Source organism: Lissotriton vulgaris, chromosome 3_1, assembly GCF_964263255.1.
Source record: "Lissotriton vulgaris chromosome 3_1, aLisVul1.2, whole genome shotgun sequence".
In the NCBI taxonomy this organism is placed as follows: Eukaryota; Metazoa; Chordata; class Amphibia; order Caudata; family Salamandridae; genus Lissotriton; species Lissotriton vulgaris.
In genome coordinates this window covers 277,192,836-277,264,924 of record NC_141689.1, presented here as the reverse complement: position 1 = coordinate 277,264,924, position 72,089 = coordinate 277,192,836, and positions in this window count along the sequence as shown.

Sequence of the window (72,089 nt, the reverse complement as noted above, 5' to 3'; positions counted from 1 at the left end):
ATCAAAAATGGGTCTTTTCACCCATCTAGTGCGTAAATCACTTCTTTCGAGCACGTCATAAATTCATTGGAGTATAATACATTCAAAGTCCTTTACATTAGCAGCTTATCATCGTCAAAGTATCATTGCATTTCCCTTAAAATACAGATTTCAATAATTTGCAATTATCAATTTTCATAAAAGAAAGATAAAGTTAACAATAAAAGCAAAGCTGTAAATAAAGACAACAATACAAAACCCAAAATACCTCACAGTGTTGGATTTTCAGTGTCAACCTCATTGCCTGCTTTTTACTGACATATATGTATAGACAGTTCTTCTCCACAGTTAAGACCTCGCGGATGTTTGGTAAGCAGATCTATTATGTAACGTGATTCTAATCTGCATAACTGTTTTAGTGTGTCTCCACCACGCACACTCAGAGGAACATGGTCCAGAAAATAGAATTGTAGCTGATTGCGGTCACTACCATGTGGCCCGCAACTGGGTATGCCTGGTTAATCTTATCAATTGCCCGCATGTGCTCTAACACCCTAATCTTTACGGGATGAACTGTGCTCCCTATATAGCGGAGTCCACACGGGCATACAAGGCAATATACCACATATGGAGTGCTACATGTGATGAACCTCCTGATTTTTTGGGTTATTTCTATGTCTGGGATCTTATATTTTAACATCCTCCTGCTATTTACGCAGGCCTTGCATTTAGCGCAAGGATAAAAACCCATCATTTGTCTGAGAGTGCTCAACCTTTCTGGCGGTTTATCTAAGTGACTCCTCACTAAGATATCCCTAAGGGATCTAGCTTTTTTGAAGGTTACCAGCGGTTCTGGAGGAATATCTTCACTGATGATGTTATCAGTTAATAGAATAAGCCAGTTCTTTTTAAGCATTCTTTTTAGGTGATTCGCCTCCGCTGAGTAGGGGGTTACCATCCGGAACTTCCCATTATCAATTTGGTCTTGTCCTTATTTTCTAATAGCTGAGTCCTCTGTGTGTTTCTCAATTTTTGAAGTGTTTCTTCAAGGACTACAGAATCATAGCCCCTTACTCTGAATCTAGCTATACTTGCTTCTGCAGCCTTCTCAAACTCACCCTCTTTTAAACAGTTTCTTCTTAACCAAAGTAATTCCCCGTAGGGAATACTTTGGACAAGTTTGGGTGGATGACTACTGCTAGCGGAAAGTATAGAGTTGCCCGCAGTAGGTTTGCGGTACAGAGTGGTCTGTATGGCCCCCTCCTCAACATAGACCCTAAGGTCCAGGTAGTTCACTGCCACTGGACTCACTGTACCCGAGAATCTGAGATTTAGTTCATTTCTGTTGGGGAGGTCAATGTACCGATATACTGAATCTACGGTTCCCTGCCAGATTTTATTTATTTATTTATTTATTATAAAGTTTTGTATAGCGCGAACAAGTCCCGTGGGTATCAGAGCGCTTAACATCGAGTAGGTTACACATTGACAGTCAAATATCAATTCTAAAAACAAACAGATATAAGGTAAAAGACGCTATGGCTATAAGGGGTGCCTAAATAAATATATTCCAAACACATGTGCAATTAGTAATAAAAGGTGAGAAGGCCTAGTTTATAACACGATCCATATCAGTAGATAAGGTGGGCCTTGCGAGACCCCAATTGCATTAGGACAAGGTGTTGAGATTGCTTGGTTAACCCGGACTCATTGAGTTCTGCTGCTTAGGAACGGATTGAACCATCTCAGCACATTACATCACATTACATCGAAGTAGGTTACACATTGACAGTCAAATATCAATTCTAACAACCAACAGATATAAGGTAAAAGAAGCTGTGGCTATGAGGGGTGCCTACATAAATCTATTCCAAACGCATGTGCAATTAGTAATAAAAGGTGAGAAAGGCCTAGCTTATAACACGATCCATATCAGTAGATAAGGTGAGGTAGAGGTTATATAGTTTGGCTAAGAAAACAGCTATTGAGATTGCTTGATTAACCCGGAATCGTTGCGTTCTGTTGCTTAGGAACGAGTTGAACCATCTCAGCACATTACATCACATAATATCAAGGTAGGTTACACATTGACAGTCAAATATCAATTCTAAAACCAACAGATATAAGGTTAAAGAAGCTGTGGCTATAAGGGGTGCATAAATAAGTATATTCCAAACCCATGTGCAATTAGTAAATAAAAGGTGAGAAAGGCCTAGCTTATAACACGATCCACATCAGTAGATAAGGTGAGGTAGAGGTTATATAGTTTGATTATGAAAACAGCAATTGGTTCACACAAGACTGTGGTATCGATCAGAGTACAGCCGAGGCTTGTGAGTGGAGTCAGTCTCTTGACAATGTTAGTATTCATGGAGAGGGACCACTCTTCAGCTGAGGTAGAAGTCCATACCAGCGCTCCGTCGGCTTCCCTATGCAAGGTATTTACTCATCATATGGCTTTTCAATTCCCGTTTGAATGTTGCAATATTTTGAATCTTCCTAATGCTTGGAGGGAGTGAGTTCCAAACTCTGGGGGCTGCTCCAGTGAATGCTCGATCATAGGTCAGATGATGAACAGGTTATTGATGTATTGATACCACTCTATAACCTGACCCATGGCAGACTCACACTGGTAGGTCCAAGGCACCCGCTCCTACCACCAGCCAACGAACAAGTTCGCATAGCTGGGGGCGAAGAAGGTGCCCATCGCCGTGCCAGTGAGCTGTCTGTAATGTTGTTCCTCAAATAGAAAGATGTTATGCGTTAGGCAAAATTCAATAAATTCAACACGCATAGCACTGTGTTCAAATGAGCAGTGGTGAGTTTTAAAATAGGATAAATATAGATTGTACAGGAACCTTCATCTCAATCATCTGTACACCAATGACAGCAGCAACAGATGTTTATGGGAGGCAGGCATGTATCTGGTCAGTTGGTAAGTTAGATGCAAATAAGACTGGCACCACTATTTAGGGCATTACTAACAAGGCAGGAGAATTTATTATCAGCTCTATATTTAATCGAAAGCCAGTGATCATGATCTGAACATTTGAGGCTTAATATTTAATGATAAGGAACATTTTGCCTCTTCTTCAGAGCTTAACCAATATATATATATATATATTGTCACAACAAAGAAGGGGATTGAGGCTTTGAAGGCCGCACCAAGAGTCAAGTTCCTAACGTTGATCAGAGTCTGGGTGCAACTGGTCTAGGATACAACCCCCTAGATCCCAAAATAGAACAAATAAAAAATTTGTTCTGTGAATCTAATTACACAAATTGACCTCGCACACCAAAAAGTTATATGATAAACACAGTATCAATGTTCAATCAACATTCGTATTATGAAAAAGGACAAGATTAAATTGTTCTCCCAAGAAATTTTGTTCAAGTCAATTTCTTCGTTTTATTCTTTCTTTATTTGTTCAAACACTCGCAGATAAAAATAGCCAACGCGTTTCGTCCGAAACCGGACTTCTTCAGGGCTACATTTAAAAAGATACCAAAATATATTTCAATATGTGTATGGATACAACAGTCCGTGCATAAATAATTAAATTTTTACAAATATTTTTAGATTCAAGGAGACATTTACAAAACACCAGACCATTCCGTTATATACATCTTACAAAGAAAAGGCTTGAAACCATGCAATTAGATTCCTGGGAGAACATACGCTGTTACAAAACATTTCGGTTAGTTAAACATATATTAGATGTGTTATATACAGGATGTTATTCACCAAAACATATAAACAAAAAGTCCCAATAAGCAGTATCTACTAAGTTTAGACGAAAAGTCACAATAAATGTCAACTGAGTTTAGGCTATAAAAACACACAACCTAATGTTTGTATCACAAATCAATAGTCATAGATGATTTTAACTCTCTATGCCCAAACAAAAGTTATATGCGAGCAGTTCCTACTAATTTCTAACTTGAGTCATGAGATGACCATGTCTAATGAGCTTTCAACTGTGATACACATTTGACCGTTTCTATAAGTGCTCCAAAGTTGTAACATGTTCTCAATACCTTAGCGCAGTGTACTCTCATGTCGAACATTCCATCCGTCCAGGCAGGTATACAAATCATGAATTTCTATAAATAAATATATCAACGTTTTAGTAACGATGGTCATGTATAGAAAGACTTTTGCATGGCAAGAGACAGCTATCACTATCTGGCAGGCCAGTAATGGAAATCATGGTCATGTATCCGATAAATATGGCTATGCAGAATAAGTTTATTGAGCAAGCCCGACACCTAAAGAGCCTGCCTAATTGGTGAGTTAGGGGCCATTTGACAGTCATTAGGAAGTTCAAATATGCACTTACTATAGTAATATCCTTGGCAGATTTAGTAATCATCCATTCATTTGGGATCCAGTAGAGTTAGGGGAAGAGTAAAGTATATGCCTGAAACCAAAAAATTGGACACTAGTTATGTGAGGAAGTTTGCCTGACTTGTTGAAACTCTAATACAAAGTATCCATGGGTAATGAGTAGTCAAAAACAAATGTACCAAATGGTGTGCAATCACTATTGCACCCATATTTAGGGCTAGATTTTTTGGGCATTTGACCTAAGTATAAACACCAATTACCGAAACAGGCAACACAAATAGCACTGAAGTCTACAATTTCCAAAGATTTGACATATATTGTTTACACAGTCGAAGAGATAGGTATTAATTAAATAACTAACACCCAAGACCTTGTCTCATAACGTTCACTCGACAAGAGTTGAGAAACCGACAGTTCAGGGCTACAGTATGCACAGGGGGTTAAATGCCTATCATAGTAATAGGCGAAACGACTTTCAAAAACGCCCGCCATCTTGGCATGGTCATCTTACAAGGCTATGTATAAAAGTTAGAGACACAATAAATATTTTGAATAGCTTAAGCCAGGTAAAAGGCTAGCTACCAGAGAGTGGTCACGACTCTGTTATATTCAATCCCTTGGAACCCAATAACGCGTCCGAATCCCCGAGCTTACCATAAATTCGGCGTCCTCGTCGTGTCCGTGTGCGGTCGTCTGGTCTCCCGGTCCATAGTGATCGCAACTCAGAGGGGATATATATAGTCCCCAAATGTGTTTAATTAGTCAATTAAGACTAATAATTGCTGGAAACCACAGCGCGAAGACATGGCGATCGATAATTTAATGGCCGCCATCTTGGACTAGTGAAAACAAAGACGAAAAGATGGAAACCATGCTAAAGAGGAGTCTGTTATGTGTATTCATAAAACGAAAAAATAGTTTTGATCAAGGAATGTAATAGACATGTTGTCGAGCTATAATAAGGCTTATTGTGAAAGCATGACGGGCAAATATTTCAAAGGCCGACATTATGAACTAGTAAAAGCGGAGCCGAGAAGGTTGCAAGAATAGGCTAGAAAAAGTGGCATTTTGTGTTTTACCTCAAGAAGATACGTTGGTTTAAATAGTGGGAATTCAATCTAATAACTGCAATGACGGGCGAATATTTTAATGGCCGCCATTTTGAACTAGTCAATGCGAAGCCGAGAAGGTTGCAAAAATCGGCTAGAAAAGTGGCATTTTATGATTTCCTCTTGAAGATAAGTTATTTTAATGGTGGAAATTTAATGTGACAGCTTCAATGGTTAACGAAACAGACTACCAAGTTATGATGGAGCTTATATGGCAAATGCTCTTCTGGGAAAAAAAAAAAAAAAAAAAACGGAGATGTCACAATGTGAGTGCAGACATCCTGTGAGGGTTCAGAAAAGCTCTACAAAGTAATGTCTGTCCAAAGAGTGAGTATTAGATGAGGCATCCGTGGAATTATGAACTATGCAGACACAATCAGACATGCTGCAAAAAGGAATCTAGTAAAATGAAATATTTTTCTTATTTGTTAAAAGCGGTCTGAATTTGTCTTAATTCAGTAATCTATAATAACAATTTTTACACAATGTAGCAGCTTCTTAGATAGGTAAAGATTACACAAAGGCAGATGTATAACTATGATCAAGGTCCAGACAATTCTATTCTGTTGTCGGCAGAAAGTTAAAAACAGTTGACACCAAATATTTTAAGCGGTCATAGGCCTTGCACAAGTGCTCACATTGGTTACTCTGTTGGGTCACTCAGGTTGAATACACCATTAAAGTGCCAAGAGGACCTTATTAATGCATGGACTAACTATGCGTGATCCAAAGAGAAGTCCAGAAAACAACTCAAAAACAAGTGTCATGAAAAAATACAAAGAAACCACTGAATGGTGTGCAGAATCACTTCCTAACATATTAAAAAGCAGAATAATGAGAGAATTACCTCAGAAGCAATAACCTGATACAGAAAATACGTGGAGTCAGAATGGGAGGAGTTGGGTCACAAAAAGTGGTGGAATTCATTGTTTACATTTAAACCCTGATCCACGGCTCTAAGTCTGCATATCCATCGAGCCTCCAGTTGCCTGAGGCAAGTGGTTCTATCACCACCACGTTTGCCTGACATTGCTTTGTCAATTGCATGAAACTTAATTTCTTTTTCATCTGGGTGGTTATCAATAATATGTTGGGCCACAGGGCTCCGAGGATCATTATTTTTGATGCTTCTAATATGCTCCTGAATCCGTATTTTAAGGCTTCTGGTGCTGCTGCCAACATAAATCATTTTGCAGTGGCAAATGATTACATAAACTGCAAAAGTGGTGTTACAGTTGATAAAGGAAGTAACCTTATATGTCCTGGGGCTATTATAGTTGTAGTCGACCAGTTTGTTTATACCATGGTCACATACTGAACAATTGCCACAAACAAAAAAGCCAGCCGGCTTTTCTGTAAGCCATGCAGAGCCACTCATCTTTGGGGGATCTACATAACTCGGGCAGAGAATGTTTTTAATGGTTCTACCTTTTTTGTAAATAACCTTGGGTTTGTCGGGGATGACACCCTCTGGTAGTATATGTTTTTAGGAGGTGCCAGTGTCGTCTTAAGATGTTATATACATGATTGCTATACATGCCGTATTCAGTTATGAAGGCACATTGTTCACGTGGTGCATTGATCTTTTTATTTGTTTGTTTGAGTAGGGTTTCATGACGTTTCCGTTTTTTGATTTTGTTCTCTGCCCCATCAACGTCTTTCTCTGCATAACCTCTCGCTCGGAAGTCTTTTTTCATTCTTTGTATAGTGTTTTCGAAATCAACATCTTCACTACAGTTACGACGTGCTCGTACCATCTCGCCATAAGGAATGGCTACTATAGTGTTCCTCGGATGGCAGCTCTCAGCATGAAGTATACTGTTGCAGGAAGTGGGCTTTTTATACATTCTGCTTTGGATGCTACCGTCTTTTATGTAGAGATGCAGGTCAAGAAACACTATTTCACGTGGGGAGGAGTTCATCGTGAGCTTGATGTTACGGTCATTGCTGTTGAGGAAGTGAAAATAATCTTTCAAACCATCAACACTCCCTTTCCAAATAAGGAAAATGTCGTCGATGTAGCGTACATAAAAAATTATGTCATCCATCCATTGACCAGCACCAAGACCCCAGGCATGCTCCATCTCAAACAGCCCCATAAAAAGGTTAGCATAAGATGGAGCAAACCTGGAGCCCATGGCAGTCCCCCGTATCTGTAAGTACCAATCGTCTTCATGTAAGAAAACATTATTGGTCAAAATTAGTTGAGCCATGTTAAGAAGCATTTGGGTGTGTTCTAGGTGACAAGCATTGCGTTTGAAAAGAAAGTGTTTCAAAGATCTCATACCATTCTCCAGTTCTATACAGGTGTACAGGCTTTCCACGTCCATGGTTACAAACGTGAAAAGCTCGTCCTCCCAAGTCACATCCTCTAGTTTGCAAAGAAGCTCTCTACTATCCTGCAAGTATGATGGTAGGTTTTGTACAAAGGGTTGAAGAAAGGAATCAACGTACTCAGCTAGATGTTCCGTGGGACCTCCGTTACCCGATATGATCGGTCTTCCCGGTGGAAATGCTCCACCCTTATGCACCTTGGGAAGGGCATAGATACATGGGAATCGCGAGTTTTCCGCCTTCAGATATCTGTACTCTTGTTCGGATAATAATCCTGATTCTTTCCATTCTACTAACCCCGAGTTGATCTTACTTTCAATATCTTTGATGGGATTTTTTCGTAATGGGGTATAGCAGGCAACATCATGCAATTGTCTTTTGATTTCATTTGAGTAATCCACAAAGTCCATTATAACAATATTGCCGCCCTTGTCAGCCTCACGGACTACCAAGGACGAATCATCACGGATGGTTTCTAGAAACTTTTTTTCGGACTTACTGATGTTATAAGGATGTTTACATTTGTTATTAAAATGATGTAAGTCTTCTAGTTTATACAAATCCTGAGTCACTCTAATAGAAAACTCATCGATAGCAGTTTTTGGGCTGGATGGTATAAATTTTGAGCGATTTTTTAAGCCGCTATCTATGGTTGTATCCTCAAAAATGTCCAAATTTCGAGCGTGCATGTTCAAATCTCCCACCATATCCTGATCATATAATGAGGCAATGACGTGGGAAGTATCAACTTCTGCAATAGTAAATTCTGAAACATTCTTTACAGATTGAACAGGAACACGTATGTCAGGTTGCTCAAAAAAGTATTTTTTTAATTTCAACTTGCGTGTAAAACAAAAAAGGTCAACATGTACCTTGTCCAGCATTTGTTTTTCAGTTATACAAAAATTCAAACCTTTGTGTAGAATAGACAATTCAGAATCAGAAAACGTTTTAGATCTCAGTATGAGAATCTATTGGTTGTTTCCCATTTTTGCCTTTGTTGTGGATCTTGTGTTTCTTGCCACCCCGCCTTATTATTTACAAAAAAGGTAGAACCATTAAAAACATTCTCTGCCCGAGTTATGTAGATCCCCCAAAGATGAGTGGCTCTGCATGGCTTACAGAAAAGCCGGCTGGCTTTTTTGTTTGTGGCAATTGTTCAGTATGTGACCATGGTATAAACAAACTGGTCGACTACAACTATAATAGCCCCAGGACATATAAGGTTACTTCCTTTATCAACTGTAACACCACTTTTGCAGTTTATGTAATCATTTGCCACTGCAAAATGATTTATGTTGGCAGCAGCACCAGAAGCCTTAAAATACGGATTCAGGAGCATATTAGAAGCATCAAAAATAATGATCCTCGGAGCCCTGTGGCCCAACATATTATTGATAACCACCCAGATGAAAAAGAAATTAAGTTTCATGCAATTGACAAAGCAATGTCAGGCAAACGTGGTGGTGATAGAACCACTTGCCTCAGGCAACTGGAGGCTCGATGGATATGCAGACTTAGAGCCGTGGATCAGGGTTTAAATGTAAACAATGAATTCCACCACTTTTTGTGACCCAACTCCTCCCATTCTGACTCCACGTATTTTCTGTATCAGGTTATTGCTTCTGAGGTAATTCTCTCATTATTCTGCTTTTTAATATGTTAGGAAGTGATTCTGCACACCATTCAGTGGTTTCTTTGTATTTTTTCATGACACTTGTTTTTGAGTTGTTTTCTGGACTTCTCTTTGGATCACGCATAGTTAGTCCATGCATTAATAAGGTCCTCTTGGCACTTTAATGGTGTATTCAACCTGAGTGACCCAACAGAGTAACCAATGTGAGCACTTGTGCAAGGCCTATGACCGCTTAAAATATTTGGTGTCAACTGTTTTTAACTTTCTGCCGACAACAGAATAGAATTGTCTGGACCTTGATCATAGTTATACATCTGCCTTTGTGTAATCTTTACCTATCTAAGAAGCTGCTACATTGTGTAAAAATTGTTATTATAGATTACTGAATTAAGACAAATTCAGACCGCTTTTAACAAATAAGAAAAATATTTCATTTTACTAGATTCCTTTTTGCAGCATGTCTGATTGTGTCTGCATAGTTCATAATTCCACGGATGCCTCATCTAATACTTACTCTTTGGACAGACATTACTTTGTAGAGCTTTTCTGAACCCTCACAGGATGTCTGCACTCACATTGTGACATCTCCGTTTTTTTTTTTTTTTTTTTTCCCAGAAGAGCATTTGCCATATAAGCTCCATCATAACTTGGTAGTCTGTTTCGTTAACCATTGAAGCTGTCACATTAAATTTCCACCATTAAAATAACTTATCTTCAAGAGGAAATCATAAAATGCCACTTTTCTAGCCGATTTTTGCAACCTTCTCGGCTTCGCATTGACTAGTTCAAAATGGCGGCCATTAAAATATTCGCCCGTCATTGCAGTTATTAGATTGAATTCCCACTATTTAAACCAACGTATCTTCTTGAGGTAAAACACAAAATGCCACTTTTTCTAGCCTATTCTTGCAACCTTCTCGGCTCCGCTTTTACTAGTTCATAATGTCGGCCTTTGAAATATTTGCCCGTCATGCTTTCACAATAAGCCTTATTATAGCTCGACAACATGTCTATTACATTCCTTGATCAAAACTATTTTTTCGTTTTATGAATACACATAACAGACTCCTCTTTAGCATGGTTTCCATCTTTTCGTCTTTGTTTTCACTAGTCCAAGATGGCGGCCATTAAATTATCGATCGCCATGTCTTCGCGCTGTGGTTTCCAGCAATTATTAGTCTTAATTGACTAATTACACACTTTTGGGGACTATATATATCCCCTCTGAGTTGCGATCACTATGGACCGGGAGACCAGACGACCGCACACGGACACGACGAGGACGCCGAATTTATGGTAAGCTCGGGGATTCGGACGCGTTATTGGGTTCCAAGGGATTGAATATAACAGAGTCGTGACCACTCTCTGGTAGCTAGCCTTTTACCTGGCTTAAGCTATTCAAAATATTTATTGTGTCTCTAACTTTTATACATAGCCTTGTAAGATGACCATGCCAAGATGGCGGGCGTTTTTGAAAGTCGTTTCGCCTATTACTATGATAGGCATTTAACCCCCTGTGCATACTGTAGCCCTGAACTGTCGGTTTCTCAACTCTTGTCGAGTGAACGTTATGAGACAAGGTCTTGGGTGTTAGTTATTTAATTAATACCTATCTCTTCGACTGTGTAAACAATATATGTCAAATCTTTGGAAATTGTAGACTTCAGTGCTATTTGTGTTGCCTGTTTCGGTAATTGGTGTTTATACTTAGGTCAAATGCCCAAAAAATCTAGCCCTAAATATGGGTGCAATAGTGATTGCACACCATTTGGTACATTTGTTTTTGACTACTCATTACCCATGGATACTTTGTATTAGAGTTTCAACAAGTCAGGCAAACTTCCTCACATAACTAGTGTCCAATTTTTTGGTTTCAGGCATATACTTTACTCTTCCCCTAACTCTACTGGATCCCAAATGAATGGATGATTACTAAATCTGCCAAGGATATTACTATAGTAAGTGCATATTTGAACTTCCTAATGACTGTCAAATGGCCCCTAACTCACCAATTAGGCAGGCTCTTTAGGTGTCGGGCTTGCTCAATAAACTTATTCTGCATAGCCATATTTATCGGATACATGACCATGATTTCCATTACTGGCCTGCCAGATAGTGATAGCTGTCTCTTGCCATGCAAAAGTCTTTCTATACATGACCATCGTTACTAAAACGTTGATATATTTATTTATAGAAATTCATGATTTGTATACCTGCCTGGACGGATGGAATGTTCGACATGAGAGTACACTGCGCTAAGGTATTGAGAACATGTTACAACTTTGGAGCACTTATAGAAACGGTCAAATGTGTATCACAGTTGAAAGCTCATGAGACATGGTCATCTCATGACTCAAGTTAGAAATTAGTAGGAACTGCTCGCATATAACTTTTGTTTGGGCATAGAGAGTTAAAATCATCTATGACCATTGATTTGTGATACAAACATTAGGTTGTGTGTTTTTATAGCCTAAACTCAGTTGGCATTTATTGTGACTTTTCGTCTAAACTTAGTAGATACTGCTTATTGGGACTTTTTGTTTATATGTTTTGGTGAATAACATCCTGTATATAACACATCTAATATATGTTTAACTAACCGAAATGTTTTGTAACAGCGTATGTTCTCCCAGGAATCTAATTGCATGGTTTCAAGCCTTTTCTTTGTAAGATGTATATAACGGAATGGTCTGGTGTTTTGTAAATGTCTCCTTGAATCTAAAAATATTTGTAAAAATTTAATTATTTATGCACGGACTGTTGTATCCATACACATATTGAAATATATTTTTGTATCTTTTTAAATGTAGCCCTGAAGAAGTCCGGTTTCGGACGAAACGCGTTGGCTATTTTTATCTGCGAGTGTTTGAACAAATAAAGAAAGAATAAAACGAAGAAATTGACTTGAACAAAATTTCTTGGGAGAACAATTTAATCTTGTCCTTTTTCATAATACGAATGTTGATTGAACATTGATACTGTGTTTATCATATAACTTTTTGGTGTGCGAGGTCAATTTGTGTAATTAGATTCACAGAACAAATTTTTTATTTGTTCTATTTTGGGATCTAGGGGGTTGTATCCTAGACCAGTTGCACCCAGACTCTGATCAACGTTAGGAACTTGACTCTTGGTGCGGCCTTCAAAGCCTCAATCCCCTTCTTTGTTGTGACAAAATATTTTAGGCTAGCCTGCACCCTATTGTCATCCTTAAAATCCTATTCACATTGCCCATCAAACAAAACACAAATATGTTTGAGGACAACAGAGAGGAATTACTAGGTGATCTCTTCAATAAAGAGAAAACCAGTGCCCGACCATCGGCACCCCCAGTCCAACGGGATAGTCTTAAAAATAAGTTTATCCGATTAGAAAAGCTGCGTAAACAAGAACTTGCCAAATGGTGGGATGGCGCAACGCTTAAAAAATATCTAGAAAATAAACGCATCCCCCGAGGACTCCGCATCCTCATTTTTCCAAACTATGAGGATTTAGAATTAGACCTTTTGGGTGAATGGGAGGAAGGCTTACATGCCGCATCCTTCAAAATGATGGACATACTTATACGAAATGCTGACAGGAGAGGCAAAAAAATAAGGCAAGACATATTGGCTCTAGAAAAGGAAATCAGTGAAATGAACTTACCTGATTTGACCCAAAAAAATTATGAGATCTTGAAAAAGGAATTAACTAGTTACCAACTATACATCAAGGGTAAAAAACAGCAAAAAATAGAGCGAGATCGTGGGGACTATGAAAGGGGACGCATATTCACTTTTGCGCGAAAATTTGATGATGTAGCCCCTAGAAATACCGTGGCCCCTAGTGCTGTTACACGCACCATAAGTGTATCGTCCAGCAGCACTTCCATTTCCTCTATCTCATCAATTGAAACTGACCCGGGGGAGGGAACCAGCACGGCCACCTCTAATCCTATTCCGGAATCTGATTTTTTAAAAGAGGTACAGAGATACCGCCTGGGGAACAACAAAAAAAGAGTTCAAAACGAAGAACCAGGCGGGGTGGCAAGAAACACAAGATCCACAACAAAGGCAAAAATGGGAAACAACCAATAGATTCTCATACTGAGATTGTGAACCATGTAATGGACAGGACTATGACTACTAATGGGGTTAATGATGTAAATGTGATTAATTTGTCATCTAAAACGTTTTCTGATTCTGAATTGTCTATTCTACACAAAGGTTTGAATTTTTGTATAACTGAAAAACAAATGCTGGACAAGGTACATGTTGACCTTTTTTGTTTTACACGCAAGTTGAAATTAAAAAAATACTTTTTTGAGCAACCTGACATACGTGTTCCTGTTCAATCTGTAAAGAATGTTTCAGAATTTACTATTGCAGAAGTTGATACTTCCCACGTCATTGCCTCATTATATGATCAGGATATGGTGGGAGATTTGAACATGCACGCTCGAAATTTGGACATTTTTGAGGATACAACCATAGATAGCGGCTTAAAAAATCGCTCAAAATTTATACCATCCAGCCCAAAAACTGCTATCGATGAGTTTTCTATTAGAGTGACTCAGGATTTGTATAAACTAGAAGACTTACATCATTTTAATAACAAATGTAAACATCCTTATAACATCAGTAAGTCCGAAAAAAAGTTTCTAGAAACCATCCGTGATGATTCGTCCTTGGTAGTCCGTGAGGCTGACAAGGGCGGCAATATTGTTATAATGGACTTTGTGGATTACTCAAATGAAATCAAAAGACAATTGCATGATGTTGCCTGCTATACCCCATTACGAAAAAATCCCATCAAAGATATTGAAAGTAAGATCAACTCGGGGTTAGTAGAATGGAAAGAATCAGGATTATTATCCGAACAAGAGTACAGATATCTGAAGGCGGAAAACTCGCGATTCCCATGTATCTATGCCCTTCCCAAGGTGCATAAGGGTGGAGCATTTCCACCGGGAAGACCGATCATATCGGGTAACGGAGGTCCCACGGAACATCTAGCTGAGTACGTTGATTCCTTTCTTCAACCCTTTGTACAAAACCTACCATCATACTTGCAGGATAGTAGAGAGCTTCTTTGCAAACTAGAGGATGTGACTTGGGAGGACGAGCTTTTCACGTTTGTAACCATGGACTTGGAAAGCCTGTACACCTGTATAGAACTGGAGAATGGTATGAGATCTTTGAAACACTTTCTTTTCAAACGCAATGCTTGTCACCTAGAACACACCCAAATGCTTCTTAACATGGCTCAACTAATTTTGACCAATAATGTTTTCTTACATGAAGACGATTGGTACTTACAGATACGGGGGACTGCCATGGGCTCCAGGTTTGCTCCATCTTATGCTAACCTTTTTATGGGGCTGTTTGAGATGGAGCATGCCTGAGGTCTTGGTGCTGGTCAATGGATGGATGACATAATTTTTTATGTACGCTACATCGACGACATTTTCCTTATTTGGAAAGGGAGTGTTGATGGTTTGAAAGATTATTTTCACTTCCTCAACAGCAATGACCGTAACATCAAGCTCACGATGAACTCCTCCCCACGTGAAATAGTGTTTCTTGACCTGCATCTCTACATAAAAGACGGTAGCATCCAAAGCAGAATGTATAAAAAGCCCACTTCCTGCAACAGTATACTTCATGCTGAGAGCTGCCATCCGAGGAACACTATAGTAGCCATTCCTTATGGCGAGATGGTACGAGCACGTCGTAACTGTAGTGAAGATGTTGATTTCGAAAACACTATACAAAGAATGAAAAATGACTTCCGAGCGAGAGGTTATGCAGAGAAAGACGTTGATGGGGCAGAGAACAAAATCAAAAAACGGAAACGTCATGAAACCCTACTCAAACAAACAAATAAAAAGATCAATGCACCACGTGAACAATGTGCCTTCATAACTGAATACGGCATGTATAGCAATCATGTATATAACATCTTAAGACAACACTGGCACCTCCTAAAAACAGATATACTACCAGAGGGTGTCATCCCCGACAAACCCAAGGTTATTTACAAAAAAGGTAGAACCATTAAAAACATTCTCTGCCCGAGTTATGTAGATCCCCCAAAGATGAGTGGCTCTGCATGGCTTACAGAAAAGCCGGCTGGCTTTTTTGTTTGTGGCAATTGTTCAATATGTGACCATGGTATAAACAAACTGGTCGACTACAACTATAATAGCCCCAGGACATATAAGGTTACTTCCTTTATCAACTGTAACACCACTTTTGCAGTTTATGTAATCATTTGCCACTGCAAAATGATTTATGTTGGCAGCAGCACCAGAAGCCTTAAAATACGGATTCAGGAGCATATTAGAAGCATCAAAAATAATGATCCTCGGAGCCCTGTGGCCCAACATATTATTGATAACCACCCAGATGAAAAAGAAATTAAGTTTCATGCAATTGACAAAGCAATGTCAGGCAAACGTGGTGGTGATAGAACCACTTGCCTCAGGCAACTGGAGGCTCGATGGATATGCAGACTTAGAGCCGTGGATCAGGGTTTAAATGTAAACAATGAATTCCACCACTTTTTGTGACCCAACTCCTCCCATTCTGACTCCACGTATTTTCTGTATCAGGTTATTGCTTCTGAGGTAATTCTCTCATTATTCTGCTTTTTAATATGTTAGGAAGTGATTCTGCACACCATTCAGTGGTTTCTTTGTATTTTTTCATGACACTTGTTTTTGAGTTGTTTTCTGGACTTCTCTTTGGATCACGCATAGTTAGTCCATGCATTAATAAGGTCCTCTTGGCACTTTAATGGTGTATTCAACCTGAGTGACCCAACAGAGTAACCAATGTGAGCACTTGTGCAAGGCCTATGACCGCTTAAAATATTTGGTGTCAACTGTTTTTAACTTTCTGCCGACAACAGAATAGAATTGTCTGGACCATGATCATAGTTATACATCTGCCTTTGTGTAATCTTTACCTATCTAAGAAGCTGCTACATTGTGTAAAAATTGTTATTATAGATTACTGAATTAAGACAAATTCAGACCGCTTTTAACAAATAAGAAAAATATTTCATTTTACTAGATTCCTTTTTGCAGCATGTCTGATTGTGTCTGCATAGTTCATAATTCCACGGATGCCTCATCTAATACTTACTCTTTGGACAGACATTACTTTGTAGAGCTTTTCTGAACCCTCACAGGATGTCTGCACTCACATTGTGACATCTCCGTTTTTTTTTTTTTTTTTTTCCCAGAAGAGCATTTGCCATATAAGCTCCATCATAACTTGGTAGTCTGTTTCGTTAACCATTGAAGCTGTCACATTAAATTTCCACCATTAAAATAACTTATCTTCAAGAGGAAATCATAAAATGCCACTTTTCTAGCCGATTTTTGCAACCTTCTCGGCTTCGCATTGACTAGTTAAAAATGGCGGCCATTAAAATATTCGCCCGTCATTGCAGTTATTAGATTGAATTCCCACTATTTAAACCAACGTATCTTCTTGAGGTAAAACACAAAATGCCACTTTTTCTAGCCTATTCTTGCAACCTTCTCGGCTCCGCTTTTACTAGTTCATAATGTCGGCCTTTGAAATATTTGCCCGTCATGCTTTCACAATAAGCCTTATTATAGCTCGACAACATGTCTATTACATTCCTTGATCAAAACTATTTTTTCGTTTTATGAATACACATAACAGACTCCTCTTTAGCATGGTTTCCATCTTTTCGTCTTTGTTTTCACTAGTCCAAGATGGCGGCCATTAAATTATCGATCGCCATGTCTTCGCGCTGTGGTTTCCAGCAATTATTAGTCTTAATTGACTAATTACACACATTTGGGGACTATATATATCCCCTCTGAGTTGCGATCACTATGGACCGGGAGACCAGACGACCGCACACGGACACGACGAGGACGCCGAATTTATGGTAAGCTCGGGGATTCGGACGCGTTATTGGGTTCCAAGGGATTGAATATAACAGAGTCGTGACCACTCTCTGGTAGCTAGCCTTTTACCTGGCTTAAGCTATTCAAAATATTTATTGTGTCTCTAACTTTTATACATAGCCTTGTAAGATGACCATGCCAAGATGGCGGGCGTTTTTGAAAGTCGTTTCGCCTATTACTATGATAGGCATTTAACCCCCTGTGCATACTGTAGCCCTGAACTGTCGGTTTCTCAACTCTTGTCGAGTGAACGTTATGAGACAAGGTCTTGGGTGTTAGTTATTTAATTAATACCTATCTCTTCGACTGTGTAAACAATATATGTCAAATCTTTGGAAATTGTAGACTTCAGTGCTATTTGAGTTGCCTGTTTCGGTAATTGGTGTTTATACTTAGGTCAAATGCCCAAAAAATCTAGCCCTAAATATGGGTGCAATAGTGATTGCACACCATTTGGTACATTTGTTTTTGACTACTCATTACCCATGGATACTTTGTATTAGAGTTTCAACAAGTCAGGCAAACTTCCTCACATAACTAGTGTCCAATTTTTTGGTTTCAGGCATATACTTTACTCTTCCCCTAACTCTACTGGATCCCAAATGAATGGATGATTACTAAATCTGCCAAGGATATTACTATAGTAAGTGCATATTTGAACTTCCTAATGACTGTCAAATGGCCCCTAACTCACCAATTAGGCAGGCTCTTTAGGTGTCGGGCTTGCTCAATAAACTTATTCTGCATAGCCATATTTATCGGATACATGACCATGATTTCCATTACTGGCCTGCCAGATAGTGATAGCTGTCTCTTGCCATGCAAAAGTCTTTCTATACATGACCATCGTTACTAAAACGTTGATATATTTATTTATAGAAATTCATGATTTGTATACCTGCCTGGACGGATGGAATGTTCGACATGAGAGTACACTGCGCTAAGGTATTGAGAACATGTTACAACTTTGGAGCACTTATAGAAACGGTCAAATGTGTATCACAGTTGAAAGCTCATTAGACATGGTCATCTCATGACTCAAGTTAGAAATTAGTAGGAACTGCTCGCATATAACTTTTGTTTGGGCATAGAGAGTTAAAATCATCTATGACTATTGATTTGTGATACAAACATTAGGTTGTGTGTTTTTATAGCCTAAACTCAGTTGACATTTATTGTGACTTTTCGTCTAAACTTAGTAGATACTGCTTATTGGGACTTTTTGTTTATATGTTTTGGTGAATAACATCCTGTATTTAACACATCTAATATATGTTTAACTAACCGAAATGTTTTGTAACAGCGTATGTTCTCCCAGGAATCTAATTGCATGGTTTCAAGCCTTTTCTTTGTAAGATGTATATAACGGAATGGTCTGGTGTTTTGTAAATGTCTCCTTGAATCTAAAAATATTTGTAAAAATTTAATTATTTATGCACGGACTGTTGTATCCATACACATATTGAAATATATTTTTGTATCTTTTTAAATGTAGCCCTGAAGAAGTCCGGTTTCGGACGAAACGCGTTGGCTATTTTTATCTGCGAGTGTTTGAACAAATAAAGAAAGAATAAAACGAAGAAATTGACTTGAACAAAATTTCTTGGGAGAACAATTTAATCTTGTCCTTTTTCATAATACGAATGTTGATTGAACATTGATACTGTGTTTATCATATAACTTTTTGGTGTGCGAGGTCAATTTGTGTAATTATATATATATATATATATATATATATATATATATATATATATATATATATATATATATATATATTTCGTTGAGTCCGATGCAACGCAGCAAAGCGCAGCCACGTCACGCCACACAGCAAAGTCGGAAAGATCGAGTAAAGCCACAAACTCTGTGCTCTTGTTGTCAGTGCATTTATTCGTGGAGAATAAACAGCCCACCAGTCGCCATGACGCGTTTCGCCTCAGCCGAGGCTTGATCACATGTCATGAGAAGGAGGAAGAAGGTAGTTTTTAAAAAGCAAAGTTGGTCACATGACTGATAGTACATCCTGTTGTTGTTAAAGGGGTACACATCAAAAGGTAATGCCGGGCGCAGTGCCCTTATTTACACCCCAAAAAACTATACAAACATGTAAAGTGCATAACAATACTGTACATTTATGTGTGAAACCAGTCAGTCAACGTAACAAAATTTAGTATGTAACGTGAGGCAAAAATAGATGACGCATTTCATCATTACAAGCAGAGTATTTCTAAAACTAATCCAGTTTATCGAAAAATATATAAATCTATGTATACAAATAAATAAATCTAATTTCATATATTTACATCATGTGCAATAAATGTGCAACTATTTACATCAATTCTACTTGTAAACATTCATTTCAACCATTGCCTCACATGTCCCGTGTCTACTCTATCAATTCATATCGACACTTCATCAATGTATTAGGACTACTGACTGGTAGACAGTATCGTTGGAAAAAGTCTCAATTTTTTAGCATAGTGTATTAAATCATACCCAAGTGGGTGAGAAATGCACAAATTATCAGTCCAATATTAGAAATGTGTAAATCGCTAAATACCTCCCTATGGGTTGCTAAATATAAACTCAGAATAAAGTGATTGTGCAAAAATAATAAAGAAAAACTACTCAATAGAGTTTCATCAGTTAAAAAATGCAGGCTGCTAAAACAGAACACATACAGTTAGGTTGTTTCATCAATTTCTTATCCAATCCAATGGGAAGGACAGGGAGCTTATTATAAACAGGTATAAAGATCCTCTGTACTATTCAGCCCCCCAGGCTGTTTGCTGTTTAATTCGAGGATATAGCAGGTTTCCAGTAGACGCAACTTGCTGTCTCTGTCTCCCCCCCCTCCTCAAGGGTAGGACTGAGTCCACCAGATAATATTGCAGCTTTTCGGGGTTGCTGTTGTGACATTTCTCGAAATGCCGAGCTACTGGATAAGCCTGGTCCTTTCCAGAGATTGCCCTCAAATGCTGAAGGATGCGTTTATGTGCCGGGAGGCGGGTACTGCCCACGTATTGAAGGTCACAGGGGCAGACTAATATATAAACCACAAACTCCGTTTTGCATCCCAGCTTTTGTGGGATCTTAATGGGCTTGTCATGGAAGGAACTTGTGTAATGGGTTTTATTTATGGCGTGCTTACAGGCTTTGCAAACCTGACACTTTTTAAAGCCTGTAATGCGTTCCCACCATTTCTTCGGAACGTCTAGGGTGTTATTAACAATGGCACTGCCTAGGGAAGGAGATTTTCTGAACGTGATCTCTGGTTGACTCTTTACTAGATCACCAATTACTTGATCTCCTTGCACGAGATTCCAATTCCTTGAGAATATTTTGCGAATCTCAGCATGTTGTTGACTATAGGTAACTATAGCCCTACACTGAATCTTTTCTGTTGGTGGAATTTCAGTTGTATTATTAGATTCTGGACATTTCTCTAATAGATGTTCTCTTACTAATTTTGTAGTCTTCAAAATAGCATCATCTATCATTTTAGCGCTGTACCCTCTTTCTAAGAAACGCATTTTGCACTGTAGTTGAGCTGTTCTGCACTCTTCTTCATTGCTACAAATACGTTTTATTCTTAACATCTCCCCGTAGGGGATGCTATGAATAAGGTGGCGCGGGTGACTACTAGAGGCATGCAGTACCGTATTACCAGCGGTACTTTTCCTGTGCAGCTTAGTTTCTATTTTGTTGTTCGCAACATATACTTCTACGCCCAGGAAATTGACTGAGACATCACTGATTGTCGAAGTAAACTGAAGATTTAAATCATTTACATTCAGCTTGTTAACAAAATCAGTAGCACTATCCATGGAACCTCTCCAGATAAAAAACAAATCATCGATATATCTGAGGTACAGAATCGCATGTTGTTCCATTAGTTGTCTGTGTTGTCCCATCAGGGTTTGCTCCTCCCACAGTCCCATGTGTAGACATGCGAAACTGGGGGAGAAGCAAGATCCCATGGCCACCCCCCTTAGTTGCTGATAGGTCTGGCCCCCAAACATAAAGAAATTTTGTTGTAGGCATATGTTGAGCATCCCCATGAGCATCTTATTGTGCTGTGCATTATGTATGGGGCGTTTATCCAAAAAGAATTGGGTTGCTTTTAAGCCATCAACATGCCTGATAGATGTATAAAGTGAACAAATGTCCAGTGTCATCAGTAAATAGTTCTCATTCCAACTCTGCTGAGATAGCTTACTCAAGAAGTCACTCGTGTCTCTGATGTAAGAGTTCAGCCCCTTAACCCATTCTTGTAGAAAGAAATCAATGTACCTGGATAGGTTTTCCGTCGCACTATCGATTGCCGATATAATCGGTCTCCCTGGAGGCATAAGAGGGTCCTTGTGGATCTTGGGCAAAAGGTAGAACGTCGGAATCACCGGAAATTCTTTCTTGAGGAACTTAAATTCCTCCATGGAAATCAAACCACAGCTACGCCAACCCATCAACTTTGCATTGAGATCATTCCAAGCCATTTTAACAATTGTAATATTGGTTTTGTGGTAGCAGGCAGTATTGCTGAGTTGTATATATATATACATATAAATATCCTACTGGCGGTTGCCAGTAGGTAGGTATAGTTAGGGTCTATTATGCATAGGAAATCCTCAACATTCTATTCCCAATAACTTTGGCGCCGATTGGTGAATCTTTGAGCAATTTTCCAAACTTTTGGCCAGCTCTGGTCCGCTCCTATCCTAAATGTTTTAGGGTGATTCGTCAAGTGGGGGCTGAGAAAAAGGGGGTCCCAAAACATGTTTTCCCCATGCAATTTCCTATAGGCCCTTTAGCCACAGCTACAGCCCGAACAGCTGAACGGAATTACACCAAATTTGGCAAAAAGGTAGCCCTCAGTTCAGACTTATGCCCTATGGTGTCAATCTGTTCAGTAGTTCCTGAGAAAATTACAGTTAAAATCATTTATATATCTATGGGCGGGGTGGATCCGCGGATTCTGCGCACATTGTCATCGTACCATAAGCACACCCTTCCGAACACGCGCTGAATGCTTGTTGGCTGTCAAGTGGTTGTCAACATTCGAAAGCAGGAACTGTTGGCAGCCTTTTTGTGCTTCGGTAGAAGCGAGGCTGGGGAAGTCAGTGGAATATGTGTGCAAAACGTACAAAGGGGGCAGGGTAGAAATAATTTTATCCTCTAGACCTGCTTAGGGGGTCCTCGAAGGACCCCCAGGGCCCACAATTTTCTTTTTTTAAAAAGACCCGGCAGGTGCATGTAGGGTGCGCGGACTTTGCCAGAAAATAACGTAAATAAAACTGAGCTTTCTTTATAATTAGCCCCCGGGGGGCTAAATACCAGGGAAAAAATGTTAAAATTTTATGGGGGGCCCAGGGGATCAATATAAAAGAGCAATTCCCTTGAACAAGGTCATTTACATAAACACCATGAATAAGAAAAAAGCAATAACTATAACAACTAAATTAGGAGTAAAAAACTGGCAACATTTATTGTATACAGTAAAATTAAAAAAGCAGAGAACATAGTTGGCTGCTTGGCACAGATTAAAAGAGGTTGTAAAAAACAGTAAAATAACAATCCACATTCAATATTGACCAGCAATATTGCTGAAAACAGACAGAAACAACAGTAAGACATACAATTTGTGCAATACAGGGTGTGTGTTCTGTTGTTCTTTTAAAACACCGGTGTTATGCACATTGGGATATTATTATGTCAACAACGGTGTTTGAGCCGCGAATCACACTGTACTAGGGCGTCAACGCGTTTCGGTGGTTTGTTGAACTTCTATCCACCTTTATCAAGACAAAGAGTACATTTCTGTCGTAGTGTACATAGGTTCCTCTGAAGTGTGAAGGACCGATGTACAGTGTTAATACGGTCGTGTTCTAGAGAGGCGTTGTTACTCAGACCGTAGATACTCGTAGAGAATTTTCGAGCTATGTCTTTGTTAGTGTCCCTTGTCCTTAATATGTCGGGAATTTATTGCAGAGCGGGTCGCATATGGTTCCTTCCACCCCTTTTGAATTGGCTTGTATTCTAGTTTTGTTGTTGAATCTACCTGTTGAGTAAGGTGGCAATGTAATGCCAAACTTTCTCGATGCCCAGCACTTTATTTTCAAACGCGCTGTGTCTCACCAGAGGTGCCTAAGTCTTGCCCCAGTGACGTGAGTATTAGTTCCCTCTACGTCTACTGCCGGCTGCACGCTTCTCTGGTCGTTTTCTTTCAATGGATCGCTAGCTTCCGGGGTAAAAAAAAAATGGTGGGGGGAGGGGTCCAAGGTTTCCAAAGCTGCGGGAACCACCACCCCGGGCTTTATGTATTGTGGGAGGGGGACTGAGTGGCCCCCCTTCTGGAGTACTCGAGGGCTCCGTTACCCTCCAGGGCTACAAAAAGAATGGTAGGGGGGCTGCAAGGTCTCCAAAGACCAGGGGACCCCCACTCACTGGGTCTTTATGTATTGTGGGAGGACCGGCTCCTGCAGTGTCCCGGGGTGTCCAGCCCGCCCTCCCATAGCAAGGAAATCTGTTCTCCCTTTCAAAATCTAAATCAGATTGCTTTTCCACATGTGGAGCTGCATGTTAGTAGCTCCCCAGGTGGAAAAGCAATGTTTGCCCCCAAACGTGTAGAAGTTGTGCACCAAAGGCGCTGGAGTCATGCACCCTACAGATTATGAGTCATGCATCCAGCGCGTGCACACCAGGGGGCCGCACTGAGCGCTGCGCTGTGTGCGCAACTTTTAATTTTACTGTAAAAAAATAGTCCCTATCAGTAATTTCTAATATCCCTGGCGACCCTATCCCCTGGGTCTTATAAAAAATGTTGGTTACCGTGGGGGGAGCCACAATGCCCCCACGGTCCGTTGGCTCCCTGCGCAATTTTGGAGCTGGCATTGCTTTTCCACATGAGGAGATGCTAACTTGCATGTGGAAAAGTTATCTGGTTTGGAGTTTTAAAGTGAGAACAGGTTTCAGTGCTCTGTCTTTCAAAATGCAAACCAAGTTTGCTATGGGATGTCGGGAGCCGGGAGACTCCCGCCCTCTCATAGCAAACAGCAGTGTCCCGGGGGTAGGCACCCCGGGACACTGCAGGAGCCGGCCTTGGGAGGTGGAGGTCCCCATGGCCCTCGAGGGCTCCAGGAGGAGGGCCACGCAGCCTCCCTCCCACAATACACAAAGCCCCGGGGGTTGGTGGTTCCCGGGGCTAGAGGGGGGTTGTTGAGGCCCTTCCACTTCTAATTTTGCAGGGGGGGGGCTTGGAGCCCACTCCAACCATTTATTTTATAGCTCTGTGGGGTGGTTCTCACTGTTTCATAGCAAACAGCAATGTTGAGAAAATCGGTAAAATAACAAAGGATTTTGAAGTCCATTTTCGGCGTTTTTGTTGTAGGTTGCAGCCGTTAAAGCGGCGACAATTATAACGCCGTGTTTGTAAATATGCCCTTAAGTTTTGTAATGTCAACAATGGGGTCTCCCATTTAAATAGGCACTAAGTATTTTTTTAAGTGAATTGTGAATCGTTAAGCAAAACTGTCTAATTGTGATCGATGAAGAATTGAATGAATTGTGTACTTATTTTGCTTGTAATGTGCATAGGGGCAGATTTACAAGTTCATTGTGTTACTGTTCCATCATTTTTAAGATGGGAAAAGTGAAGCGAAAGTGGCTCAAGGGGCATGCAAATCTGCTACACAGTGTTCTGTCTTACTTTGCTTTCCTTTCTGTCATGTAGAGGATCCTGGGTAAATATAACAGTTTCTGTACAACCAGTACCATTCAACCTTACCCCCAAACTGCTTACTGCCTGTTACCATAGTAACAGTTCATGGAACACTTAAGTGAGCACAGAGGTTAGAAGTTCACCACACTATGTTACTAATCGAAACAGTTACTGTGCTGGAGTTTTAAAAGTTTTCCAGAGGAACCATTAGTCGTAGAAGAAGTCAGTGGAAAATATAATAAAAATATTAGTGGGAGTTCGGTGGGGCCCCCACAGTCCCTGGGCTTCACTCATGTTGGGAGGGGGGTGCAGTAGGCTGTATAAAAATATATCGAAAAAACAACAATGCAGCTTATCACGGCTTTTCTTTAATATAATGAGGAATAATGTTTATTTATTAGGCATTGTTCACTTTTGTTACGGATAGAGTCACTTTGTTACAGGAAATGTATTAATATGCAGGACGGCATGTTCTGTACTTGTGCGTGGAACAAATTTAATGTTTAATTGGCTAAGGTGTTCCAACAACAAGCTTAATGTTCATTGGGTGCGAACTATTGAAAGTAGAAGTGTTTTCTGCAATTCACTTCTGCTCTGGAGAGTAGCAAGTACATCTAATGGCTTACATGTTGTAAGGATGACTTTCCTGAGCTTTATTTTGGTTTCTTGCAAAATATTGAAAGTAGAAGTGTTGCCAGCCATTCACTTCCGCTCTGCGGAGTAGGAGGGACATCTGATTTGCTGACGTGCTCCTAGGAGGACTTTCCCAAGCTTAATGTTGATTGGCTGTAAACTGTTGAAAGTAGAAGTGTTATCAGTGATTTCTTCCCTCTTTGCGGACTATTAGGGACATTTCATTGGGTAACATGTTCCAAGCGGGACCTTACGAAGCTTAATGTTCACTGGCTATGAAGCAATAAAAGTTAAAGTTTTGGTAGTCATTCCTTCCTCCTCCGTGGAACAACATGGACATTTTATTGGCTAAAGTGTTTCGAGCACAAGTTTGTTCCTTATTGGGTGGGAACGGTTCACTGTTGTGAGTGATTTTGTGACGCACTTCCAAAGGAGTATGGGAAAAGAAAGTAGTAGAGGAGAGGTTCGAAACACTATTAACTCTGTACAGTGGTCACAAGGTGGTGGACAGGGATTATGAAGGTAAAAATTGTTTTTATATGTTTTAAGGGCCATTTATATAATTGCTGTGTGCTGTACAAATCACGACGGAAAAATGAACGTGTCTTGCAGAGTTTTTTTTATCAAGTTTGCAGGTGGGATACTTCCCATGGGCACTACTTACTTATAATGTGGTGTTTACTTTTCTGATGGGGAGGGGTGGTTGCTCAGAAAAAAATCCAGTCTAGGTTTGAAACAGTTTTTATTGATCAAATACAAATAAACTATCTTCCGAAACTGACTCTATATATGTGAAAGGGGTGACAATTAAAAATGCAATTTCAGAAAATATTAAGCGTGGCCAAACCCTCCTTTTTTCTGCTATAGTTTGCAAAAGTGTTGCTCCATATTCTTAATAATGTAAGTGGGTATCAGTTACTTTTAGATAAAGTAGAATAGAAGTGCTACAACAAACACTCCCGCACTACATTATTTGAGGTCAGGAGAACAAGTAAAAAACAGTTAAATACAAGTGACTTCATATTACATAGAAATGTATGCATTAATATTTTTCAAATTTGTATTCTGTAGAATTCAGGAACGTTCTGTCATAGTGTTTAGAGGTCGCACACTGTTCAGCTAACAAATCACATACTCAGTTAAGAATATATAGGATGGTGCTATTATAATACAGAACTGGTCCTATATATTCTTTAGGGAGAAGGTGAATAGGAACCGCAAATGAGAAGAATAGAAATTAGAAAATAACATTCAGAAATGTAGGGGTTATCAAATTTTTAAAGTAACAAAGTATGTATGAAAGCTATATTTTTTATTCTGCAATTTCGTAAAATATGCTTCCTGAAAAAAATATCTTATCAAGTACGTTGTTATGTTTCCTAATCTGTATTACAGATGGAGACGAAAAAACTCCTATTCTGCTTCTGTAACAATAGGACAATCTATTACAATATAACGATTGATACCATTGTTACAGTAAAAAGAAAATGAAAATAAAGTTATCTATTTAACACAATATCCATAATGAAATACTTTCAAGCGGTAATTATTTCTGACTTCTCTTCTCCGGGAGGTCCACAAGTTTAATCTTCGTGGTGACGGGTCATAAACTCCTCTGAGATCATGACTGTTAAAATTATAATATTTATATATTCACAGTATATGATCAAAAGGGGAAACAGACTAAAAACCAGATGCTGGTAATGTTGCTTAAATATCTTTACTCTTTGTGACGATGGGTCATGAACTCCACTGAGATCAGCATAACTGTTAATATTATAATATACTAATTAACAGTATATAATCCCTAGGGTGTGGTTCTGAAATTCTGGACCCTGCTGTAATACCGGTATCAAGGTCCAACACTCGTGTCACAAAATATCGTCGTACCATGACGAATTTGGTATCGGCAGACCGGTAATGATTAGGACATTATCCCTGTGCATTTGCGTCATGATTGAGTGATGCTAACACCCTTAAATCATGGTTTCCGTTCCGAACCCTCGGACTCCATTTTGTGAATGGCATCCATCTTATGACTTGCCCTCATATAGTCAATTGATTAAGGCCGAGCTTGATCCAAAAAGGACACGTCCACCTTAGCTGACTTCCCCATGACCTGGCCAAACTGACTCCACTGCCTCCAGCCAAACCTGTTCGGGCAGCTCCTCGCCCAGTGGCCGAATGAGATAGCATCAATACATAACATGCCATAAACCATTCACCACCTACAGACCATGTTTTCTACACACGTACACCTGTCCATGTTTCTTGTTTATGGCAAGTTTTATGACAAGGAGGTACCCTGTTTTATTGAGGTTTCATCGATATCTGATTGTAAATTCCGGGCTGGGCTGGGTCATCTATCACAAACTGGACATCTAAAATATGGGTTGGCCGTCATGACTTCGCCCTTTGCTTTATTGTGTAAATATGTCTATGACCATATCGTAAACTCAAGAATTCTTGCCTGAAGTGCAATACTTTGTATAAAAAGAGAAGGCTGGTTCTGTAAAAATGAACAGTCTCCTGAGAACTTACAGCCAGTGCTGTTGTAATTCTAGGACGCTTGTTACTTGGTTGCAGCCAATAAAACTCGATCTCTGACTTCACCTAGAAGACTCTTGGTTTCTGTGGTCCGAGAGAGAACTCAGAGGTCCTCGGGTGTTACCCCTGGCACCACCGGGTTCCTAAAAACCCGGCACCTCAGTTGGCGCCCAACTCGGGGTGGTATCAAGCGGTGACGGTCCAAGCCAGATGTTCGTGAGGAGCTTCGTGTGAAAATTCCAGAGGACGGCCAGCCACTTCAGCGACACCTGTATGTCGACGTGGTTCCGAAGGTCTTTGCTGCGAGGTTCCCCGCGTCCCGACGGCTACGAAGAACTGCTGCCCTGACTATCGCCCTGTTTTGGACCCAGTGATCCTTGGTAGAGCGAAACGATAGACGAGTCTTCTAGTGACGTCATCGATCTTCAATACTTCAGTTAAGTATAAGTGGAGCGTCTCCCAGTCCTTAGTTTGGTTCTTAGTTTTGGTATCCTTGAGATACGGTTTGTTTGGTACTTGCAAGCGCCAAAACCGAGGGATTCGTGTATTCACGAAAATATCATAGTTAGATAATCCCTTGAAGTTTGAAGCTAGACTAGTGAGCAAAGATGCCTGGTCCTAGCAGACTTGGAAACTTGTTTTGTCTTGGTTGTAGTAAGGACTCCCGATTAGAGGATTCGTGTCCGGTTCCTCCGATTGGAACTCCAACATATGAGTTATATATCAAGCACGGAGTAGGCCCTATCACATATAATGAGGTATGGATAAAATACACCCGCAAGGATGGTGTTTTAAAATGGCCCCACTATGGTAGCTTTGACTCAGAAGTCTTAGACAACCTCGAGGTCAAACTGTTTAAGAAGAAAGCCCGGCCGGCGATGTTTGACTCCTTTCGCTTATGGCGCAAAGAAGCCAAACAGAAAGAAATAAAATTAGCAAAGAAAAAAAAAAGGTATGTCAATGGTACAAGCTGCCATCGCATACAGGGATAATGAGGAAGAGCAGGAAAGTGAACAAATGCTCAGAAGCAAGAAACTAGCAGTAGATAAATGCTACCCGATGTTACCACATGAGGGACAAGATTTGAAGGGAACACCCGATAAAGATCCATTAATGTCCCATTTGTTGAATTCACCACCCCCATACACATCGAGTATTGTTGGACCCCCGAAGCGTATTGTTATACCGCGCCCCGGCGCACGAAAAACAGTTCTTGCACAAGCACCAGCTCCTCTTTAGCTGGTTCCTACTTCTCCGGCGCAGCCTTCTCAAGGGCCGCCGCCTTTGCTACATACTCCATCTACTTCTTCTACAACTTTGCCTACCACTCCACCTGTTTATCCTGATACTACTTCTGCTACTGCTACTGCTTCGACTTCTTCTGCTGTTGCTTCGACTTCCTCTTTACATCAGCCTGTCTTTTCTGGCTCATCTGCCTCTCCGCAAGCTTCTCCTTCTGTTTGACAGAGAGTGGCAAGTACTGTCACTGGTCTGTTCTCACCTTTCTTTGGGTCGCCTAAGACGACCCCTAAAATAGGACGCAGACAGTTGCGTAGTCAACTGCCTGATTACGAGGAAAGAGAAGTGCTAAAGGAGTTAGCACGCAAATGGGTTACTGACACTGTTAAATACGATGTTCAGTCTGTTATGAAAGTCTTCCGACAATGAGATGCACCCACTCAGAGATATGTATTCGAAGAGATGTGTGTATAACTTTGCGAAGATTTGGAGACAAACGATCCAAAACGCAAAATGAAGGAATTATTTCGTATGCGTTTTAAGTTCTATGAAGGCATGATTGTAGGTGCCGATGTTGAAAAAGCAATAGATCTGCTATTATTTTATAGGAGTAAGGGAAATGTCTCTAGGTCTTTGTATGAAGATGACGTATCAGATAGGAAAAAGGCGTGACAGTACCCTATGAGAGAGGTTCCTCCAGTATGAAGGGAAGGTGATGCAAATGTAAATCCACCAATTCTGCCGCATTTCCAGCGTGTGTGGGTTCATGTCCCCTGGAAAAGATCTGACGTTTTAGCACTCAAACAGACATTACCTGATCCCCGTAAAAATCCTGCAGGGTATTATAAGGAGTTATCACAGACTGCCAGCTCATGTATAATAAATTTAGCGGATATAGACATGTTGTTTGGGAATGTTGTTCCACAGTCTTTATGGAGTAAAATTCGTCATGCAGATCATGATCAGGAACTAGGTGACACGTGGGCTAATACTACTGCTGCAGATACTAGACAAGTTGGTGGTTCCAAACCAGAGCCTTTAATAGCTGAACTCCCTGGTAGAATTATCACGTACATAAAGACGTTAATGCCTGAACTACGTGTTAATTGGGATAAGTTGTCTGCGTGCAAGCAAAAGAAAGACGAGAATGTGTCTGACTTTTTCACGAGATTTGAAGAGACTTTCGTCGATCACAGTGGTCAGGATATGGCTACCGAGGGTGGCCAAAGATTGTTTGTAGACAAATTCGTACATAATTTGCTCCCTGAACTGTGCAATAAATTAAAAGATTCAGATAGTGCTTGGGCTGTTTCAACGTCCGCGCAGATTTTAGCCACAGCCCAGTACTACGAAAATAGACGCAAAGACGAGCTAGATAAGGCAGACAAAAAGACTAAAGATTTAAAAACTAAAGTTCTTCTCCAGCAAGCCTATCCGCCTCGCACTCCTAGTCAGCCCAATTACCAACAACCACAGCAGTATTCGAGAAACGCGCAAGGAAACGAGTTTTCCCATCAGCGTTTTCCGTATGGCCCGAATCAGTGTGCCTAGTGCAAAGAAGAGGGTCATTTCAAAAATAATTGTCCAGCTCTAGCGCGACGTCTAAATGGTGTTTCCGGTGCAAGAGGTAGAGGTGTTCAACAGGCTCCTAGAGGTAGGGGCCGTGGAAATTTCCCCCAGAACACTACTTCTTTCCCACCTCAGAATTCTATGAATAGCTTTGATCAACAGGATAATGCGTCTTCTAGGTCAGCTCAGTACTATGCTGATGACTACTACCCAGAGAACGAGAATGAGAGCAATAATTGCTAGGACAGCCATGGACAAAGAGAGGGAGTTGTTTCAGTTCCAGTAGATCAGAATGGACCCTATGTCGAGGTGATTACATCAGGAGTATCGGAACCATTTCTGCTGGATACTGGTGCTACAAAAAGTTCGATTATGCACTCAAAACTTCCTGGTGCACCTTTGTCTGGCGAAATGAATGTTTCAGTAGGTTTTTCTGGTGCCCCGGTTAGAAACCCGATCTCTAGTCCTATGCCCCTTTCTGTTGGCCCATGCGAATTAGAAGCACCCCTCATTCTTACAACAGGTTGTGGCGAAAACTTGTTAGGTTTGGATCTGTTAAAGAGATTATATGCTACCTTGTACTGTTCTCCTTCTGGAGTACAACTTACACTTGGTAAGAAAGTGATTTCTCCAATGTATTTGGTAAGGGAGAATGTTCCAATTGAATTGTCATCTCTTCCAGATATACTTTGGGCTAGTGGTTCTAATGATGTAGGTCTTTTGGAGATAGCACCGTATGTCATAACATTGAAAGCCAATGTTAGGTTGCCACGTATTCCACAATACAAGATCTCTAGCGAATGTGAGAAAGCATTGTTGACGATTATTTACGATCTGATTGAAAAAGACGTCATTGAGGAAACAACAGGCAACATTTGTAACAGTCCTATTTTGCCTGTCTTAAAGCGTACTGATCCTTCACAGCCCCCTGTGTACAGGTTCGTGATTGATCTCAGAGAAGTCAATAAGATCGCTGTACCGCAGTTTCCAGTCGTCCCCGACATTACTGCCTTATTGACAATGGTTCCCACTTCAGCCACTTGGTTCTCAGTGATTGACCTGAAGAACGCCTTCTTCAGCATCCCGAATGCTGAGGAGAGCAGAGACATTTTTGGCTTCAATTTAGGAGGACGAAGTTTCCGTTTCAAACGTGCTCCTCAGGGCTACTGTGAGAGTCCATCAATATTCAGTCAGGCTCTGAAAACACAACTTGATACGATTGTTCTACCTGATGGCGCGACTCTGATTCAGTATGTAAACGATTTGCTGATCGCTGCAGATACTGAAGAGATTTGCAAGCGAGCCACATTGTCGTTGTTGCGTCATTTATGTGACATGAAGCATAAAGTCTCTCTTTCAAAATTACAATTTTGCCGACAAGAAGTGACCTACCTAGGTCACATCTTATTGAAGGAGGGAAGGAGACTGACCCCAGAGAGAATACAGGCAATTGCAAGATTGAGTGCCCCAAGGACACAAAGAGAAGTGCGTGCCTTCTTGGGCATTACATCGTACTGTAGACAATGGATACTGAACTTCTCCCTATTGGCTAAACCTTTGCTGGCACTAATCCATAAAGACACACCCGATCCTATGCCTTGGTCTGAGGATTGTCAGACAAGTTTCCACGAGTTGCGTGATGCATTGTGTTCGGCTCCTGTGTTGGGCAACCCCGACTACAGTAAGCCTTTTACGTTATATGTCCATGAGAAGGAAGGCTGCGCATTATCAGTCCTAACACAATACTTTGGGAGCAAACAGCGCCCATACGCATATTTCTCAGCAACCCTAGATCCTGTAGCTAAGGCATTACCAAGTTGCTTGAGGGCCACTGCTGCAGCAGCTGTCCGTATCCGACAGTCTGCTGGGTTAGTCATGAATAATACACTGATCGTTATGGTCCCACATGCAGTAGACATTTTACTGAACAGAACGAAGACGCAGCATTTAACTAGTGCTCGACTGTCAAGCTATGAACTGACACTATTAGCGAGTCATGTTCACATAAAAAGGTGCGATACACTCAACCCCGCCACGCTATTGCCAATTCCAACTGAGACAGATAAGGTCGAAATGCATGATTGCTGTTTTAGGACAGAAGAAGAGACAAAAGGGAGAGTAGACTTGCAGGACACTCCCCTTCCTGAATGTAATGACACTTTATGGGTTGATGGTTCATGCTTCAAGTTGCCAAATGGTGATACGACTGCAGCATATGCCGTAACAACATTGCACACCATTGCTGAGACCGCACGCATCCCCCAGAATTCCGCACAAGCAGCAGAGTTAATAGCACTTACAAGAGCATGTGTGTTGGCAGAAGGAAAGCGAGTAAATGTATATACTGATAGCCAATACGCCTTTGGCGTAGCCCATAGTTTTGGACGATTGTGGCGTGAACGTGGGTTCCTGACGTCACATGGTGCAAGAATCCAACATGGCCAGCTAGTTAACGAGCTCCTCGAGTCACTGACCTTACCGCTACAAGTTGCGATTGTGAAGTGCAGCGCACATAGAAAGATTCAAGATGATGTTGGTTGTGGGAATGCATTTGCCGACGAGGTTGCGAAAGACACCGCAAGGAACACAATGAGTCGGATGTATGTTGTAGGTCCTGCTAGATGGATCCCTGATGTGGGTATGTGTGAGGACACTATTGAAAGTATGAAGTCCATACAAGCTGATGCCACTGAAAAAGAGGTGAATGAATGGAGAGAAAGCAAGGGAAGATTGGATGGAATGGTTGTTGGGTCGAATTGTCAGAGCACCAACGATGGCTGTTACCCGACGCATATGTACTCGCAGTGGTGACAATGGCCCATGGAATGGCGCACATCAGTGTAAAAGGAATCTGTAAACTGTTGGCCCCAGTATGGCAGAATAGTGGTATCCCGAAATGCGCAGAGAATTTGGTCAGGAGTTGTATGGTGTGTTTGCAGTACAATCCCGGTAGGGGAACCCCAACTCCAGCTGGTCATTTTGCGACTCCAACGTACCCGTTCGAGGTTTTGCAGCTCGATTTCATCCACATGGAGAGGTGCAACAATCTGAAATACGTGCTTGTTGTTGTTTGCGCTTTCTCCAGGTGGGTGGAAGCGTACCTCCTTAAGGACAACACTGCATTGTCAACTGCCAAAGCCCTTGTCAAGGAATTCTTCCCTAGGTTTGGAATGCCTAGAATGGTCTGGAGTGATAATGGAAGTGATTCGTGGGACGGGTGATGAAGAGAGTGTGCGAATGTCTAGGCATCCACCAGAAATTTCACGCTGCAAGCCACCCCCAATCAGCAGGTCTAGTAGAGTGCTATAACGGCACCCTAAAGCTCAAACTAGCCAAGATCCAAGCCAGCACAGGTCTTAAAAGGCCTGACGCCTTGCCTTTAGCACTCCTATCTACCAGAATGATTGTCCATTCTAGGCTGGGACTTAGCCCCCACGAAATCGTGTTCGGGCACCCAGCAAATATATGGGGGGTACCGAGGCCCAAAAAGCTCAGTGAGATAGAGCATCCTGTACTGCTTGACTATCTACACGAATTGACAACTAAATTGCCTGTTTTAGACCAACAGGTTCACAGTTCCTCTCCGCCAGCCTCCGACGATCCAGGTCACTCCATTGAACCCGGCACATGGGTGTTGGTGCGGAATTTTCAGCGCACTAACAACGCACAGCCCAGGTGGACCGGACCATACCTAGTAATTCTTTCCACAAGATCAGCCATTCGGGTGGAAGGAAAGAAGAACTGGATCCACGGGACCCATTGTAAACGGGTCCCTCTTCCTCTTCCATATGACCGGTGGGTCCAGGACGGAATCGCTGACTCTGAGACTGAAACTGTACCTCGCTTTACACTCTTCAGCGATGCACGATTGAAAGGAGCTGGTACAGAAAAGGAGAGTGATTGCATTTTGCAAGAATTTGTGACCCCGTCAATGCAGTTGGACACTACAGAACCTGAAACATTGTTCAAAGACCACACCGTACCTGGGAAACAACGATATAATCTGAGGTCGAGAAAAAGGGACTAATAAAAGTGAATTTATGTGACTCTCTTTTTGATTTTACAGCTCTCTCGCCCAGGGAACTAGCTCATTTTTGATTTTCGAACCGCCATCCGGTTCTGCTGCTAGGGCCGCGGTTGAAGTCTGAGGAGTGCAGCTGGGGACGCCTAGGTCAACGGTTCTGGTCGGTCTGAGGGAATTACCCCGGACTGGACAGAGCGCACTTCTTGGCAGAATCAAACTCCCACCGCGGGCAGCAACTAGAGGATGGAGTTTGCGGGGGTGGAGAGACCTGCTAGACCCATGAACTTTGAAAAGAAAATATGCACTGTAATGGCAAGGAGATGATCTCTAGTATTAAGCATCTCAATGTTGTGTAGTATAATAATGTTTTTAACTGGCTATGCCCTGTCCATTTTTCGAGTTCCATTCATGCCCAACACCCAGCTCACACCTCCTCCTACTGTTCCTGCACACTCCTTCCATCCACTACCTGAACACGAGTCCGCCAGAAGACTAGAATTTGTAAATAACTCATTTGTCTTACTCCTACACCAGCACCAATCTGTCATGAACACTACGAACTGTTGGATATGCGGACTCATGCCACACACAACCGATAAGGGTATCCCTTACTTCGTCCTGCCATTCAGTTATTCCGGTTCTTTGTGGGCTTTCCAGACCATGTTCCTGTTCTCCCTTGAACCATACGTTCAAGGGGAAAACTCAAACAACAAGGCACTAGTGGCAGGAATCAAAAATATGAGTCGAGATATTGACACGATCTGAGCAACTCCCAAGGATGAGTTTACCCCATACAGTAGGTGGAACATCACCAAGTATGGGATTTCCTTAAGTGAGAGCCAGAAATCGAAGAAAACCTCCTCAGTTTGGGTAGTACCCCACCGAGGTCACCTATGTCTGCAAGGTATTGGCAGGGATCCCAAAGCACAGTTGGGGAAGAGCGTTTGCACAGAAACGTATGTGTTTGCATCCCGAACTTCCCCTCCATTCTTGGCGGCTAAGGGTACATACTTCATCTGCCATGACAAGGCATACACTTGGTTGCCCCCTGACTTCTCGGGCACATGTTTTATCTCATTTCTGCTGCCACCCACCTATACGGCCGGGGCAGATTACCATCGGACAAGGACAGTTAGGGGTGTCGTGAGTCAAGACGACACTGCGGGTCAAGAATTTGGGGACTTCGCAAAAGGTTTTCTCCCCTTTTGGGGGCCTATGGTGAACAGCAGGAACATTCGCCAGTTAACAAGGATAGTTGAATCCGCCGTGACCAAAACGGCCGGTGCCCTTAGTAATTTGACAGCCGAGCTCCAGTCGGACTGGCTTATGACTCTTCAGAACCGAGTTGCCCTAGATGTCATACTTGCAGACCGTGGTGCTGTATGTACGGTGATCCAATCTAGTTGCTGCATTTTCATTAAGCATGGGCGGAAAATCCGTTCCGCTCGCGGATTTTGCGGATTTTTGGTAAATTCGCAATCCGCAAGATTCGCGAATTTCCCGCAAAATCCGCAAATCCGCGAGCAGCGGATTTTATGGCTAGCTCGCACTGTTCACTTGAGTTCGCGGCTTCCCAGTTCAACTTCGCGCCCCGCGAATAAGCGCTAAATTGCAGAAATACGATCTTAGCAAAACTGAAACTACTTACCAGGTTCAAAAGTTCAAGCTCATTATTAGTAGCCATTTCCTGTAGTGCTTCCTGAGGGGCCCCTCCAGAGTTCAGTTGCCTACTTGCAACTATTATGTGACCCTGCTCTGACCCTCAGAATAGTTACACATATGCCACAAAGGTCCTGAATTACAGCTAAGGGAGACAAGCAGGAGCCAGGCTGGAAGTTCAAATCCAGTGACACATTAATCAGCCCCTAATTCATTATTGTCAGTTGGGGCAGGGCAGGTGTTGTAACTAATTTTGCAACAATTAAAGCACTTAGCAAGTGCAAAAGATCACTAATCAGGAAGCACTAAGGAAGTAGGTGCCAGCTAAAAAAATATTCTGTGACACATTAATCAGCCCCAAATTAATTCAGGTCACTTGAGGCAGGGAAGGTGTGCTTTGCTTTGCCACAATAATGTACACTGGACAACCAGAGGGTGCTGTGATGAAACAGAGGGTGGCATGGGTGGGCCAGAGGGTGGCATGAGTAGTCAGAGAGTGGCAGTGGTGACAGAGAGTGGCAGTGATGAAGAAGAGTGTCCCAAACAGGCTGGACACTAAGAAACAACAAGTTCGCAAAACTTGCGACCCGACAGGTAAGTTCGCGTTTGCGAAATTGTACAAAACCCTCGCGAACTGGCAGAAACCCGCGCGAACACACAAAAAAAAATCCGGAAATTCGCGAGAATTCGCGGATTTTGCGGATTGCGAGTTCGCAAATCCGCAAAATTCGCAAACGCGAGATTCGCAAAATTCGCCCATGCTTAATTTTCATCCCCGATAATGCTCCGACAGTGTACCAGGCCATATCCAAACTACACAAAATCTCCGATTCCCTTCATGTGGATAGAGGGGATTGGTCTCTGCTAGGGTGGTTCTGGGAACTGATCTCTGCCTGGGGATGGAAAACCCTGATCTTCATCAGGATGATCTTAGCCGTTCTGTTTATGTTCTGCCTGTTTGTACAGTGCGCTCCTGCAATATGTGGCCTCTGTGCTGCTTCATGTGTAAGGAAGCCTGTGTCAAGGGATGAATTGAGCAACAGAATGATGCTACAGCAGCATCTCCATGAATTCATCAATACAGATTTGGACTCAGATTAGCATGAGTTATTGCCTTATATGAGGGCAAAAGGAGGGTCTGTGGTTCTGAAATTCTGGACCCTGCTGTAATACCGGTATCAAGGTCCAACACTCGTGTCACAAAATATCGTCGTACCATGACGAATTTGGTATCGGCAGACCGGTAATGATTAGGACATTATCCCTGTGCATTTGCGTCATGATAGAGCGATGCTAACACCCTTAAATCATGGTTTCCGTTCCGAACCCTCGGACTCCATTTTGTGAACGGCATCCATCTTATGACTTGCCCTCATATAGTCAATTGATTAAGGCCGAGCTTGATCCGAAAAGGACACGTCCACCTTAGCTGACTTCCCCATGACCTGGCCAAACTGCCTCCACTGCCTCCAGCCAAACCTGTTCGGGCAGCTCCTCGCCCAGTGGCCGAATGAGATAGCATCAATACATAACATGCCATAAACCATTCACCACCTACAGACCATGTTTTCTACACACGTACACTTGTCCATGTTTCTTGTTTATGGCAAGTTTTATGACAAGGAGGTGCCCTGTTTTATTGAGGTTTCATCGATATCTGATTGTAAATTCCGGGCTGGGCTGGGTCATCTATCACAAACTGGACATCTAAAATATGGGTTGGCCGTCATGACTTCGCCCTTTGCTTTATTGTGTAAATATGTCTATGACCATATCGTAAACTCAAGAATTCTTGCCTGAAGTGCAATACTTTGTATAAAAAGAGAAGGCTGGTTCTGTAAAAACAAACAGTCTCCTGAGAACTTACAGCCCGTGCTGTTGTAATTCTAGGACGCTTGTTACTTGGTTGCAGCCAATAAAACTCGATCTCTTGACTTCACCTAGAAGACTCTTGGTTTCTGTGGTCCGAGACAGGGAGAACTCAGAGGTCCTCGGGTGTTACCCCTGGCACCACCGGGTTCCTAAAAACCTGGCACCTCAAGGGAAAACACACTAGCAACTGGAAGGTGGTGACGGTGATTGTAAATGTTTAGGGTATGTGGCGACGGGTCACCAACACCTCTGAAGTGAAGTACGGTGTCAATATTATAATATTGAAAGTCACAATATATAGGCTGAAAGGAGCCAGAAAAGGAGCAATGTGTGTTGTAATCTATCTGTTTCTGAAAACAAGCTGCTAACGTTACAGAGAAAAAGGGAAAAACATGCAATAACACTTTTTCTCGATATAAATGTTTAAATATTGACAAATAGCCACAAATTATAACTATCTACTATGCCATAATGAAACAACTTACAACTCAGGAATATGTTTGTTGACGCAAAACAAGGATCCGATGCTAGAAAAGGGAACCTGCATCACAGATTGGCAACGCAGAAATAACTCGCAAAAACGAAACTAATTGCACAATAGATGTGGTTTAATTCGTTTTGGGTTGTTTAGTAGTCAATGGAAGGAAGATTTGGCTCCGCCTACGTAGTTGTCACGTTTTACAGTTTACACGTGCTCACGTTTTAACTGTTTTACATGTGCACTTGTTGGGAAAAGTTACAAACTGTGAAGCTGTAAAGGTTTTGATTTTTATAGTAACACGTATAAAGTCTTTATTATCTACATACGTTGGAGAGTTTAAAAAGTGTTACCCGGTAAACTGTGTCCTTTGCATTCTCATGATTAAAAACATCTAAATAGAAAATATTTTTTACAATAGAAGAAAAAAAAGAAAGTATTAATATTTGTTATCACTATGCTTTTTAATAAAAAAAATGCCAGCATTTGTAAAGCGTAAAGCTACCCCCGGAAAGGTGTGCCGGCATCTAGGGCGTTGGAAGATTAAGCAAGGTGTTACCTACAGTGAGATAGTGGTGGGCTAAGATGTTGATGGACTGTGAAATCGAACTGTGAGCCCTGTTCTTAAAAGTCAGGTATTATAGGTGCTGCGTCATACTTTTACCACACTTATATGTTAATTACTGCTAATGAAGTTGAAAATATTCTTAAATTTTAAGTAGGGCTCCTTGATTTATGTTTTTAATGTTTTTTGCAGATAAATGCAGACAGAAAAGTATTTTCCTCTCTGTATTTATTTTAAAGTGTGGAAAAATACAGAAATGGGTTTTTTTGTGAGCATTTGGAAAAGGCTGTCAATGATGAGTAGTAGGACAATAGGTCTGTCGTTCTAAAAGTAAAAGGGTAAAAATAATAAAAAAATTTTATTAAACAGCCTTTAAGAGCAATATCTATTCTTGTATAAGAAAACTTGCACATTTTAATATGAAGGTTGTGTATAGTTTATCATCTAAGAGTTTTTACATGAGTGAAAACAGTCAGTCTTTCAGCCACAAGTGCATATTTATCAGTAAAATAAATGTGGAAATATACTAATTTCAGATTCATATTTTTACAAAACTAGAAATATATATTGGTAAATACACATACAATTATTAGGTTAAACAAAGGAATTATCTTTTAAAAAACCTTTGAAATTCACTGAAAAAAACATAGGTTTCAAGGGTGTTATAGTTGGCTGGACATTTCACTCATACAAAACCATTGAAATTCCTCTGTTATAATTAGTTTTACTAAGTATACGTAGCGCGCCCCCAATCTCTGTCACAAGGATGGTGTCATCAGTGATGTCATGAGTGATGTCACTGACCATGCCATGAGTGATGTAATATGTGATGTCATCAGCAGTGAATTGCACGTGCAAGTTATAGTGAGTCCAACTAGCTATAACGTGGGAATTTCAATGGTTTTATGTCAGTAAAATTTCCAGGTAACTATAACTGGTGTGAAGCCTATGTCTTTTTTCAGTGAATTTAATAGGTTTTTTAAATGCTAATTCCTAACTATAACTGGTGTGAAACCTATGGTTTTTTCAGTGAATTTCATAGGTTTTTTAAATGCTAATTCCTAACTATAACTGGTGTGAAACCTATGGTTTTTTCTGTGAATGTCATAGGTTTTTTAACTGCTAATTCCTAACTTTATATAGGGCCTCATACCTATGTGTTTTTTAGTGAATTTCTAAGGTTATTTATTAGCAAATGTCTATAGCTTAGAAAGGTATGTTTTTCTAAAAATGAATCCTATATTGCATATTAATATAATATTTTTTTTATAAAGTATATTCATTTTTTTTATATGTCACAAAATACAAATCCTCTATCTTGCAAATCTTGAAAGCAAGCATTATCAAAAAGCAAGACACAAACCAACAGCAAAGAAACTCAGGGCCTTATTTATGAAGGCCTTGCACCACCGGTGCGTCACTTTTTTCCCATGTTAAAAGTGACGCACCAACGCCACAAGGCAATCATAAATAACACCCAAATGTAAATACCATTGATTTGCCCCCAAAATCGTTTTTTGAATAACATTTTACAAACACAATGCAGGTCCTATGTACAAGCATTTCATTTCACTACTGAAACCTCACTGTTTCACAAAAGACAATTCCTCTATCTTGCATATTTTAATATCAAGCATTTCCAAAAAACATGCCAAGTTAAAGTTCAAGAATTTGTATAGCGCACTACTCACCAAGAGGGTCTCAAGGCGCTTTGGGAGGGGGTTAATTATTTATCGAATAGCCAGGTTTTAAGTTCTTTTCTGAAGGAGATGTGGTTCTGAGTGAGGCGGAGGTGAGTGGGGAGTGAGTTCCAGGTCTTGGCCGCTAAGTAGGAGAAGGATCTACCTCCATGCCACAAACCAACAACAAAAAAATCTCAATCTGCTTCCTAATTTGAGGTAACATAGGTGACATAATTCTAAAACATTCAAATATATTTCTTTACAGAGGCAGACACTATTAATTGCTTCTCAAAAAAATAAAAGCCATTCTTTTACCCCAAAATCGTTTTTTAAATAACTTTTTACAAACACAGTACAGGTCCTATGTACAAGCATTCAATTTTACTACTGAAACTTCACTTTCTGCTTCCAAATCTTCCCCATAGAGCAGATAAGTCTCTATCTAAATTAAATGAATCATTACTTACCTTTACAAATGCTTTGGGAGATTAAGAACAGTGTCAGACACACACACCAATTTTTCTTCAGCAGAGCAAAAGGTGTGCACTCAATACACTGAAACCAAGACTGGCAGAGAAAACCTCTAATTCTACACACATATGCCTCATTTCAACTAATCAAAACTCTTCCCTCACTTTTTTCAAACCAACACCCTTCCCCCTCTCAGACCTTTCTATCTGTTACCATAGCAACTCCCTCCTAACTGAACTCTTAGGTTCAAAAGTTTATTCTACAATTTTGCAAATTAAGCCAGCAAGGATGTTTGATCTCTCAATACACCAGCTTATCCAGGGCATTTTTGCTTTTAGTGACTTTTTCTTAACCATTCAAATTGCTTCTTTCACACAACACAGCCATGCACCCTAACTTTCAGTTTTCAACTATCTGAATCCACCAATCATTGCTTGTGATTCAAGAGCAGAGAAACTCCACAATTATTTTTTTGTAAACTCCTACTGTTCCAACTGCCATTTCATTCCCACACTTCATCTGACTGCACCAGAACCTTCTCTCATCATGTATTCTGTGTGGATTATTGGACATAGCTACATCCACTGGGCTCAAAGGTATGCAGCTAGCACAATTTTTCACAACCTTGATTTATCAAATGTGGAAATCAAGTGGATTGGCCAGAGAGGATTGAGATGTCACCAATTGATACCATTGGTGAAAACCTTTTTTCATCTGCCAAACCCTGACCTCTTAATAGTGCACTGTGGTGGGAATGACTTGGGCACTATGACTGGGGTTGGTCTGGAAATGCTTTTAAAGGACACCTTTGATCAATTGATGACACTTTTTCCACAAACTGCCTTGGTATATTCCAATATATGCCAAAGACAGAAATGGAACTGGTCCAACCAATTTTGTCCACAATTTGAGAAAGCACGGAAACATGAGAATAAATCTGTTTCTGCTTACATGAGAGACTATGGAATGGGTTCAATATACAACAATAACTTGCGTTACAACATGCAAGACATCTACAGAGGAGATGGTGTGCACTTCTCAGATGAGGGGAATAGAATATTCCTCCTGAATTTAAGACTGTGCATTGGAACCTACTTGTAGGTACTTAAATCAGCCACAGAACCCAAAAGCTCTTTTCAGGGCTACCCTACCTATGATCACTCATAATGATTTTCTTTTTCTAACTTTTTTCATTATTTTTCACCAAAGTACACTCCCCGGTACGCTTCCCGGTGCGCGTACCGGGCGCTCACCCCGTAACAAATTTTAAAATGTTTTTTGGGGGGGGGGGCATAAATGGGCCTCCTAAACCCCCCTCAGAAAACCTAGAGGGTCAGGAAGTGTCTACCGTGCCCCCTTCTACCCATTCGCAACATTGTTTGTCCTCCATCTTGTGTCTATATGTGCTTCTACAGAAACACAAAATTCCAGACTTCCGTAGCGCTCCCCGTGTGCGTACCGGGGCGCGCACCGGTAAGCACTCCCCAAAAAAATGTGGGAAAGTAATTTACATAATAACCACTGGAGACACTTACACCAAATATAGAATAGGCCCTACTACATAGCAGTCCCTACAATTTACCCAAATTTGGTGATATTCCATTGAGCCATTTGGGCTGTAGCCCTGTCTAAATATCCTGAGGTAAATTACATGACAAAACACATATGAAACTGTTTGAATTTTCTACCAATTAAAATGTTACTTACATTTTGTAATTTTATGTGCTGACATTTGATTGGTTAAGTACATGAATATATCTGAAAAATGAGAGGGAAACACAGCCATTTTGACTAACACTACCTAAGGTACATTTGGAAAGAATTTTGACAGAAAACTTCAACTTTTTTGAAATAGGTAAGTTGTTAATTTGAAAAGGAGAACTATGTTATGCACTTTAAATTAATTTTTGAAAACGTTTTTAGAAAGCTATATACTGTCCCTCTGTAAGAGTTAGAGATTGAAATAGGCTTCTCTGTTATAATTATGGATTGAGTTAGTCTTCTCTGGTATGATTATGAATTTACTTAGGCTTCATCACACGCACTTTTTAATAGTTCTACTTCCTGCCTGAAACCATACACTGCCCAAAGATAACTTCACTGTTAAAAACTCACAAGTACCTGTCTGAACTTAAACCCAACAGTGCCCTATCTCTACTGATATATTTATTTTTTATGCAATTTACAGCAACAAATGGAAGGAGAACAGAATATTTCTCTCGAAATTGTTTTGGACAACAACCCTGAAGAAAAAATTGCTGAGAATGATAATTTTGATTTTATGGATGAGTCTCTGGACCATCAATTAGTTCAGTGTGTGGAATCAATAGAATCACAGAATGAAAATGAGGACATTCCAGACAATATATTGTTAGAAGTTTTATTACATTATGAAAAAGAATCAGAAAATAAATGTATATTTAATAATCAAAAATTGTACGAGACAATATTAATTTTTATATGTAATTCATCAAGTAGTTCCAAATGTTTATAATATTAAGTGAGACTTATAGTATACTGTGCAACTTTTTTGTGTTACATAGTAAGTTTGCTCATAGTTACTTCCTTTCTCCCACTATATTATCTCCAATGTGTATTTAACATCTCTTTATCATCTCCTGCCTCCATGTTGTTTCTGCTTTCCTGACAGACTATGGTATGAATTCCATATACCACAATAACTTCTGTAACAATATGCAAGATATCTACAAAGGAGACGGTGGATATTAAATTTTAGACTCTGCATTGGTACCTACTTGTTGGTACTTAATAAAATAAAAAACAACAAAAAGAGCAAATAATAAACATACAATTTTTGAAAAGTCTGTCATTCTTTTTTCCCCATGGTACGCTCCCTGGTGCGCTCCCCGGTGCGAGTACAGGGGGCGATCCCCCCGCGCAAAACGAAAAAAAAAAAAATGTTTTGACCCGCGGGGCCCTTTTATAGCCCCCACATCAAACCTAGGGGATCAGGGGGGGTCTACCCTGCCCACATATGGTCATTTCCCCCTTTGTTTTGGCCACCTCTTGTGTCTCGATCCTACCGAGACACAAGATGGCGGCCGCTCTGGACTGTTTCGAATGTGTACAGACACCCGAGAGCCATACAGCTTTCCGTGCGCAAGTCGCGTGGCGCGCCCAGTTCGCTCCCCGGTGCGCGTACCGGGGCGCTGCCATAGATATATACATTTTTTTGAACCTAAATTACTCAAAATCCACTGGAGCACATATCTTGAGACATAGCAAAGGCACATCGGGCTACCAGTCCCTAAAATTTTGCCAAGCTTGGTGGAAATCCATTCAGCCGTTCGGGCTAAAAGTGAGTTCGACCGCCCTATGGAAATTAACATGGGGAAAACATGTTTTGGGACCCACCTTTTATCTCGGACCTCGCTTGATGAATCCCCCCCAAACTTTCAGGGAAGGACCGGAGCTCGACGAGGCAAATTTGAGGACATTTCCAGGCAGATTCGTCAACCGGCGCCAAAGTTATTCCAAATAGAATTTTGAGATTTTGCATTGAAAAAAATCCTAACTATAACTACCTACTGGCGACCGCATATATATTCTTTTTTTCCGCAGGGTTTTTTTTCCTGAAGTTTTTATACAGCGCAAACTCCAAGTTATTGAGTTTGGATGTCCAAAGGACCGCCAAACCCATGGTGGCGGTGCAGCTTCGGCTGCACCGGTGGTCTGACCGCCCTAGTACAAGTTGGGCTGACTGACCGCCATGGGACCTCGACTGGAAATTCCATGCACTGCAGCAATGTGAAATGGCATTCCCATTGCGGTGCCTCACTAAGGCTCATGTGTGTCTTAGCACTGCATTGCCATGGGTCAGCCACTGCAGGACCGCCCGATCTTGATTCCTGTTGGAATCCAGCGGGTAGTCATATTATGGTTTTGGCATTGAGGGAGCGGTGCACTGGCATGGCAGCCATCTACCACAACGCCAAACTCATAATAAGTCTGTTAGAAATAGGGGTCTCTAGTTGGTAGAGGTTTGCTCCTTTGTCCAAGTTGGGACCCTTCTTCCTAGTCAGGGTAAGAGGGATACATTCCTAAAATAACCCCTGCTCACCCCCTTGGTAACTTGGCCCGAGCATACAGCCTCAGAGTAAAGCATTTTTGCACACATACAGTAATACAGTGAAAACAAACAAAGAGACAACACAACAATTTAGAAAAATAAGTTATCTTTATCTAAACCAAACAAGACCAAAACAACAAAAATCCAAAATACACTTATCAAGATATCCTCAAAAATAGGTTATTCTCACAATAACTCAACCTTTAGCTATTACAATGTTGTGACAGATGAAAATCCCAAAGTACGGCACCGGCCGCAAGGTGCACAGAGTCGGATGCGGAGTCACCGAGACCCCCAAAGAACATTAGCTTGGTAAGTGATGAAAACAAAGATGGTGCACGATGTCAGGGAGGTGACGCATCGTTGGAACCGGTTCCTTACAACCACAGGGGAGGTGATGCGTCGGTTCCTTATGATGGTGCTGTGTCGATGGATTCGGGAGTCACCCACGTCGAGTATCGGCTCCGCGTTGATGAAGCACCGGCGTCGGTGAAGTCGGGGCTGCGGTGCAAATCGGAACGGTGCGTCGTGAAACCATGAGTGGTGTCCTCAGTTCCGATGCAGGCAGCAACCTAGGTGATGGCTTTGAAGTCGATGTGGCATGGCGTCCGGCTGACTGTGCAATTCGAGCAGTGTGTCATGCTCTTTACGAGCGGTGCTCATGGCTTCAGTGCAGGTTACTGCATCGCTCGCCACCATCAGTGTTGCACTTTCTCTATGTGGCAGCTGAAACAGCAGTTCCAAATGTAGGACGACAGGGGAAATGGAGTCTTTGTGTCTCTGAGACATCAGAACAGGAGGCAAGATCTACTTCAAACACTTGGAGATCTTCTTCAAGCAGAATACAAAGCACACAGCAACGTTTTGAGTCCTCTCCTTGGCAGTAACAGCCACTGCAGGCCAATCCAAGACAGCACACAAGTAAGGGGCTGTACTTCTCCTTCAGATTTCCCAGTTCTTCTCCTTGGCAGAGGTTCCTCTTGAGTCCAGAAGTATTCTAAAAGTCTAGGCCCCTCTTTTTATAATACATAACAACAAAAGAGTAGACCAAGTCTGAAAATGGTGTGTATCTGAACAAGCGACCGTGTAACAATTGGATATCTGTAGATGATACCAGAGACTGTTGCGTTACAGAGGTTTGAAGAAATCCCATCAGACCACCCAGTTGGCGGAATATCATCATTTGGGGATTTATAGGTATTCAAACCCTTTCCTGACCAATTAGTGCCAGGGTAACATAGAAGTTCTATGTACATCGTTCCTCAGTGTAAAAGTGTTGATAAAGTGCAGTGCTCAAATTATAATAATGAGTAAAATTGACTACTAAGACTAAATAATTTTTCAGTTAGTGGTCTGAGTGTCAAAAGTTTAAAAACACGCCTGGCAGTTTAGGATGAATACTGCCCAGTGGCGCTAAGCAAGATGGTCGACATGTTTCAGCCAATAGGGGAACTACCCCGGCTTTCTTCAGGACCTTTCATATAAGCTTGCTACTGCAACTGACAATAATATGTGACATGAGGAACATTGGAAATTGTGCTTATGAGAAATCACATATCTACCAGGAACCCTGCGTTTCCCAACGTTCGCTGGAGGAAGGGCGACAAGGCTTCTTCCCAGCTTTGTGTGGGAGATGACCCCACCTCACCCGGCAACCGCTCGGGAGAATGAGGCCCCGCTCTGTCTGTCGGTACCCCTTGTATTTAACGAGCGGAATTGTATAATACAATATCCTTTGTTGTCTGTGGCAGAGAAGCTCTTTGCCCAGCTAGTTCTGTCCTCTCTGATGCAGCTTCCTGGCAGAAGGTGGAGACAGTGTTGTCCAAGGCAGACAAGGCCCATTCAGATGTGAAAGAAATCTCCTCCCCCTACTCTGAATGCAGCCCAGGTCCATTCAGCTCAGCCCTCTGACTCACCCTGGAAAGGCAGAACACACCTAACCCCTCCAAGTGGCTGCCTGAACAGAATGCACACCCCGAGGCCCTGCCACTCCAAAGCCAGATAGTCAATACACAGCCTAGCAGAGGCACACTGGGTTGTTAGGCAAGGCTAAACCTACTTTCTAAAAGTGGTATTTTCAAACCCAGAATGTAAAAATCACAGTTACTAAAAGATGCATCTTAACATTTTGAGTTCAGGCATATCAAACTTTATTTTCCTATCTTGTTCCCATGGGCAGTTATGTTTATAAGATGTTATAAGCAAACTCCACATTTTATCCTATGGGACAGATAGCCTTTCAATAGTGAAACACAAAATGGGCAGTATTGCACTATCAGGGCCTGCCACACACATCAGGGCATGTCATACCTTTCACATACACTGCACACTGCCCACAGGAGTACCTTGGGCCTACCTTAGGGGTGACTAACATGTAAGAAAAGGTAAGGTTAGGTCTGGCAAGTGGGTGCACTTGCCAGGTTGACATGGCAATACCAAACTGCACACAGATACTGCAGTGGCAGGTCTGAGTTACATTTACAGGCTGCTTATGTGGGTGGCAAAATCAGTGCTGCAGGCCCACTACCAGCATTTGATTTACAGGCCTTGAGCACATACAGTGCACTCTACTAGGGACTAAACAATAAACCAAATAATCCAATTATGGAAACACCAATCCTTAAAAACAATTTAGAGGGGGTGCACTTTGGCACTGACAGCAGTGACAAAGTGCCCAAAACATCTATACCAGCAAAAACTAAGTCCAGCACACAGCAAAATAACAGGAGCTAAAGCCAAAAATAAAGGGTGAAACCCAGCCAATGATGCCAAGGCTAACACAGTCTCTAAATGATTTGCCCCGAATCACATAATGTTGAGCCAGGTCCTCCCTGGACCGGAAACAGGAATCCTAGGACCGGTTTTGGGGTATCACCGCTCATCAGCCAGGCTAGCTTGACTCCAGTGACATGGAGAGCAGGGAACCCATGACTGGGCATACCTATCCCACTCGGGTGACAAATGCAAATAGAACAAGTGATGGACAGAATGCTGAACAATGTCAAACATTCACCCCAGTACAGAGATCTGGGACTAAATACATCATTTTTTTTCTACCCATGCCGGACTGTGAGGGGTCGAGGGATTTGTTGGATTCGAGGAAGGCGGCGAGTTGAGTGTTGACGGCTTTCTCGATCACTTTGGCAGGGAATGGGAGGAGCGAGATAGGCCGGTAGTTCTTAAGTTCGGTTGGGTCTGCCGTGGGTTTCTTCAGGAGGGCGCTGAGTTCGGCATGTTTCCAGTTTTCCGGGAAGGTAGCGGAGTTGAGGGAACAGTTAATGACATCGAGGAGATGGGGTGCGATGATGGAGTCTGCTTTGTTGAAAATGTGGTGGGGGCATGGGTCGGTTGGTGATCCTGACTGGATGGAGTTCATCAGGCGGATGGTGTCTTCGGTGGAGAGTGGGTTCCAGGCGCAAAGGATGTTTGAGTGCGGTTTAGGCTCGGAGGTGGGTGGAGTGGACTGGTCTTCGGACTGGTTTTCAAATCTGTTATGAATTTCGGCGATTTTGTTGTGGAAGAACGAGGCTAGAGAGTCGCAGAGGTCTTGGGAGGGAGTGATGTTGTTAGTGCCAGCCGAGGGGTTAGTGAATTCTTTGATGATGTTGAAAAGTTCCTTGCTGTTTTGGGCATTGTTGTTGAGTCGATCCTTGAATGCTGATTTCTTGGTGGATCGGATCAGTTGATGGTGTTTGTGGGTGGCGTTCTTGAAGGTAGATAGGTTGTCAGTGGTCGGGTTTTTTCTCCAGGTTTTCTCAAGAGTACGACAGAGCTTCTTGGATATTTTTAGGTCATCGTTGAACCAGGGGGCTTTTTTGCTTCCTTGCTTGAATAGATGGATTTTCAAGGTTGCTAGCTCGCCGGCGCTATGGGTGATCCACTGTGTGAGGTTGGAGGCTGCTTGGTTAGGGTCCGATGAATTGGTAGGGGGATTTTGGAGAAGTGATGTGAAGAGCTGGTCTGTGGAGATTTTGTTCCAATTTCTTCGGGTAATGGGTTGTGGTGGGTTGTGGGTCGTGGACTTTATGTAGTTGAAGTGAACGCAGCTGTGGTCCGTCCAATGGAGAGCTGTGGTGTTGTAATCGAAGGAGATGTGCTTGCTGGAGGTGAAGATAGGGTCAAGTGTGTGTCCGGCTAAGTGGGTGGGGGTGTCAACGAGTTGTTTGAGTCCGAGATTGGCGAGGTTGTCCAGAAGGGTGGTGGTGTTGTTGTCGTTTTTCTTTTCCAGGTGAAAGTTGAGGTCTCCCAGTAGAATGTAGTTCTCGGATGGGAGGGCATGTGGGCTGATGAAGTCAGCAATGTATTTGCTGAATTGTGAGCGGGGTCCTGGGGGTCTGTAGATGAGGGTGCCTCTAAGTGTCGTTTTGGGGTCGGTGTGGATCTGGAAGTGAAGGTGTTCGGCGGTAGCGAGGTTATCGTCGGAACTGGTCGTGATGCGGATGGTGTTCTTATGGACAATGGCGATGCCTCCTCCTGTTTGGTTGGTGCGATCTTTTCGGATGATCTTGTAGGTGTCTGGGATGGCTATGGCGATGTCGGGGGCTGATGAGGCGTTCATCCATGTTTCTGTAAGGAAGGCGACGTCCGGCGATGTAGTGTCGAGTAGGTTCCAGAGTTCAATGGCGTGTCTGTGGACCGAACGGGTGTTCGGTCCACAGACACGCCATTGAACACAGTTGCAGGACTTTCCCACCGATGCACCCTTAAACTCATATTTGGGCCCTAAGTATATGCCAGTTCTTGCTGATGATGTTGCACTCTTGCGTGGCCAATGGATCTTAGATCATTAATACTGTAATACAGTTTGAGTTGGGTTTCAAGTTCTTTTCCAGTAAGTAAAGAGAACTCTCTTTCGTGCTGGATTGATAACACGTGCAGGGGAAGCTCTTTGAAGAAGGCATTGCTGTAACTCTGTGGACTGCTCCACACATCTCTTGGCCTGATTTAGTAAGATAACTTACACTTTTGAGTATGTTTACACTTTGGAGTAAGGTTACTACTTTTGATATTCACAAACTCTGAGTCTGAGCTTACATGTTTCCACCCCCGAGTAAATGAATTGGCCTACTCTTGTGTGGGTGGGTGAAGTCCCTCCCTAAGCCACTACCTGATCTTCCATAAAATCCTCATCTCCCTAATCCATTCCATTTAGAAGTAAGCCTGCCCCTTTTCTCATCCACTCCTCTGTGTCCCTCCCACATTTACTACTAAAACTTGTACTTACGTGAGCAGAGACTCCTCAGTCAGGGCGGAGAACTCGGCACTCATAAGTACAGTAAAAACTACCATTTTGTAGTAATACAAGTGTACTGGAAGGTGCAGTTTGTGAATCAGGTCCTCTGTGTCTCGAAGCCGTTCCTGCTTTACCGGAGAAACTGTCCCACAAATAAATAGCCCTTAGGAGCTCTGGGGGGCAATGAAGTGCCATGGAACAAAATGTTTTTGTCATTTGACTTTTGATGTAGTGATGATACGAAACACCCATCTCTAGCTGGTATATCTAGGTCTAAATTGATTATTGAGTGATGTCTGATGTTCCAAGTTAAATGTAAATATGAATTCAGTTAGTTTAGCCACAGCTGGAGCGAATATAGTTCAGTTTCAGATCCCATCCAGCTGAATAGCACATTATTAATGTACTTTTTCCATAAGGTAATTTGGGCAGGATGTGGATTGGAGTCATCATAAATGTGATTAGAAATATACCCACATAGATACATGCCAGACTAGCACCAATTGATGTCCCAGATGCCTGAAGATATAGCTGACTCTGGAACCTGAAAATACTACCTTGCAATGCCAACTCAATACACCGTGGAAGAAAGCTCTGAGGTTTCTCATAGAACCCCTCCTGCCTGAAAGAGCCCTAGCAGTGGTTCCCAGTCTAGTATTTGTATACAGAGACTTCATATCAAGAGTCAACAGAAACTGCTTGGTGGTTTCAAATTGTAGGTCTTGTAGCAGATGTAAAACATCCAAGGTATCTTTAAGAGATGCTGGATATGTAATCGCACTCCCTCTTAGAAACAAATCTGTGAATTGTGACACCAGTTCAAAGGTGGAGTTAATCCCAGAGACGATAGACCTCCTTGGAGAAGGCACTGGGATTTGTGTATCTTAGGCAAGGTATAAAAAACAGGACCATGTGATTCCTAGTTGATCAGGATCGTCTGTTTTTTATTGGTGATCCATGGTTTGTCTCCTGTCTCTTGCACCGTCTAATTTATAATGGTATTGAGTTCAGGGGTCGTTTAACATAAAATATTTGTAATATTTATTTTTGAGTTAAATACATCTTGCTTAATCTTCTTTATACTTTATCATAGAGAGATTTCGCAGTTGGGGGGGGAATATCTTGTAAAGCACTCTGATACCCTACCCTGGGTCTTGTTCACGCTATAGAAAACTCTAAAAATAAGATCTCCGCATGGTAAAATATGGGAAAAAATACAAAGTTTATGCAACTGAAAAATAAATATAAAAACTCATTTTACATCTTTATTTTAAATTTAGAAATATATGAAAAAAACAAGAAATTAATTTTGAAATAAAATTTAAATGAATGGAAATATGTTAAATTAAATTACTATTATTTTTCCTCAAGTTTAAATTAAAAAATAATTGACCACCTACAAAAATATTTTTATGCGCAATAATAATTTTTAAAAGTAATGTATAGAAATAATTACAACAAATTTTATAATGTTTCAATACATTGTTTGGAAACTTAATTATTTAATTCACAATAGGTTATTACAACAATTAAATAATAAATATGTACTATTTTTATTTGTTTTCTTTAACATTAATTTATATTTATGTATATTTTAACTATCTTAAATTATTTATTTTAATTGGACGTTATTTCCTGTGGGGTTTTATATTAAGTCCCTACCTCCATTATTTTCTACTGGAGGGTGTCGCACTAGCTGTGGTTGGCCGTGTGTAGTGCTGGACTTACTATTCTTTTGATTTTCAGTAGTAATGCACACTCGGAGTTTGTGAATACCGAAAAGTAGCAAACTTACTCAAAAGTCTAAACTTACTCAAGCATGTAAATTATCTTTGTTAATCAGACCTTGAGAGTGCAGTAGAAGGGAGGCCGTCAGACACTTCCCAGCTCAGCTATGCACCCACTGCTTCAAATTTGGATGACTGCTCACAGACATATAGCAGTAGGTCAGCCCCCCACTCTATATCTGTCTGCTTCATTCAGTTCTGCATAACTATTAAATTCACGGTTAGTATAAGCTGCTGAAACAGTAAACTTTCTTTGTTAATGGATAGCTAAACCCTTGTCTGTATCCACTATACTAGGCTGCATGTGCGCACACCACGGTCAGGCATTTATTTTGCCTGTTTTCTATTGTTACCTTAGAACAGCTTTCCAAATTAGGATTGATTTTGATGCTTATGTGTTATTACATCTGCAAATATTATTACGTTTATTACATATGAATTGTATTTATCTCTTGATTCTGTGACAGAGGGTTGGTCTCCAGAATTTAGAGAAGGGCTTAGCAGGATTTCGGTAGGTGCGCATAGTCAGCCTTATCTCTCATATGTAATAAAATAACGTCAGATCTTTTAAGCCAATATCTCTCTTTTGTTTGTGGATATATTCCCTACTGCAATAGGGAGACTGCCCTTCTTTTGTTAACTTTTTTATGCATAATGTTTGCAAATTTTACTAGTGTTTCCGGTATTCACATTTCGAAAAACATATCAATGCCAATTGTGAAATCGACCAGTGTTACCAGTTCTGTGTCTGGACCAAACCATCCACCTTCATGCTGAGAAGCCTGTACTCTAAACTTTCTACACCCTCAAATATGCATTTTCACTTTTTCTGAGCCCTTGCTATCTCATACTCAGGTAAAAGGTAAGGCTAGGAGGTCAGACAATGGCCACATACATTTTTAGAGAGGTTATAAAATGATCAAATTAAGTTTGAGACTGGTTGACATGAATTGCCTAGAAACCCAATGTATGTCCCCATCAATTAGTACTTTCAAGTTCCACTGTCACATATGGTTGATCATTACAAAAAGGCATTCAGTTGTTGCAATGCTGTTACTCATGTTTGACTACGAGCAGAGGCGCTTCTGCAATTAATAACAGCAGGAGGTTTACTGCGTCCTTGGGTACGAAGAATGCATTCTGGCATCTTCTACCCTTCAGGCTAACAAAACATATGTAGATACTGTGTTTGCAATTTCCTTATTGGCACCACTTAATAAAAATAAGAGCACCGAGAATGCCAGCCCACAAAACATTGGATTATATTTTTTAGGATGGAATCAGACAAATATCTTCAATGAATAATGAAAACAGTAAGTGCAATCCACTGCTAAAATCAAGCTATTTATTTGATGGGAACATTAATAGACTGCGCTGTCTGCTGTATTAAAGGCAGAAGTGTCACATTTGATCTTTTTTAATTAGTTTTGTGCTTCAAAACTTGCCATGAACGACTCTCAGCAACCCGTTCAAAAACAACCCATGATGCCAGAAGTGTTGCATTTAATGTTTTCATTAGTTGTGTGCTTTTAAGTCTATTACATAATGTGTAGAACTTGTCATGAACCAACAACCCACTCAAAAACAACTCATAACATGTGCTGTTCGTATATATTCACTAAGAATTTATCCTCTGTAAGTCTTATCAAGATTTTTTCGGTCTTATCTCTTCTACCTGATTTGAGACCCCAAATAGTGCTTAGTCTGTTTTGTGCTTCCTTGTGTTGATTTCGTCTAACTTTGTGCCTTCCATGAAGACTAAAAATAGCCCTATTGGCCACATGCTGGTTAAAGTGAATACAGCAGCAGCCATTATTCGCACATACATCAGAATAGAGGAGAAAATGCAGGGCGGGAATAACTAGTAGAAAATAAGACCACAATGTCAGGAGAGGAGACTCCAACACCCCAGATCATTATGGTATCCTGATTCAAATGAGTAAGCCAGTGAGAAAACTACAAAAAACTGATCACACCATGGTGCAACCTCTGCATATGTACAATCATGAAAATTAGTGTCTGACACTCTCCCTTTTCAGTCACGGCCCAGTAAGATTAAGAGGTAAGAGTGGAGGGGCGTTGGGGCCAATTGGAGGGGTGTTGGGGCATGGTGGGGGGGATTTCGACAAATGACGAGGAGGGAAAAAGTATTGTTTACTTAGTAGTAGTAGTAGTAAAAGCTTTTATTCGACATTTTTGTCATTAAGCCAACATACATATAATACACATACTTTTTCATAAAATAAAAATTTGTTACAATGAATAAAAACTTTACAAACATTCATATTGTGCAAAAGCGCTGATTGGACAAAGTGCAATTCTGGGCATATTCATTAATCATGGGTTTTAAGGGGGATATACATACCAGGGTTTATACTCGACTAGTTCAATCAACTTTTTTTTTTAATGTTTTTTTTAAAACATTTATATACAATAGTTAAAATATAAAAAGACTAATATTAAAATCAATTAATCCTAGAAAGGTAATCCAAGCTTCTTTCTGATTATACAAACACCGTGGAGAAACCTACTCAGACCAAACACTAATAGCCTACTGTTAGAGGATCTAAATATGCGTTCTGCCTCTTTGAATGAACGTGTCCCCATATTTTTACATAGAGGCGTGATCCATTTTTTTCGAGATTTAACATATAGTGGACAAAAGAAGAGGATATGAGCCTCATCTTCTTTCTGGTTTAATACACATGAAATACAATGAGGATCTTTACTTACTCCTCCCCACCGGCAGGAATTTGATTTAATCTGTAACACTCCATATCTGAATTTGAGGAAGACAGATTTAGCCAGGGGTGGCTCAATTTCGTCCATAAAAAGTTCAAATGACGGAAGATCCTTAAATTGCAAAAATGTGGACGTTAGTTGTCCAGTGGCATGTTCATATATATGATTATTCACATAGTTCCAGTAGGCAGATTTTACCTGGATCTTACAACTATTAGGCAAGGTGATAGATACAGCAGGTGTTTCCCAGTAATGTGATAGACCTATTACTGTAAACCAGTAAGATACATGTCTCAGCCACTTAATTGTGTTAAATGAATCTAATTCCATAATTTCCAATAAGCCTGCTCTATAGTTACTTAGTTCCGGGGTAGACCATAATCGCACCCAATAAAGCAGTGGTCGCAAAAAACACAAGAAATCAGTGCGCTTTACATCAATGTCTAAGTAGAATGACACTAAAGGTGTTCTTAGGGGCAGTCTAAGTCGGCGTCTGAAAAACCTGTTTTCTACAACATCAAATGTTTTTTTGGAATAAGGCCCCCAAATTTCGGCCCCATACAGGGCGGCGGATTGGGCTTTTGCTTGGAACACGTCAATCGCAGGTGTAATAGCTTTAGATGTACTCCCACCATGAATCTTTAAGATGGGCAATGAATTCTGTGTAAGTGTTAACCTGCTTTTGTCGAGTTGGTTCGCCCAAGACATTCTGCTATCCAGCCTAATGCCCAGATAGTCAAATGACTCCACATATTCAAGTTTGTTATTATTTAGGACCAGGTTCTTCTTAAAGGATTTGGAGGGATTAATTGCCATATATTTCGTTTTGGATGAATTTATTTCTAACCCCTTCATTACACAATAACTATTAAATTTATTTATTAGATTTTGCAAGCCTTTCGGAGTTTGAGATATGAGGATGGTGTCATCCGCGAATAGTAATGCAGTGACTGCCTCGCTGCACAATTTGGGCGAATCATGATTGCAGTGAGCTAAGTAGTGGGGGATATCATTTACGAACAATGAAAAGAGGGTTGGTGCTAAAACGCACCCTTGTCTCACACCTCTTTTCACTGGAATGGATCGGGTAAGTTCTCCATTTCTACCCCACCTTACTTTAGCAAAGTTGTCTGTATACAATTTTATAATATTACCCAACAAATCGTCCGGGACGCCCATCTTTTTTAGGCACTCCCATAATAAGTGGCGAGGGACAAGATCGAACGCAGAGCGTAGGTCCATAAATGCAACATATATGCTACTCTTCTTAATATTAACATACTTCCAGCATATACACATAAATCTATACACTTGGTCCACAGTGCTAGTCTTGGATCTAAACCCTGCTTGATATTTAGATAGGATTTCAGAGTCATCAATCCATATTAAAAGCCGATTTAAAATGTGTCTAGCAAAAATTTTCTGTAAAATATCGATTAAACTAATCGGTCTGTAGTTCCCTGGATTGTAACGATCCCCTTTTTTATAGATAGTTATAATTTCCGCCCCTTTCCATGTTTCAGGGATCGGGGTGCCCAATAAAATTGAATTGCACAAGAAGTTTATATACGGGCTCCATACCTCCAAATTATGGGTGAATAAGTCGCCAGGTAACTTGTCCGGACCTGGAGCTTTTCCTGCCTTAACTGCTTTTATAGCACAGAGAGTTTCATTAATACTAAATTGCACCGGAGTTGTGCACTGAGTAAGAAACCCGGGGTCATTATATACACCAGAGGACCCTACTTGATCATACAAACCCACAAAATGGTCAAACCAAACCTTTTCATCCAGGAAGAAATCCCTATTAGAACAGCCTTTTTTGTTATTTTTGGCTATTAAATTCCAGAAAGTGCATTGATCATGTCTCCTAGCTGCACTCAAAAGGTCTTCCCAGATTCGATCGTCCCATTCCCTTTTTGCGTTAAACATAAGGGTTTTATAAGCTTTCCTACACTCTCTAACCCTCATCTGGTCTTTAGATTTCACTGCAGTTATTAGGTTCGATTTTGCTATACTGCACTGTTTGTTGTACCAAGGCGTTTCTAGTTCCAGTTGCCTATTTACATTAACTTTTTTAGTAGTACAACATTTACTCAGGAGGGGAGTTAGAGATTCCACTAGGTGATAATGCATTTCCAAAACCTCGTGGGATCCCAGCCTTATGTTTGCATATTGGGGGACGATATCTGAGAAGGTGTTGTAGATTCCCATGAGTGTCTCTTCTTTTGCTAGAATGTGGGGCCATTTAATTGCCTTCCTATTATTAGAAATAGCAACCTCAGCTACCCCGCACTCATTTTCCGTCCCGCAATCTTGCGTCAAAAAAGGGTCAGATAATAATCCTAACTGTAAGGGAAAGTGGTCACTTTCGGGTCTGTTCACGACCTTGAAGGCCAACAGTAGGTACCAGAGGTTTATTGAAATTAACATAAAGTCGATCAGGGATTTAGACAAACCTTTACTAAAAGTAAAATTGGCCGGTTTATCAGGGTTTAATCGACCATTGCATGCCCGCAATCCATGCGATACAGTCAGTTCATAAATTTGCATAGCAGCCACTGAACATTTTACATATTTTGTATTATCTAAGGGGGGGATGTCAAGCGCTCTATCTTCTGTTTCTAGTAATTTTTCGAGCCCCACTATGGGTTCGAACTGGCAGTTGAAGTCCCCACCTATGTATATTTTGGAATCCGGCTCAATGTTAACTAGGTAAGAACTGAGTTGTTCAATAACCAATGATGCCTTATTTCGTGGGGAGGGTCTATTATAAACATTTATCATATATACATCTCCCATATTTTTCGTGGTTATCTTAACACCTAGTAAATCTTTAGAGGGAAAATACAGTGGTGATAGAACAACGTCCAGGGAGATACTTGTCCATATTATTAGACCCCCAGAGGGTCTACCTCTTAATGATGGAATTGCCCCCTTGAAGAACGTTTTGAAACCAAGTCTATGTATAATATTGGTGGCCCATGTTTCCTGCATAAGTATGATGTCATGCTCCTTGATAAAGGAGCTCCAGTTTCTGTCGCACAGGTTCCTGGACAACCCTGCAATGTTCCATGACAAGATCTTCAGGTCACGCTTTGGCTTGCAGGGTTCATGGCCGATGGGTTCTCGATCAATTAAGTGGCTTGTAGCCGAGAGATGGCTCTCCTTGGGGACCTCCGGGGTTATCAGTGCAACTGCCTGGGTCCAATGAACTTGGTTGTGCAAGGGACATGGAAGGGAACCATGGCCCCCAGTGCTGCCTTCAACAATTGCGGCTGACCCATGTTGATGGGTTAAGGTACTTCTGTGTGTTTTTCTCGGTTGCTGTAACTTGGAGTAATCTTTCCCTACCTGCAGATCCTTATAGAATGGGTGGGCAGGCAGACCTTTGGGTACATCCTATTTATTTGTTTGTCAGTAACCCCACCATGACCAGTTCTTATCTGACCCTGCGATTAACGGTGGTATTCTTTCAAGTGGTGTCGGAGGGTCGAAAAAGGAATATTTGTTAGTCATCAACCCATGTTGAAGTGGAACTCTGCTAATCTGTTCCCCTTGCATCGGGTAGAAATAACTAAGGTCGCAGGTCCCAATTCCTCTATTATTACTGCATGGCTGTTGGCTATAGACAAGTTGGGCAACAGAGGGATCTTTAAAGTTCACCAGGATACAATCTCCTTCAATATCTTTTAATCTTGTTCCCACCCAACTGACTCTTCGGACGTGGATAACCTGGCAGTTTACTGTGTAGGGCAGAGGTCTATTTTCTTTTAGCCAATATAAGGTCTTATTTTTTAGCTCATCGTATGACTCCCTTTTATTTGGTTTTAATTGTGGGACCCCAGTGATAACTACCACATACGGTTGGCATCCTGGTGGGAGATGTGCATTGTAAGCCCTTTTGGGCTTTTGCGGAACAGTACTACAGTCAGATGTTTGGGCATTGATGTTATTGCGAGTGGCTGCAGATTGCGTTCCCTTTGTTGGATTAACAGGTGCCTTAGTTTCCAGGGTGGTAGACTTTGATGTATGTTTAGTTTTACGTGGAGCCGGTTTTGGTGGATCAGCCGGTTTCGGTCTATCACTGGTTGTTGGGTTTTTCGGGGACTCCATACCTAGTCCTTCCTGCACAGTATTTGACCTACTCGAGGCCGCCTGCTTTTTTGAGTTCAAAGCCCTGTCTTTCATAGCTGGACAAGGTTGATGTGCTGGTCTAGGTGAAATTGGACTTTTTTCCGATCTTACAGATTCTTGATCAATCTTTGAGTGAAATTATCCAAGGATGTTTGTTCGAATTTGTCCAAACGGTCCATTAGCCTTTCCAGTTTTACTGTTACTGGCTGTAATAGAGATGTCATGAGGGAAAGAATTTCTTCCATCAACTTCCCTGATGCCGGTTTATCTACAGAGTTGTTGGCTGATTCAATAGTAACAACTGTGTCAGCATGATCTCTTGTTTGATTACGCTCCATGGGTTCTCCATGCTCATTCCCGTTGTTCATGAGATGATTTGCTACTGTTTGGCTCTGGTCACCTACATTCATGAAGTTCTTACGTATTCTTTTTAGGGTTTTTAATCTATACGCTTTACGAGGGGTGACCGGTCTTTTCCTTTTAGCAGCTGTTCGCCCTGTCATCTTGGGAGGTGATTTGAGGGGATAGACTGGGGGAGCGTCATGTATCATTACTAAAAGTAAGGACAATGGTACTGAGGTTTGAGTGTTGTTTGTTTGAACGTTCGTAGGAAATTTTTGTAGGGGTGCCTGGTCAGATGTGATTTCATAAAAGTCACTAGCCCGTCGTGTATCGATGACACATGGTTGTGTATCACTAGGGATGGCAGCAGTATTAGAGTCGGCTGGTATGAGGCTATTTGAGGGTGATTTAGCCTGTGCGAGGGACCCCATAGAGGATCGTTTATGAGCCAGGTATTCCCGTGACAGTCTGCGTTCAGCTAGTATGATCTCCTTTTCTACCACTGACACCGCACGGGTTATGAAGTTGTCCATAGTCCCTAACGTGGTGTTTCCCCCCTTTCGTGAGCATCTGCCTGAGCGTGTTGCCATTGGTGAAAATGCAGACATGAGCAACTCGTTTTACAATGGACAGAAGGCTTACCGGGGTTGTTAGGGGGGTGGCCCGTCCCGGCCCCTGCTGGCCCCGGACGGCCACAGACGGCCCGCCCTTTGCCCGGGCTTCGCCCGGCGTCCCGCTTGCGTCCCGCAAGACGGGCTCTCGCTTGATGATATAGGCGAGGCGGTGGTGGGCGGGGCACTCAGGGGGGCGCTGACCAGATGTCAGGTGGTCACGCAGGGACTCCTGGGATAGTGAGTCCCTGCCGCGCTACCCCTGCAGCCTCCTCAGATGTTTGTTTCCCACGATGTTACCTCGGGCAGCAGGCAGGATCCACACTGGATAAGGTTGGTGGGACCACCCACAGAGTCAAGGCGGCGAGCAGTGGATTACAGGCTCCAAAGGACAGGAAAGTTCCACAGCGTCTCTGGCGTTTTCGTGGGACACACAGAGTAGGTGGGTCCGCTTCCTTTAATCAGACTGCCGGTGGTGGGCGGGGCACTCAGGGGGGCGCTGACCAGATGTCAGGTGGTCACGCAGGGACTCCTGGGATAGTGAGTCCCTGCCGCGCTACCCCTGCAGCCTCCTCAGATGTTTGTTTCCCACGATGTTACCTCGGGCAGCAGGCAGGATCCACACTGGATAAGGTTGGTGGGACCACCCACAGAGTCAAGGCGGCGAAGCGGCTCCCGCGCAGCGGGAGCAGCGAGCAGTGGATTACAGGCTCCAAAGGACAGGAAAGTTCCACAGCGTCTCTGGCGTTTTCGTGGGACACACAGAGTAGGTGGGTCCGCTTCCTTTAATCAGACTGCCGGTGGTGGGCGGGGCACTCAGGGGGGCGCTGACCAGATGTCAGGTGGTCACGCAGGGACTCCTGGGATAGTGAGTCCCTGCCGCGCTACCCCTGCAGCCTCCTCAGATGTTTGTTTCCCACGATGTTACCTCGGGCAGCAGGCAGGATCCACACTGGATAAGGTTGGTGGGACCACCCACAGAGTCAAGGCGGCGAAGCGGCTCCTGCGCAGCGGGAGCGGCGAGCAGTGGATTACAGGCTCCAAAGGACAGGAAAGTTCCACAGCGTCCTTGGCGTTTTCGTGGGACACACAGAGTAGGTGGGTCCGCTTCCTTTAATCAGACTGCCGGTGGTGGGCGGGGCACTCAGGGGGGCGCTGACCAGATGTCAGGTGGTCACGCAGGGGCTCCTGGGATAGTGAGTCCCTGCCGCGCTACCCCTGCAGCCTCCTCAGATGTTTGTTTCCCACGATGTTACCTCGGGCAGCAGGCAGGATCCACACTGGATAAGGTTGGTGGGACCACCCACAGAGTCAAGGCGGCGAGCGTTGTTTTACAGGCTCCAAAGGACAGGAAAGTTCCACAGCGTCTCTGGCGTTTTCGTGGGACACACAGAGTAGGTGGGTCCGCTTCCTTTAATCAGACTGCCGGTGGTGGGCGGGGCACTCAGGGGGGCGCTGACCAGATGTCAGGTGGTCACGCAGGGACTCCTGGGATAGTGAGTCCCTGCCGCGCTACCCCTGCAGCCTCCTCAGATGTTTGTTTCCCACGATGTTACCTCGGGCAGCAGGCAGGATCCACACTGGATAAGGTTGGTGGGACCACCCACAGAGTCAAGGCGGCGAAGCGGCTCCCGCGCAGCGGGAGCGGCGAGCAGTGGATTACAGGCTCCAAAGGACAGGAAAGTTCCACAGCGTCTCTGGCGTTTTCGTGGGACACACAGAGTAGGTGGGTCCGCTTCCTTTAATCAGACTGCCGGTGGTGGGCGGGGCACTCAGGGGGGCGCTGACCAGATGTCAGGTGGTCACGCAGGGACTCCTGGGATAGTGAGTCCCTGCCGCGCTACCCCTGCAGCCTCCTCAAATGTTTGTTTCCCACGATGTTACCTCGGGCAGCAGGCAGGATCCACACTGGATAAGGTTGGTGGGACCACCCACAGAGTCAAGGCGGCAAACGGCTCCCGCGCAGCGGGAGCGGCGAGCAGTGGATTACAGGCTCCAAAGGACAGGAAAGTTCCACAGCGTCTCTGGCGTTTTCGTGGGACACACAGAGTAGGTGGGTCCGCTTCCTTTAATCAGACTGCCGGTGGTGGGCGGGGCACTCAGGGGGGCGCTGACCAGATGTCAGGTGGTCACGCAGGGACTCCTGGGATAGTGAGTCCCTGCCGCGCTACCCCTGCAGCCTCCTCAGATGTTTGTTTCCCACGGTGTTACCTCGGGCAGCAGGCAGGATCCACACTGGATAAGGTTGGTGGGACCACCCACAGAGTCAAGGCGGCGAAGCGGCTCCCGCGCAGCGGGAGCGGCGAGCAGTGGATTACAGGCTCCAAAGGACAGGAAAGTTCCACAGCGTCTCTGGCGTTTTCGTGGGACACACAGAGTAGGTGGGTCCGCTTCCTTTAATCAGACTGCCGGTGGTGGGCGGGGCACTCAGGGGGGCGCTGACCAGATGTCAGGTGGTCACGCAGGGACTCCTGGGATAGTGAGTCCCTGCCGCGCTACCCCTGCAGCCTCCTCAGATGTTTGTTTCCCACGATGTTACCTCGGGCAGCAGGCAGGATCCACACTGAATAAGGTTGGTGGGACCACCCACAGAGTCAAGGCGGCGAAGCGGCTCCCGCGCAGCGGGAGCGGCGAGCAGTGGATTACAGGCTCCAAAGGACAGGAAAGTTCCACAGCGTCTCTGGCATTTTCGTGGGATTGTTTACTTAATTTTCACTCGTGGTCGCCTGTCGAATCCCCCCTGAAACCCAGCCCCACCGCTCTTACCTGCATGGGTCGTGGCAGCCCCTTTGTACATACACCTTGTCACCTGTGTTCCACACATAAACACAAATGCCGGGGGTAGTGCCCAGATGGTAGCCGCTTGTTCATAAACTCTGTGAAAAGAAGCAGTGAGAGACCCTGGGTCATCAAGCCTATGAAAGGCCAGTTTGATAGGACATACAGTATTTTGTCTGCAATGCAATAGCTATACACAAATGTGATGCAGTGCTTTGCATGTGTGTCGGGACATCCAGTCTTCGCACAGTTGAGACTGAGTAACACCTTTGGACACATGCAACGTATTTATATCCCTTTGAATCACAAAACACACTACAAAGGTACTCTAATGTCTTCTGGCAGCATCACTGGAGCTATCACCACCTGGTAGCTAGCAATCCAAACTGTCAAGAGGAGAATAAGTCTATTGAATTAAATTAGATCTGGCCAAAAGGGTGTGATGAGCATTGATCAACTCCATTTATGAATATATATTTTTAGGTGGTATTTGTATGGCATGAATCTAGCAGTGTGATATACTACCTGCAGAAGTAAGTTTCTCAGGGACATACAGAGTAGGCAAAAATGTCCAACAATTACCCATTGAAGAGTTAAACAATGCACTGCTAAAGAATCAGGTGCTTATGAGCAGTCAATCAAACTGTTTGTGATGTTCTAAAATGTCTTTGAATCTCATACAAAAAGGATACCAAAATCAATGAATATTGTCTGCTTTTGCACATACAACATAACGCTTTGTACAACAGAGACAAAAAGGGCCTGCTTTGATACAAAAAAAGGAGGGGGCTTGATTCACAAAGGTAAGTTACACTTTTATGTAAGCCTACACATTGTTCTAAGTTTACTACTTTCGGTGTTCACAAACTCTGAGCCTGATTCACAAACAGCTCTATGTGGTACTTCAGTAGTACTGCAAAGAGCTATTCAGAAACTGCACTTTTGTTGTGACCTCGGGGCTTATTACGGGTTTGAGCAAGGATTCGCACGTAAAGCGACTTGCTCCCACTCATGAACCTCGTTTAATGTATAATCATATTAATCCAACTGTTCGTCATTTATTTTTACATTTTCCCCAACACGTGGGTGTCCCCAAGAGGCTTGCCTGTGTGTCTTTTCATAATAACAAAGCTTGCACTAGAAGAAATGGCTGCTTCGCTGAAATTCAGTCTGCGCATGCGTCGGTCATACCCATGTGATGTGACGCACTCGCATTCTGGAGGGAATCTGTGCTCATGCGCACTGTTGCAAACATGGCCGCTTGTCTCTCATCACGCTCTACGCTTGCTACTGCTGCTTTAGCCTATCTGTCTTTTCGCACTAAAATGTAATACTATAGAAGTTTTAAAGTTAAGGGGTGTGTTTAATTTTAGCTTGGTATACAGTGTGATCATTTTATATGTGATTCTAATTTGTTCTCGCTTACTTTTCATGTATCGTGTCTCTGGGGCTGGGAAAATCGGGAGCGGAGCCATACTTGAGGCTCTGCTGGGCACCGTCATGTGACCGGGGAGAAACTCCACTGCGCAGAAGCTGAAACAAGCCAGCTGGCTCCTGAAGCACTATGCGCCTGAGAAACTTCTCTGAGAGACCAAATCTTACCTTGAAAGATGCAATACTGTTGCTACCTGCTATGAACTATATTGTACTGCTGTATTCTTATGCATGGGAACGTGAACCCAAGGGGCGGGTAGGCAGAAATTATTATGTATGATGGGAACACAAAATTCTAGGAGGTGACAATGATCACATCACCTCTCCTGACCAATCATAGTCTGAGAAACTGTCACTTGCAAAATTGGTGGGTGGTCTAAGGGTCTCCAAACAGTATAACTGACCTAGTTTAGCTTAGAAAAATTGTCCGACTTGTCCGAGTAGCAGACCTGTCACTGACCCTACGAACTCTATAGGTGCCTAAATCTTGAGTGCTGCGGAGCACTCTGTCCATACTTTCCACAAACTCCTAGGGGTGGAAATAGTCTTAAGTGCTGGCGAAGCACTTTGCTGGGAAATTCAAAAACCCAATCGGGGTTACTGGCGGATTACTTGCAGAAAGGGGTAACGCAGGCGTTGCTTCTGAAGCTGTGGGTGTTGGTCGTACCTTGGTGAGCCCAGTCCTGATCCCAAATCCTGAGGGGTATCCTGTCCTGACTGTCCGTGAGCTGTACCTGCTCGCATTCTGGCATTCCTTTTCTGAGGGTCCTTGTCCCCGTCCTTCCCAACTGACCCGTGGCCAGGGTTGGTCTTCATTCTGAATTAGGTAATTATTAGTCTGTGGGTTTGCGTCTCTCTCTCTCTCTCTCTCTCTCTCTCTCTCTCTCTCTTTCCATTTTCTTAATAAAGCACTCTTGCCCGTGATATTGCTCTATCACCTCGAAAAGCAAGTTATATGCAATTGTTTATTAGAATTGTTCCACTTCTCTCCCCACCTTTAGAAGATTGGCAAACTGTCATATTTTTAGTATGTTCCCATTTTTTCCCTTTCCCTTAGTATGATTGCCGTGAACTTAGCAAGATAGCATAATAGCCTAGATAAATGTTATAGGTCCCGTTCATATCCCATGTCTTAGCGTAACCTTGCAGTGACTAGTTGGTTCCTAATTTTTACCCTTAGTGTTCACGTATATTCAAATGGTTCTGGCTTTAATTCACAGTTACCTTTTGGTGGTGATTTTGATGCTTGATGTGTTATTTTGTATTTTGCTAATACTGACATATTCACTTTGAAATTCTTATATAAACTCCTAAACTTATCAGGTGTCTGTGGTTATTTTGTGGTTTATAGTGTGGGCAATGTACTTTGGGTTATAATGTGTATTTTTCTTATAGGACCCCTGTCACCTATTCCCTGCTAGCTCCTGATCCGTCTGGAGTAATGTGCCTGTGGTAAGTCAGGTACATGATCAGCAGTGGTGAGACGTCACCCACCGGATTACTCATAGTAGCGTGTATAATCTCACCCGGTTCACGCCAAAAGCGAGTCATTGGTTTATATATGCACGCCAGGGCCCAGTGCGTGTGAGAATTAGGAAACCCAGTGACCCGGGTGAACTGCGCGCTCTATCAGTAATTTTCTGGTAGCAGAACTATGGTTAGGACTAGTTAAGATAGGTAGACAGAGTAGTTGATAAACAAACCGTGAAAATAAAATGTGCTGCTGATTTTCTACTGTATTGGTTCAAATAATTTGAAATGTTTTAAGGATTTATATATAAATGTATATGATTTTTGCATTGCTGCTATAAATGTTACATGTCGTATTAACCCAGAACTGTTTGTAAGCGTTCAGTGTAGTCTGAATCCCCGGGGAAGTATATAGCTGACGGTGAGTTGAATCCGATCAGCTGGAAAAGTCACTGGTTTCGAGTTATTAGTGTAGGGTGAAGAAATACCTGGAAACACTAATTAGGATCTTTTCATATCTGAATAATTGATAGCCACGAGTCCTTTGTATAAAACTTCCCTTGTGATATCACCTAGAAAGGGTCGCATGTGGGAGGAGTAATAGGGTCTCCGAGGCTTGTCTGGTAAGTAAGATAGTTCGCTGGTGAAATCCTGGCTCAGTACATATCCCCGACTAAGGTGGATGAGTCAGAAGAATAACGGATTCTATGTTACTAGTGTGAAGGGACAGGCAAAGAAGTCTATCCAGAGTGAATGAAAAGTAGACAGAAGTCTTTTACTTGTAGTGAGAGAAAATTTTTCTACTTATTTAGAACACTCAAACATAGTGGCAGACGTTGTGTGTTAGTTACTTAGTTTTGCGCTCGCACTTTAGGAAGAGTTAAAAGTTTCCGTTACCTTGTGAAGGAGGGAGTCGGGCGGAAGGCTGCTCTGACGTCACTCCGTGCCGCGCTGGTATTGGTCAGGACAGCGGGTGTGTAGTGAAGCCGAATTTGTAAGGGAGGGGTGAGTGCCGGAGCGTGAGACCTGCTCTCGCGAAAGGCCGCGCACCCATTGGACAAGAATTTTTGTATTCGCAGAGTTGATTGGTTTCCACAAAATAAGAGTCGCGCTAGCATTGGAAGTACAAAAGTAAACAAAATTAATCAGGCCGAGTTAGAAGCGAGCCTGGAAAGGCACATGTGGTATCCTGAGTTCTTACCTAATCCACAGAACTTAGGCTTCTATAAGGAACAGATTTTACGAGGTAGACCGCACATGATGTATGGAATAAAGAGAAAAATGTCATTTACCGACAAGGTAAAGAATTTCTTTAAAACAGACAAACCCATTAGAACGAGAGAGGGTGTGATCATTCCTCCACCGAATACTCCTGCTTCTTTCATGATGTTTGAAAAGGGATATCATACCTGTGTGTGGTTAGAAAATTGGGCAAAGTATACTGCAGATGACGGAGTTCTGGCCTTTTCTATTGATGGTACCTTTAATGGTAGGATCCTGTTTAACTTAAGGACCCGCATGAATGAATTGCATCCCAGACCCAGATTGACCCAGTACGAAGCCTTAGAGGAGTGGGAGATTGAGGCTTTGGAGAGGGATAGACCCCGGATGGACAAGGGAGTGAGTAAATGGTATCCGAGGGTCCATAGAGAAACCAAAGAGCAGAAAATGAAACAGTGGAGACAAAGCATGATGACAGAGGGATTGTTTCCAATGATGGGGGTATTAGAACAAGGAAAAGGAAAAAGCACAGAAAAAACCCATCACTTAATGCCCGTAGGGGACTCAGAGGATGAGCACCTAGAAGATTTATTGATGAAAAACCCCCCTCCCTATGCAGCTGAGTCTGAGCCTTTAAGTTTACCAAACCCGTTTGCCAAATATCCCAGGTGTCGGAGGGATAGCGAGACAGATGGAACGGGTACAGACAGTAAAACCAGTGAAGGGGATGGGTTTTGCAGACCAAAATCCGCAGTCCCGAATTATCAGCCGTTTGGAGAAGGACCGCCACGATTGGTCACTCCAACTGCCCCAAGTATTTACCCTCCCTTGGTACCTCAAGTATTGCATGATAATTCAGCAGAAAAGGTTTTACGAGAACAAGAAAAGGAAGCCCTGGCCAGACAGCGAGATGATTTAGTCCGAACCATAGCCCAGATACATCCCCACCCAGACTCCCTGACTATCCCAGTAACCATTGGACCCGCTATTCCTCTTTATAGGGATAACCTGGCTAGTCCTCGTCCTCCTGTTATCTCCCCAATACTGCCTACTCCTAGCATCCCACCCCCGAGAAAGGAAGTATTCATAGATGATGATCAAGAGAGTGAATGTGAATCCGTGGTCCTGATGGATTTGCCCATTAGAGAACCTAGGACTAGTATGTCAGGGGCAAGAAGTCAGATTAGGCCAAAAGAGGTGATGATTGAAGGTGCATCTGGGGTTAGGAGTGCCACAGTAGTCTCACCAGAAGAACTAGACAGATGGACCAAAGAGTTGGAGAAAGAGACCACTCCCCAGTCCAGACCATTAGAAATTTATAAACTAAGGATAGAAATAGAGGAAATGATGGCCGGAAACGTAGGAGTAGAGCGCCTAAACTCATACAGTGAAGAAGAGTTACTGTTTATCAGCAAAAATCTTACCCGAAATGCTAGGTTGCTCCATGAAAGGATAATGGACACAGCCACAGAAATGGGAATCGATGTCAGTCGCTCCAAAATCCTTCAGAAACCCTACAGAGTAGATTTTTCAGATAAAGACTTAGAGAGCCTGAATGTGGTGGGAAAACAGATCCAGATAAAGGAATTGTTGAAGCTCTTGCAGAAGTGGGGAGAGGTGGGGAAATGGAGAACCCGGTGGGCAAAGAAAAAGGAAGACAGCAGGGCTACGTCTCAGGCTTCAGAATTCGTGTTGAAAGAAGTAAACCCGACAGAAAAATTGTGCCCCATGAGAGAGGTCCCGGGAGGAAAATATGTCCATGTGCCTTGGTCCCAACAGGATATTGTGTCATTTACAAATGACTTCCCGAAATTACGGGAAAAGCCTGTTGATTGGTACAGGCAGGTAGAACGCTTCATAAAAGTTCAGAAATGTCTCTTGAAAGACCTAGATGGGTTTTTCGACATTGTGGTCCCTGTAGACCTATGGACCGAATGTAAAATAGAAATTAATTGGCCCAATGATGAATATCCCAGAGATGAGAAAACCGGAGCTCCCGCACCCGAAGTAATGAGGAAATATGACCAGGTCATACAGTACCTTAAGAAAAAGGTGCCCGCAAAGGAGACAGATTGGACCCGAATAGATAGAACAACCCAAGAACGTGATGAAACTGTCCATTCTTTTTATGAAAGGTTACTGCAAGTATTCAAAACTTACAGTGGTATCGATAACGTGGACATGAAAGACATGACCCATTTCAGTTATAGATTTGTGCTAGGATTAAGGCCTGAAATATCTCAATGGATTCGAGATAATAAAATAAGTTGGCAGGGAAAACCCATAGATGATGTCCTGAAGTATGCAAAATACTGCGAAGATGAAATCGAGAATAAAAAGAAGGCCCTCAAGGAAAAGGTGATGTGGGCACAAGTGAAGTTGGCTGAACAGCAAGAAAAACAGTTAAGTAAATTGAATTCTAGTAATAATACTCAGAATGCCACTGCTGGGGGAGGAGGGAAGCCCCGGGCCAAATTAAGTCGGGAAGAGGCTATGAAAAAGTTCCCCTGCCACGGGTGTGGTCAGTTAGGGCACTGGAGAGACGAGTGTCCACATCTGCAGGCCGGTAACGCCCCTATAAATGGTTTAAATCTACAGGTGCAGAAAGAGGGGACGAAAAAGAACCAGCAACAGGTAAAGCTACCTCCAGTACCTCGCGCTCCTAGACAGAATTATAAGAACCAGGGCCAGCAGAATGAAAGGGCAGAGATATGGGAGGGAGAGAATGGAAGCAATGCAGCAATTCCACAGTACCTGTTGAGTGATTCTTTCCTCTGTGATGAACAAGATTGACGGGGCCTGAGGGGGGAGGACAAGGAGTGCGTGCTTGGCGCCTCCTTACCGGTAGACCAGACTGGACCATACATTGAAGGGAAGGTTGAGGGAAAAGACATCACCTTTCTGTTGGACACTGGTGCTACCCGGTCCACTGTGAGAACAGTGGATGTTCCTAACCTACCCCTCTCGGGAGAAGCTATCCAAGTAGTGGGTGTTTCAAATCAGATAATAAGTACTCCAGTAACCGAGCCTATGGAAATCTCCATAGGAAACTTTAAAGAAATGCACAGATTTGTGGTCTGTGATTCCAGTCCCGTGAACCTGTTAGGTCGCGATTTGCTGTGCAAAATGAACTGTACCATCTATTGCTCATCAAAGGGCGTCGAGGTTCAGACCCCCGATGAAGATGGTTTGTACAAACTAATGTTAGTAAGACCCGATGCTGACATCAAAACCTTGTCAATTGAAGACTTGCCTGAAGAACTGCAGTTAAGAGTAGTTCCAGAAGTGTGGGATTTCTCAGGAAAGGATGTAGGCTTAATGGCAAATGTGGACCCAGTTAAAATAGCCATAAAGACAAATGCAGTATATCCCAAAACAAGACAGTACAAAATGAGTGCAGAAGTAAAAGCAGGAGTCGCAACTGAAATTACCCGATTGCTCGAAGCAGAAATCATAGAAGAAGTAATGAGCAGTCCCTGCAACTCGCCTATCATTGGGATTAAAAGGCCTAGTGGGAAATACCGAGTAGTGCAGGACCTGCGCAAGGTAAACCAAATTGTTGTACCTTGCTGTCCCATTGTGCCCAATCCCGCAGTGATCCTGTATCAGATTCCTTGGAATGCAGAATGGTTCACTGTCATTGACCTGTGCCATGCATTCTTTTCCATCCCATTGCATCCAGAAAGCAAGTTCCTTTTCAGTTTTGAATTTGACAGCCATATCTATGTCTGGAATCGTGTCCCCCAGGGGTACACTGAAAGTCCTTCGATTTTTAACCAGATATTAAAGAAATGTCTTGAGACCCTAATATTGCCCGGAGAGTCCGTTTTGGTGCAGTACATAGATGACCTTCTAGTGGCTTCCAAAACTCAAAATGACTGTGTCACCGACACCATCGCCTTGCTGAATCACCTAGGAAAGGGAGGACATAAAGTATCCCCTGACAAATTGCAGTTCTGTAAGAACTCAGTAAAATATCTGGGGCACCAGATAGAGAAAGGGATCCGAAAGGTCACCACAGAAAGGATCAAGATAATTAAAGCAATGGACCTACCCCGAACTCAGAAAGAGGTGAGGATGTTTCTGGGAGTTGTGGGGTACTGCAGACAGTGGATTGTGGGCTTCGCAAACTTAGCCAAACCTTTGATAAAAATGACCAAGAAAGGAATGGAAGACCCAGTCGGTTGGGACAGCGAAAGCATGTCCGCATGGGTAACATTGCGAAACTGTCTATGCACCGCCCCTGCATTAGGTATGCCAGACTATTCCAAGCGGTTCGAACTATTCTGTGACACCAGAGAAAATTGTGCACTCTCGGTCCTGACCCAGGAGCATGGGCTGGTCAGGCGTCCTGTAGCGTATTTCTCAGCCACTTTAGATCCGGTGGCTGCTGGATTGCCCGGATGCTTGAAAGCAGTAGCTGCTACTTGTGTCAGCCTGGAACAGAGTGAAAACATC